Source organism: Lissotriton helveticus, chromosome 6, assembly GCF_964261635.1.
Source record: "Lissotriton helveticus chromosome 6, aLisHel1.1, whole genome shotgun sequence".
NCBI lineage: Eukaryota > Metazoa > Chordata > Amphibia > Caudata > Salamandridae > Lissotriton > Lissotriton helveticus.
The window spans coordinates 392,014-464,102 of record NC_136067.1 but is presented as its reverse complement, the minus strand read 5'-3'; positions in this window follow the sequence as shown (position 1 = coordinate 464,102).

Here is a 72,089-nt window from a genome sequence, read left to right as displayed (position 1 = left end):
GCTGGGCTCTGCAGTCTCTCGGACCAGGAGGCGTTGTCGGCGACCAGGATGGAGGTGCGAGCTGTCCCACGAAGGTTCTTGCTGTCGACATCGCTGGACCCAGGATTGGGGCAACAAGTCTTGGCAAATGCAAGGCCCACGCGGTGGACCTAAAATGGCGTCTTGAGTGGACCAGGAGGGTCCAAGGTGCTTCTCTGAAGAAGGGAAGCAAGGGCCAGTCTGGAGCAACCAGACCAGCAGTGTTTGTCGATGTGGAGCGTCGTGAAGGGGCCACTAGCCAATGGGCAAGCGACCTGGACAACGCGGTGAGCAGCAAAAAGCAGAAGGGCCCCACGCAGATCTCGTGGATGCAAGGGGGCTGGACTTCGGTGCTGGAGCTGCTCAGGGTCGGGGCTTCTCTTACCCCAAAGCACTCGGTCGAGGGTCACTCGGATGTCGTGCTGGACAAAGCGTCGTGCAGTTCAGAAGATGGCCGGTCCCTCGAGGTCTCGTCGCACCCACGGTTCACAGCTGGGCTGATGATGTGGGTTGAGGTCAGAGGTGCCAGGGAAGCCGGTTCTCGTCGTGATGAAGCAGTCTTGATCCGAAGGAGAGACTGGCAACAAACCGCGAAGCTTGGTTGGTGCCTGCTGCTGCAGGGTGACTACTCCTTAGTCACAGGGAGAATCTTGGGAAGAAGTCTTGAGTTCCTTTCGTGGAAAGTAGTTTCAGGATTCAAAGATGATCTAATTTGGAAGGGGGCCTGCTCCTACCTTTATCCTGAAAAAGGGGGCTGGCACGCGACTAAGTCCTGCCCTATGGGTGGGACTAGGAGGGGGGTGGTTACACCCCTCTCCTTTGGCGGGCTTTCCCCAGCTCAGGGTCTGGTGTGCCCCTGGAACTGGTTCAAGCCGGCCTATACACAGTGAGCACCGGGGTGCCACTTGCAGTCACCTTCCCGTAAAGCCCTGCCTACCTAGAATACACAAAACCCTGTCTGGGACGGTGCTGGCACCGCCCCTGGCAGGAAACCCTTTGTCCTTGCCTCCTGCTCTGGGAGGACTCCCAGCAGCAGGAGGGCAGACTTGTGTCTCGGTGGCAGCATCCATTTTGTGGAGCTAAGGCTCTGTCTGACTTTAACCGGGGTTATAGGTTACATACATGTCGTGTCCCTCTAGAAGGGTGGAATGCTAACCCCGTCGCCAGAATTGGCGAGGGGTTAGTATTCCAATTCGTATGACACCTTACTCGACATGTTTTGATAAAGCGATACCAGAGTTGGCATATAACCGCGAGGATTATAATGCACTTAAGAGTATATGGTATGCGATATCATGGAAACGGCTAAGGGATAGATCCCGAAAGACGCAGACAGGCTCAGCTCATGCCAGAGCACCATCTCACACGATTCCAAGCACTCTGTCTTCAGGATTGTCAAGGCCTGCCATAGGAGTGACTGACAGGAGATCTGTGTGTCCATTTAGGGATAGATATAGGAATATTATATCTAAAGCAAAGGGTGATTACACCACCTTGCCCCAGCTGTCAAGCAGCCAGTTGTGTCAGATTTGGATGGCCAGCCAGGGGTGGCATAATACATGCTGCAGCCCCTGGTAGGCCCTGGGTACACCTATGCCCTGGGTACCTAAGGTACACAGTACAGGGACTGATAAGGTGACTCAGTATCCAATTGGATATGTACCTAGGGTACATGGAATCCATTTTAACAGAGAGAGCAGTGGGCCTGGGGTCCTGAATAGCAGGGCCCCAGGTCAACTAAGTCAGAAAACCAGCAAAACACCAGGCAAAAAGTTGGGGGCAACCATAGTCAGGGATCTACCTTCCTACATAACCCCCCCCCAAACGAAAGGAGATAAGGCTATCCTTGCCAGGTAAGCCTATATTGCCTGAGTGGCCATATAAGGAAGTACCAGCACTGGCATGGTTACCCCCTATGTCATGGTCCACTAAGCAATCCCTCACCCTAAGGGTATCTGAGGGTCTCCACCATAGGGAATCTCTACCTGTAGTGTGTTTTGGCAAAGTAAAAGGCTGGTGCTGGGATGGAGTACTGAAGTGAGTCTCCACTAATGTTGGGCTCAACTTCCTCCAATCACCACCTACCATGTGTGCCTTTCTTTCCAGTACTGAGTTGCTATGAGCTCTCAGGGTCAACCTCTGGCTACCTAAAGCTGGAGGCTGGGTCCCTCTGTTTGGCTTACTGGAGGGACAGGTCAGGTCTGGGGCCCTCAGGTCCCAAGTTTGGCTGTGCCCAACAGTGTCCATCTGTGGGAGGTCCCTAACTAATTTTAATATATTATCCTATATTATCCTATATTATCCTGTTTACCTGATTGTATTTTGATATGTTTTATGTATGTTATTATTATCCTACCATGTTTGTACTATTATACTGCTCCCACTATCTCTGTTCACCCCTTCTGCCCTCTCTCCGTTGTGAAGCGCTCTGATATCTGTAAGGATCTTGTTCGCGCTATATAAAACTTTGAATAAATAAATAAATAAATAAATAAAATAAAGGGGGATCCCTCAGGAGTTTGTTTTATTTTCACTTGGCTAGGACTACTAGCTTCAGTGCCCTTAATCTGCTGATTGGGGAATTCTTTTGGACAGGGGGCCCTTTGGGGTCCAACACTGGCCTCCCTGACCTCTACAGCCCTGGGCTGACTGAGGCAGGGTAGAGAGGGGCAGGTTACCTGCTCCAGACTGGGTCCCACCTTGGAAGGGTCCACTGACATCAGGGGTTCTGCCAGGCTAGGCCTGACTACCTCTGTGGCAGTTTCTTCACAAGGGGTCAGATCAGTTCCCTGAGGAGGCTGGCCCTTTCCTAAAGTCTGGTGGGAGGGAGATTTCTCTTCCTCCTCAATGCTCTCTGTCTGAGTGGAGTGATCCATAGTTTCAGGCTTCACAACACTATCATCTGTCTGAGTTTGAGCTGTGGCCATCACAACTCTCCCAACCTTTTCAGGAGGGGGCTCAGTTTGGGTGTGGGCTGTTACCATTACAGCCTTGACAACCTGTTCTGGGAAGGAAGTTGTCTGAGATTGGGGTGTGACTGGCACAACCCTCCTGACCTGTTCAGGGAGGACATCTTGGACTGGGGCTGTGGCTATCACTGCCCCTCTAACCTTACCATGGATGTTTACCATTTTAGAATGGGGTTCTTGCTCTACTTCAGCCCAGGCTGAGAGCTCTAAATCATTCCCCAGTAGGCAATCTACAGGCAAGTTTGGTGACACTGCCGCCCTCTTGTGGCCAGTGACACCTCCCCAGCTGAGATTAACCACTGCCATGGGATGATCTCTCTGTACTCCATCAATATTGGTCACCTGGTATGTGGCACCAGGTAAAAGTTGCCTTGAGGGGACTAGACTCTCAGTCACCATGGTGATGCTAGCCCCTGTATCTCTATAGGCCTCAACTTTTATACCATTGATGAGGGGCTCCTGTCTGTACTTGCCCAAAGTGTTGGGACAAGTTGTGAAGTTGGCAAACCCCATGCCAGTCTCACAGACAAGAGTATCTAAGTTTGGGGACCTGGTTAGGCCAGAGTCCCCAGGAACTCCCAAAGTAAATGCACCCAAATTCTTGGGGGCACTCCCACCACCTGGGGGATTACTACTAGTAGTAACAGGAGGTTTGGGAATGTTACTTGGGGGTATGTTCTCCTTATTGTTGTTCTTTGGGCAACTGCTGTCAGTTTTTAAATGACCCACCTGTTTACAGGGATAACAATAAGGTTTCTTCTGGTTATTAGAAGGATTCTGGGACCCACCCCCCTCAGAGGATTTTTGGGGCCCTGATGTGGTTTGATCTGTAGATTTATTCCCACCCTTCTCTTGAGGCTTGGTTGATTCCTTTTTCTGGTCACCACCTTGGTTCTTGGGCCTAATCCTGGTTCTGACCCATTTGTCTGCCCTCTTACCCAATTCGTGTGGAGAGGTCAGATCAGAGTCTACCAGGTGCTGGTGTAATAACTGGTTCTGACAATTATTTAAGACTTGCTCTCTCATAATTAGATTATACAATCCTTTGAAATCAGTAACCTTACTACCCAGTAGCCAGCCTTCCAAAGCCTTAGTGGCACAATCAACAAAGTCAGACCAGTCCTGAGACTGAGTTTTCTGGGTGTCTCTGAACAGCAACCTGTACTGCTCAGTGGTTAAGCCAAACCCATCAACCAGTGCATTTTTCAGGACCTGGTAATTGTTAGCATCCTCAACTCTAGTAGTGAGGAGCTTATCTCTACCTTTGCCATCAAAGGAGAGCCACAGTATAGCTGCCCACTGACTCTGGGGAATGCACTGCACAGTGCAGGCCCTCTCCAAAGCAGCCATCCATTTCTGGATGTCATCCCCTTGCTTAAAGGGGGGCACTATTTTTGCCAGGTGTTTAGTATCTAAACCCTTCTCTCTATCTCTTGGGAGATTGCTGCCACCAGTGGGAACTAGCCCACTCATCTGCTGCTCTCTAGCAAAGGCAAGCTTTTCTTTGGCCAGGGCAAGTTCTTCCCTTTCAATCCTCAGAGCCTGTTTCATCCTAGCTTCATGTTCTCTTCTCTGAGGGGAAGTACATCTCCACTGGGGAGAGTTCCTTCTCCTCTGAGAAGAGGCATTAGAGTGCAGAGATCTATTGGAGTCCCTAGAAAGAGATCTATCTCTCCTAACTCCAAGGTTAGGCCCACTTCGGGCCAGTACTGGGGGTTCCCCAGATCCTAGCCCAAGTAAGTCTAAGTTGGCCCAAGTTAGCCTTCTGACTACCTCAAGACCTTTGTCTACCTCATCCCCAGAGAGTTCCTCTTGATCCTCCTCCTCAACTGCATTGGCAGTGTTGGGGAGGTCTGGATCTCCAGAGGTACCCTCTAAGGCTGGCATATTCCCATCTAGCTGAGAAATCTTTCTCGCATCATAAGTCTCTAAGAGACCTATTAGAAAGGGAATGGTGGGGTTAGACCCCTGTTTCAGTTTCCTGGAGGTACACACTTGTCTCATCTCCTGGAAACTGAGAGCTGCATATCTTGAAGTGACCTGTGGAGGGTCAAAAACCACAAGAGGGGTCTCAGTAGACTCTCCCTGGTTAGACATGCTTTTCTAGTGAGGTGTAAGTGGTGCACTTACCTACACTATGTGTTTGCCTACTGATCCCTTGCTAGAGTTGTAGTTTAGGGTGTGCTAGGCCCTAGGAGCTACAACAGCTGGTTCAGTAGAACTCAGAGTTTTCTAAGCTAAGTTATATGTACCTCAGTACTTATGTGATCTTTCAAATGATATTCTTAGGATATGTGTGGTAAAACAACAGCAAGCTCAAATCCCAACCGCTGCTCACCAATGTGAGAAGTTGGCCTGATGTGCAGTGCTCACTATTCTAGTGATCACTATATATCAGTCCAAACAACCCTTATTGATGATTGGTTGTAAGTCAACCTTATAGACCAGCTATCCTAGTAGCGTGGATACGAGCAGTCTAAGGCTAAGACTCTAGAGGGCGTGTTAAGCCAGCTGTTTTACCATCACATTACCCCTTGAACACCAAGTGAAAGGACACCACACAAGTTGTTATGAAAATAAACAGTGTATTTATTTATAACAAGACTACCCTGGCTCTTTATGAGACAGGGAGCTAAGCACACAACAAAACTCTTATAAAAATACTTCAAGTTGCACAATTTACACAAATGCCCGAGGGGCACGAAAAACCATATACTACAAAAGTGGAATGCGAATTACTAGCAGGTAAGTAACGATTCTCAGAGGCTTCAGAAACGCTAGGCCTACAATACTGAACACTCAGGTTAGGAGCAGGAGGCCTAGGGACGCCACGTGCAGAGTGGGAACTCTCACGCGTAAGGCGGGAAAAAAGCCTATGGAAGCTAGAATTCACAAAGTTACTGTTCTCGGGCGAACCCGACTAGCTGGGACGAAAACGGGAGTGGATCCGAACACTTGGAGTGTTGGACTATGCTGAGGCACCGGAGTGCTGGATTTACCTAGCCCAGGGGCTGCGGCTGCATAGGGTTCAAGTTGCGTCGGAAACCCACGTTGACGGACCAGGAGCCTGAAGAAGAAGTTGCTGGCAGGCGACCAGTGAAGAAAAGTTCGAAGAGATCCAAGCCTGGATCAGGGAAGAAGAAAACCTGAAAGCAGAGGGGACCAAGTTCTGAATCACTAGCCAGTGATTAAGTGGGCACCAGGATGGCACCGGGCGAAGTCACCGCAGTCAGGTGAGTGGGCGCTGCTGGGCTCTGCAGTCTCTCGGACCAGGAGGCGTTGTCGGCGACCAGGATGGAGGTACGAGCTGTCCCACGAAGTTCTTGCTGTCGACGTCGCTGGACCCAGGATTGGGGCAACAAGTCTTGGCAAATGCAAGGCCCACGCGGTGGACCTAAAATGGCGTCTTGAGTGGACCAGGAGGGTCCAAGGTGCTTCTCTGAAGAAGGGAAGCAAGGGCCAGTCTGGAGCAACCAGACCAGCAGTGTTTGTCGATGTGGAGCGTCGTGAAGGGGCCACTAGCCAACGGGCAAGCGACCTGGACAACGCGGTGAGCAGCAAAAAGCAGAAGGGCCCCACGCAGATCTCGTGGATGCAAGGGGGCTGGACTTCGGTGCTGGAGCTGCTCAGGGTCGGGGCTTCTCTTACCCCAAAGCACTCGGTCGAGGGTCACTCGGATGTCGTGCTGGACAAGCGTCGTGCAGTTCAGAAGATGGCCGGTCCCTCGAGGTCTCGTCGTGAGGTTCCGTGACGATTTTACTCGTGTTTGTAACATTGTCGTAAATACAAAATTTTGGTATCAGTGAACCGCAAATAATCCATTTAGTATATCCTGGTGTTTTCGCTATGCTACGAGCAAGAGCACTCCTGTTACAAACACATTTCTGTTCTACCCATGGCATCCATCTTAGAACACAGAAGCCATTTTGTATTCCTTGCCCTCACATAGTCTATGGACACGCAATGACCTCTTTTTATTAAAGGACACGTAGGCTTTAACCGGCGATTCACCTTGCTAGTGACACGTGCACCTTAGGCCAGCAACGCTGTAGCAGCATGACTCGGCAAGAACTGCCTCCCCAGCCTGAGGCCAGTCCTGCTATACTGGTTCTTGTGTTCGTTGGCCTGATCATGATTAAGCGGCCGAAGCTGGTAACCGTGCCCATTTACGACCCACAAACATCTCTTATCCTGTCTTTCTATCTTCTGCACCTGGCTCTGCTCCTTTCCTTCTGGGCCTTTATTAGGGGGAGGTAACAAAATTTACGATGAGGCGGTCCGGGTCTTGAATGAGAAATTGACATGGGATTATGATGGAATAGTGAGAACCCCTCATTCGTAATGTTTTGACATCAGATACTGTTGACGATTCCTGTGCAACGCCAAATATTTATTGTTTAAGACACAAATGTTTAGAACTGTGGTAACATGTAAAGAATTTGCCCCGAGCAGAATATTTAGTATATAAGGAACAACCCTCTTTGTACAAATTGAACAGGCTCCTAGATACTGCCCGTGTGCAGTTTCTGTGACTTCTGTGTCCCTGCAGTAATAAACCTTTGGTCTTTGACGCCACCATCGAGAAGCCCGTGTTTCTGTTTGTTTGTGCACCGAGACAGGTTGAACTCCGGGGTCTTCGGGTGTTTTCCCTGACACCTCTGGACGGAACCAAAAAGTCCAGAACTCCAATTGGCACCCAACGTGGGCGACGTCATTCGGTACCGGTCCAAAAGCCTGAAGAGTTCGAGGAGCTTCGTGGGAAGATTTCAGAGGGAGGCGCCCCACTTCATCGATCCCGGCATATCGCAAAAGTGGCCCCGACGTTCTCTTCCACGAGGGTTCCCGTTCAGACGGCTGCAGTGGTCCGTTGCCTTGACCGTCGCCCTGTCTTGGACCCGAGGTGCAGTCCTTAGTACGGCGAGACGTGACGGGTTTCTCCTTGGTGACGTCTTCAGTGCCTCAGTTAAGTATTTTGTGAGGGTTGCTCCTGTTTGGATAATCCTTTTAGTTCTCAGTTCAGTTCAGTTCTGTAAGATTATCACTGGTTATTCTGGTTACGATAATCATTCTGTTCAGTTCAGGTATCGATACATTTGTCAGTTCTGGTAGGCCTAAGTTCTTGGTTCGAGTGCGCATCTTTTCTGTTTTTGTCTTGTTTGTTTTGTGTTCCGGATTATAAAATGGTAAGTCGGAAAAATTGTATGTTGTCTTGTTTTAGTTGCAACAGTGATTCCCAGTTGGAGGACCCATGTTTGGTTCCTCCGATTGGAACTCCCCTTTATGATCTATATTGCAAATTTGGTGTGGGCCCTATCTCTTATAACGAGGTATGGATCCGCTTCACAGAGAAAGATGGTGTCCTTAGTTGGCCACTACATGGTAGTTTTGAACCTGAAGTTCTCGATAATCTAGAAAGAAGGTTGTTCAAGAAGAAAGCCCGGCCGGCAATGTTTGATTCTTTCCGTTATTGGCGAAAAGAATCTAAACAGAGAGAAATTAAAAAGTTGAAGAAAGAACAGAAAGAGCAAGAGTTGACTTTAGAACAGTCTGCTAGGCAGCTGCAACTCAACGAGTCTGAAAAAGCGATGGAGGTGGCCAATAGAGAGCGTAATTTAGCGATAGACAAGTGCTATCCTGCTTTGCCATCGAGTACGGCTAAGATAGTAGAGGACCCTGAAAAGGATCCCCTGTTGTCTTATTTGTTACGATCACCCCCACCGTATGCACAGGGTGCTACGGCTCCACCTATACCGAATGTTCAATTACCGGTTGCTGGACAACCTGGTGTCCCTGTTCCCGCTCCCCTGAATCAAGTTCCTGTACCTCCTGTGGTCAATATTAATGTTCCTTCGACAACCCCTCTTCTAGGGTTGCCGGCTTCTTTACCTATGCCTGTGTCGCTCACACCTGCTAGTTCACAAGCTATTTTGCCTGCTACTCCTACTGTTCCTAATCTATCTGTTCCAAATGCTACTCTATTTACTGCTTCTGCTAATATTATGACTCCACTTTCTGTTCGTCGGAGAATCACTGATTCTGTCTCTAATATTCTATCTCCCTTCTATAAAACTCTGATTAAGACTCCTACCTCTGACTCTGTGCAGAGGCGTAGCCAGCTTCCCAGTACTGAAGAAAGAGGAATATTAGATGCCACTGCTCTTAGATGGGTTTCAAAAGTTGGAAGATATAGTATACAAAATGTATTAGATACATTTATGCAATGGAATGAACCGACACAACGATATGTGTTCGACGAAATGTGTTTCCTTCTACGTGAGGAATTGGAAGAGGATGACACTGAATCAAATCTAGAAGAATTAATTAATGTTCAGAAAGAGTTTGCTGCAGGTATGATAGTTGGTCAAAATATAAAAGAAGCGATGGAACTGGTTCTAAGTTATAGGACCGACTCATCCCTTCGTTCACCAAGAGAGTTAGAGAAACGCAGTACGAAACAAAATTGTCAATACCCAATGAGAGAGGTTCCACCAATTTGGCGTGAAGCTGTGCAAGCTAATGCAAACCTTGGTATTGCAGCCGCTCCGGCCCAATTCCAGAGAGTATGGATACATATTCCATGGAAGCGAGCTGAAGTATTAGCAGTAAAACAGGCCTTGCCAGATCCGCGTAAAAATCCTGCAGGGTACTACAAAGAGTTGGCTCAAACAGTTGACGCTTGTGTATTGAATCTTGCTGACATAGATCTGCTATTTGGTAATGTAGTACCACAACCAATTTGGGCTAAAATTCGTAAAGAGAATCATCCAGTTGCCCTAGGTGGTGACTGGGCAGCTATAATTGCAGCGGATGGTCAACAAATAGGTGGTTCCAAACCAGAACCCCTAATTGCTAATTTGCCTGGTAGGATAATCGATTTAATGAAAACCTTGATGCCAGCATTACGCGTTAACTGGGACAAATTGTCCGCGTGCAAACAGAAGAAAGACGAAAGCGTCTCCGACTTTTTCACAAGATTCGAGGAGACTTTCGTGGATCATAGTGGTCAGGATATGAGCACAGAAGGAGGCCAGAGATTATTTGTTGATAAATTTGTGCACAATCTGTTGCCAGAACTTAGTGGTAAATTAAAGAATTCTGAAAGTGCGTGGGCTGTCTCTACGACTGCGCAAATACTTGCGACTGCCCAGTACTATGAAAATAGGGACAAAGAGGAGAAGGAAAAATCAGATAAAAAGACGAAAGATTTAAAAACTAAAGTACTTTTACAGCAAGCTTATCCGCCTCGCACGAATCAGACTAATATGCAGCAAGGGTCATATCAAAGAACGGATTATAATTTTCAAAGGCCACAATACCAATGGAATCAATGTGCTTATTGCAAAGTGGAAGGTCATTACAAAAATGAGTGTCCAGTTCGGGCACAAAATAATGCTGCGGCAGCTCAGAGAGGTCGTGGTAATTCCATGCAAAACTCTAGAGGTCGAGGATGAGGTGCTATGCCTCCGCAGACGAGTGATCGCCCTTCTAATTATTTCGACCAGCGAAATGGACAATCTGCCCAACAGAATAGGTCTCCACAGTATCATGTTGAAGACTATTATGAAGCTAGTGAGGAAGTTCAGCAAAGTGAGTACTAGGACAGCCATGGACAAAGAGAGGGAGTAGTATCAGTTCCAGTAGATCAGAGTGGGCCTTATGTCGCAGTAGCAGCATCAGGTATAGTCGAACCGTTTCTGTTGGATACTGGTGCAGCAAAAAGTTCTATCATACATGCGAAACTCCCTGGCGCACCTTTGTCTGGCTCAACAAACGTTTCAGTAGGTTTTTCGGGCGCCCCTGTTCATAACCCTGTTTCTGGTCCTTTGTCTATTTCTGTTGGACCCTGTCAATTGAAAGCACCCCTGATTTTGACGACAGGTTGTAACGAAAATCTGCTTGGTTTAGACTTGTTAAAACGCCTGTACGCGACATTGTACTGTTCTCCAGCAGGAGTACAGCTTACGTTGGGTAAAAGAATAATCTCTCCGATGTACTTGTCGATGGATGCGCTCCCACCAGAGCTGCGTTCACTCCCTGACACTCTTTGGGCGACTGGTCCTAATGATGTAGGTCTATTGGAAATTCCACCCTATGTAATAACTTTGAAAGCAAATGTCAAACTTCCACGAATTCCACAATACAGAATCTCTAGTGAAGGTGAGCGTGCGCTCCTACTGATAGTGCATGATCTGATTGAGAAAGACGTTATAGAAGAAACTAGAGGTAATGTCTGTAATAGTCCTGTACTGCCTATTTTGAAACGAACTGACCCTACAAAACCTCCAGTATATAGGTTTGTAATTGATCTCAGAGAGGTTAATAAAATTGTGATTCCACAGTTTCCTGTGGTTCCAGACATTACTGCATTGTTAACGTTGATTCCTGCTACAGCAGCATGGTTTTCGGTTGTCGACTTGAAAAATGCCTTTTTCAGCATTCCGATAGCCGAAGAAAGCAGAGATATCTTCGGTTTCTCTCTAGGAGGACGAAGCTTCAGGTTTAAACGCGCTCCACAAGGCTATTGTGAAAGCCCATCCATTTACAGTCAAGCATTAAAAAGCCAGTTAGATTCCTTCGTACTTCCTCCTGGTTCTGCTTTAATACAATATGTTGATGATCTCCTAGTGGCTGCTGATGACAAGGAAACTTGCAAAACAGCTACGATTTCTTTATTGCATCATTTGTCAAATTTGAATCACAAGGTGTCACCTTCAAAAATGCAATACTGCTGCCAAGAAGTGACCTACCTAGGTCATCTCTTGTCAAAGGAGGGAAGGAAGTTGACCCCAGAGAGAATAAAAGCAATTACACAGATGAATGTTCCTAGCACGCAGAGAGAAGTACGTGCCTTTTTAGGTATTACCTCATATTGTAGGCAATGGATCCCAAATTTTTCTCTTTTAGCAAAACCACTGGTAGCCTTGACTGGGAAAAATGTTCCGAGTCCGGTACCATGGTCTGCAGAATGTCAGCAGAGTTTTTCTGAGTTACGAAATGCACTGTGTTCAGCACCTGTATTGGGTACACCCGACTACAGTAAGCCATTCACGCTCTATGTCCACGAGAGAGAAGGTTGTGCATTGAGTGTGTTGACGCAGAAATTTGGTGATAAACAACGCCCTTGTGCGTATTTTTCATCAACATTAGATCCAGTAGCTAGAGCGTTGCCTAGTTGCTTGAGAGCTACAGCCGCAGCTGCAGCTTCCATTCGACAATCTGCTGGTTTAGTAATGAACAACATGCTAGTGGTTATGGTTCCTCATGCTGTGGATACACTCATGAACCGAACCAAGACGCAGCACCTTACCAGTGCTAGATTATCAGGTTATGAACTGACACTGTTAGCTAGTCATATTCAGATTAAAAGATGCAATGTATTGAATCCAGCAACATTGTTGCCGACTAGCCAAGAGTCAAGTGATTCCGAACCACACGACTGTTATTTCAAAACTGAGGAAGAAACAAAAGGACGAATTGATCTAAAAGACACTCCGTTATCAGATCCAGATGGCACGTTGTATGTTGACGGGCCTTGCTTCAAATTAGAGAATGGTGATGTGACTGCTGCTTATGCAGTAACGACTCTGAGTACGATTGTGGAGACTGCAAGAGTGAGTCAGAATTCTGCCCAGGCTGCAGAATTGATCGCGCTAACAAGAGCGTGCGTTTTAGCTAAGGGAAAGAGAGTGAATGTGTTCACAGATAGCCAGTACGCGTTCGGCGTGGCCCATAGTTTTGGCCGTTTGTGGAAAGAGAGAGGTTTCATTACGTCCCATGGGAATAAGATTCAACATGGTCAGCTAGTTAATGACTTGTTGGAATCTCTAACCTTGCCGACTGAAGTTGCGATTGTGAAATGCAGTGCTCATAAAGCAATCACGGATGATGTTGGTCGTGGGAATGCTTTTGCCGATGAGACTGCAAAACAGACAGCTAGAAATATGATGAGTAGAATGTATGTTGCAACGTCTGCAAGATGGATTTCTGAGTCTGGAATGTGTGAGGACACAGTGGAAAGCGTGAAGGAAATTCAGAAAGAGGCGACTGAGGAGGAAAAACTTGCATGGAGAGAGAGCACGGGTAAATTGGACTCGAGTGGGTGTTGGATTGACTTGTCGGAACAACAGCGTTGGATGTTGCCTGATGCGTATGTGCTTGCAGTAGTGACGATGGCACATGGAACAGCACACATCAGTTCAAAAGGGATTTGTAAGATGTTGGCTCCGGTCTGGAAGAATGATGGGATTAGTAAGTGTGCGGAGAGAGTGGTGAGAAATTGTATGGTATGCTTGATGCATAATCCTGGTAAGGGAATCCCCACACCTGCAGGTCATTTCGCTCCTCCTTCCTGCCCCTTCGAAGTGATCCAGCTAGACTTCATTCACATGGATCGTTGTAATAACCTGAAATACGTCCTAGTGGTAGTTTGTGCTTTCTCCAGATGGATCGAAGCATACCCGCTAAAGGACAATACTGCCTTATCCACTGCCAAAATTCTTCTTAAAGAATACTTCCCCAGATACGGAATGCCACGGATTGTATGGTCAGATAACGGAAGTGAGTTCGTAGGGAAAGTTATGCAGAGTGTGTGTGCCGGCCTAGGGATTAGACAGAAGTTTCATAGTGCGAATCATCCCCAGTCCGCGGGTTTAGTCGAAGGTTACAATGGCACCCTTAAACTGAAACTTGCTAAGATACAAGCATCCACGGGTTTGTCCTGGCCAGACGCATTGCCTTTGGCTTTGCTATCAACAAGAGCAACTGTACATTCTAGAGTAGGGCTTAGTCCTTATGAAATAGTTTTTGGTCGTCCTGCAAATGTTTGGGGGGTACCTAGACCAAAAGAATTCAAGCAGCTGGAATACCCAATGTTAATTGATTACCTTTTCGACTTGACTGCTAAATTGAGTCTTATTCACCAACAGGTTTTCGATGCATTGCCAAAACCACTGGAGAGTCCAGGCCATCAGCTGAAACCGGGTGATCAGGTGGTCATTAGAAATTTTGCAAGAACGAAAAATCTTCAGCCCAGATTCATTGGCCCTTTCCAAGTCCTACTAGCAACGAGAACTGCTATTCGTGTGGCCGGAAGGAAGAACTGGATCCATACGACACATGTCAAACGTGTGCCTTTGCCACTTCCTTACGACAACTGGGTAAAGAAAGGAATCGGTGCCTCTGAAACGGAACAAGTCCCCAGGTTCATACCTTTCAGCGATGCAGAACTGATCACGGATTCACCAAATTCTGACTCTCCTCCTGAAACTGCTCTTTTGAACCCTGAACATTTGTCATCCACACCCAACGAACATTTGCCATCTGCACCAAAAGAACATTTGTCATCTGAAAACGTGAACATTGCAACGTCAGCTGAAAATACATTGTTTCCAGACCAGACAGCTCCTGCAAAACTGAGATACAACTTACGTTCTCGCAATATGGACAAATAAAGCAGGAAACTGCCTATTTTCAGATTTGAATTTTCTATACATTGCCTCCAGCCAGGAAGTTTGCTAATACTTTGTATTGTTTTTTTTGTTTTAAAATTGCCTTGCCGTCTGGGTAGCCGTAGGGTCGTGGCTGTGTGCCTAGTTGAATCTGCGGGGGTCAGACATAAGGTCGATCTTTCTGTTAGTTCTGGGAACTCCCAGGGCTGATAGAGGCATTTTCATCTACGTACACATCATCAGTGGTCACGAGCGGATTGTAGAAGATGGAGCTTCCTGAGCTGCAACGAAAGAATGTAATTTATGTTCGCAGAAATAGACTGTACAGAATACTTCACAGCAAATGCTTTCTAATGCAATGTGCAGTTACATTTTTAATTGTTTTGATAACGTTGGTGGGTGGAATCATCTTTGGTGTACATTTGATTTTTATGCCGGTAACTACAATACCTCCCCTTGATCCTACTACTTCTACGGTTTCTTCTATGCATTCTTTTCACTCATTTCCTGAACACGAACAAGCTCGACGCTCAGAATTTATTAACAATACATTTGTACAGCTCTTGCATCAACACCAACTGGTAGTTAATACTACAGACTGCTGGGTGTGTGGCTTGATACCTCACACTATGGATAAAGGCATTCCCTATCTAGTCTTGCCTTTTAGCTACAATGGATCATTTCAGGCCTTTCAGACCATTTTTTCATATGCCCTTGAGACCTATCCTCCGCGTCCACCACGGTCCACTAAATACAACTCAGCCAACAAAGCTTTAGTCCAGGGAATTATTGACATGATTAAAGACGTCAATAATACTCCATCTTACCCTAGAGATGAATTACGGGTGTATTTGAGTTGGAACTCTACAGAGTATCGCCTTAGTTTGGGAGAAAGCAAGCGTAAAAGCTCCACTTCAGTTTGGGTCGTGCCTCACCGAGGTCAGGTCTGTTTACAAGGAAATGGGAGAAATCTGAGAGCTCAGCTAGGGAGGAGTGAATGCGTTGAGACTTACGTATTTCCGTCTAACTCCTCCCCTGCCTTTCTGACTGCTAGGGGTACCTACTTCATCTGTCAGGACAGAGCATATACATGGCTGCCTGCTGACTTTTCAGGTTCATGTTATATTGCTCGATTGTTACCTCCGACATACACTGCTTCTTCAGATTATCACAAGACCAGAGTAGCAAGAGGTGTCTTCAGCAAGGAAGATACCGCTGGTCAAGAAGCTGGAGACTTTTTCAAAGGTTTCCTTCCGTTTTGGGGGCCTATGGCCAATAGTAGAAATCTACGTCAACTAACACGGGTAGTTGAATCTACTATTACGGAAACTGCTGGTGCCCTTAGTAACTTAACAGCTGAGCTTCAGGCGGATCGTCTCATGACGTTGCAGAACCGTATGGTTCTAGACGTAATACTTGCAGATCGAGGTGGGGTATGCAGAATGATCCAATCGAGCTGCTGTGTCTTTATTCCAAATAATGCTCCAACAGTCTATGAAGCGATCTCTAAGCTACACAAGATTTCCGACTCTATACACGTAGATAAGGGAAACTGGTCCTTCATGGAGTGGTTTTGGACTCTGGTATCAGCGTGGGGATGGAAGGTTCTGATGGTCATTGGTGTCATCCTAGTATTTCTGTTCTCGTGCTGTCTTATTATCCAGTGTGGTCCCGCTCTGTGTAGTCTCTGTGCTGCAACCTGTTTCAGAAAACCACCTGCATTAGGAGAAAAGGCACGAGACAGGATGATGATACAACAACATGTCACTGACCTAATGAGCATAGAATTAGACTCTGACTCTGATATAGACTGAGTAATTGCCTATGTAAGGGCAAAAGGAGGGTCTGAGGTTCCGTGACGATTTTACTCGTGTTTGTAACATTGTCGTAAATACAAAATTTTGGTATCAGTGAACCGCAAATAATCCATTTAGTATATCCTGGTGTTTTCGCTATGCTACGAGCAAGAGCACTCCTGTTACAAACACATTTCTGTTCTACCCATGGCATCCATCTTAGAACACAGAAGCCATTTTGTATTCCTTGCCCTCACATAGTCTATGGACACGCAATGACCTCTTTTTATTAAAGGACACGTAGGCTTTAACCGGCGATTCACCTTGCTAGTGACACGTGCACCTTAGGCCAGCAACGCTGTAGCAGCATGACTCGGCAAGAACTGCCTCCCCAGCCTGAGGCCAGTCCTGCTATACTGGTTCTTGTGTTCGTTGGCCTGATCATGATTAAGCGGCCGAAGCTGGTAACCGTGCCCATTTACGACCCACAAACATCTCTTATCCTGTCTTTCTATCTTCTGCACCTGGCTCTGCTCCTTTCCTTCTGGGCCTTTATTAGGGGGAGGTAACAAAATTTACGATGAGGCGGTCCGGGTCTTGAATGAGAAATTGACATGGGATTATGATGGAATAGTGAGAACCCCTCATTCGTAATGTTTTGACATCAGATACTGTTGACGATTCCTGTGCAACGCCAAATATTTATTGTTTAAGACAAAAATGTTTAGAACTGTGGTAACATGTAAAGAATTTGCCCCGAGCAGAATATTTAGTATATAAGGAACAACCCTCTTTGTACAAATTGAACAGGCTCCTAGATACTGCCCGTGTGCAGTTTCTGTGACTTCTGTGTCCCTGCAGTAATAAACCTTTGGTCTTTGACGCCACCATCGAGAAGCCCGTGTTTCTGTTTGTTTGTGCACCGAGACAGGTTGAACTCCGGGGTCTTCGGGTGTTTTCCCTGACACCTCTGGACGGAACCAAAAAGTCCAGAACTCCAGTCGCACCCACGGTTCACAGCTGGGCTGATGATGTGGGTTGAGGTCAGAGGTGCCAGGGAAGCCGGTTCTCGTCGTGATGAAGCAGTCTTAATCCGAAGGAGAGACTGGCAACAAACCGCGAAGCTTGGTTGGTGCCTGCTGCTGCAGGGTGACTACTCCTTAGTCACAAGGGAGAATCTTGGGAAGAAGTCTTGAGTTCCTTTCGTGGAAAGTAGTTTCAGGATTCAAAGATGATCTAATTTGGAAGGGGGCCTGCTCCTACCTTTATCCTGAAAAAGGGGGCTGGCACGTGACTAAGTCCTGCCCTATGGGTGGGACTAGGAGGGGGGTGGTTACACCCCTCTCCTTTGGCGGGCTTTCCCCAGCTCAGGGTCTGGTGTGCCCCTAGAACTGGTTCAAGCCGGCCTATGCACAGTGAGCACCGGGGTGCCACTTGCAGTCACCTTCCTCTAAAGCCCTGCCTACCTAGAATACACAAAACCCTGTCTGGGACGGTGCTGGCACCGCCCCTGGCAGGAAACCCTTTGTCCTTGCCTCCTGCTCTGGGAGGACTCCCAGCAGCAGGAGGGCAGACTTGTGTCTCGGTGGCAGCATCCATTTTGTGGAGCTAAGGCTCTGTCTGACTTTAACCGGGGTTATAGGTTACATACATGTCGTGTCCCTCTAGAAGGGTGGAATGCTAACCCCGTCGCCAGAATTGGCGAGGGGTTAGTATTCCAATTCGTATGACACCTTACTCGACATGTTTTGATAAAGCGATACCAGAGTTGGCATATAACCGCGAGGATTATAATGCACTTAAGAGTATATGGTATGCGATATCATGGAAACGGCTAAGGGATAGATCCCGAAAGCCACAGACAGGCTCAGCTCATGCCAGAGCACCATCTCACACGATTCCAAGCACTCTGCCTTCAGGATTGTCAAGGCCTGCCATAGGAGTGACTGACAGGAGATCTGTGTGTCCATTTAGGGTTAGATATAGGAATACTATATCTAAAGCAAAGGGTGATTACACCACCTTGCCCCAGCTGTCAAGCAGCCAGTTGTGTCAGATTTGGATGGCCAGCCAGGGGTGGCATAATACATGCTGCAGCCCCTGGTAGGCCCTGGGTACACCTATGCCCTGGGTACCTAAGGTACACTGTACAGGGACTGATAAGGTGACTCAGTATCCAATTGGATATGTACCTAGGGTACATGGAATCCATTTTAACAGAGAGAGCAGTGGGCCTGGGGTCCTGAATAGCAGGGCCCCAGGTCAACTAAGTCAGAAAACCAGCAAAACACCAGGCAAAAAGTTGGGGGCAACCATAGTCAGGGATCTACCTTCCTACACGGTCCCTCTCAGGGCTCTACATGGGACTGTCGTGAGTTGACTGTCTCTGATAGGATTGCGGGGCACTATCTCTCACAAGGATTTCTTTAACTAGGCTGTCCGTGACAGGTGGGTCAGAATCCTATTAGAGATATGACATTGCGGCCTGCCATGGATCGGGTTGGCACTGATGCCACTAAATGCGTAGACGATTTCTTTTGAGACAGTCTCCGGCATGACCTCCGCTTTCTACAGTCAGTAATACCACTGTAACTGGTAACTGTCATTACCAGGACTCTCACTGCCAGGCTGTCTCTATTAGACTTAGTGACTGCAACTCTTGAGACTGTCTTTAACGGGGCAGTAACTCACTAAGAGGACTGGCGCAGCCACGACTGCCATTAGCAAGGCTCAAGCTGAGACTGTAGCTGTCACTTTTGGACTGTCACTTCTAGGTCCATTACTTCCAGCTCTGCCACGAATGGGACTGTCCTTGCAGGGAACTGTCACTTACTGCTCTGGCACTGACTGGACAGCCACGTTCAGAGCTGTCACTAACGGTATGTCACACTAGTGCAGGCGGAACTGTCACTGACTGTAGGGGACTGTCACTAATTACACTTCCTGGAACTGTTTCTAATGGGGGTGGGGGCTGTCTAAACTGTTATCAAGTACCCATCCACCCCCTTCCTGCCAGACATCTGTCCGAGACCCTGTTTAGCACAGTTACTCTTGTGCGGTGGACTTCTGCCCAGATAGCGCCCAGAGGCGAAGCGCTGATTGTGTCCACCTTCTTGTTTCTGTCTCATGGTGACATATAGCAGGCACAGGGTGGTTTTCTGAGAGACGCCTTGGGTGTGTAGCGGTGAGCTGTGTAGCAAGGATTTCTCTGATACTGTTAATTTTGTAGGTGATGTCAGATGCTAATTCTTTTTCAGAGAGTCAAGATTGAGAGACAGGAGTGCATGGTGGAGAGAGCAGATTGTTGACTGTGCGTGGGACTGAAGCAAGAGGGTGGGTTTTTGGAAGTATTCTGATTCGTTGTTGTCTAGGGCTAAAAACAATTTAGCTGGTGCATAGAGGACAGTTTGAGTACATGGCATTTTTAAGGGTACACTCAAATAGCTTGAATGACATAGTTGATGCAGCAGAAGGTAGTTGCGGATATGGGATATAGTTTAGGACAGCACGGAGGGAGCTGGAAAGCTGTTTCCTTTTAGAGTTGGATTTCGATGCTACAAAGGGAAGGGAAGGAGAGATACTGATCAGAATTTGTATGAATGCATGGTCAAATGTGTTTTAAAAATGTCAATATAATACTACAACAGAATGTGCTGCATTATGAGGCATAATTTGTCATTTCTTGTTGCTTCATTTAGCCAACACTTCTGCATAATGTGGTCCTCCGATGGCACACAATTCCAGTGACCCTGATTGAATCACACAGAGTGTGACACAGACACAAGCAAGACACATAATCGGAAACACAGACACCAGCCCTCCTCACACAAACACACTCGCACTAATACCACACACATCACTATCTCACAACACGGCAGTCACGCAGTCCAACACCACTTTGGGGTACCTGTGTTATAGCCAGGGCCACAGGATTTATTCGATGCTGCTGCGTTTTAGGCATAATTATGGTTTTGATACCTTAGCTATATAATCCATCATTTACAGCCTAAGTTGAATATTTTAACAAAAAACAACAGAAAAAGGATCAAATGTTAGTAAAAATGCAGTAATATGTGGCTGCATAGTGGAAGGCTCTTCGCATAGTATTAACATGTGTAAAAAATGGCATAATAATGAAACACTACCCTGCATTACACTCTGAAATGTAGTCAACCCTGCTGCATAATCTGGTACTTCCTGTTGCATAATTCCAGAGGACCTGATTAAGGTGCTGCAACTCTTCCAGTCCTTGAGAGAGGTGGAGAGAAGCAAAGGAGAGAGAAGGTAGAGTAATAGGGGTCATTCAATCAATCAATCAATCAATGCATTTGTAAAGCGCGCTACTCACCCGTGAGTGTCTGAAGGCACTATGGGGGTGGGGGAAGCAGCTACTGGTAGAACAGGCAGGTCTTGAGAAGTCTCCTGAAGGTTAGCAGGTCCTATGTCTGGCGCAGGTTGGTGGGGAGGGTGTTCCATGTCTTGGCGGTGAGGTGGGAGAATGGGTGTAGAAGGACAGTTGTTCGTTGAGGTATGCTTGTCCGGCGTTGTGGAGTGCTTTGTGAGCGTGGGTAAGGAGCTTGATGGTGATCCTCTTGTTGACTGGGAGCAAATGCAGATCATTCAGGTGGGTGGTGATGTGGCTGTGGTGAGAGAGTCCGAGTATGAGGCGTGCGGAGGCATTTTGTATGCATTGGAGTCTCTTCTGGAGTGTGGCCGTAGTTCCTGAGTAGAGGGTGTTGCCGTATTCCAGCCTGCTGCTGACGAGGTCCTGTGTGACCGTTCTTCTGGTATAAGTGGGGATCCGTCTGTAGATCTTCCGGAGCATGCAGAGGGTGTTTAAGCAAGAGGAGGAAACAACGTTGACTTTCTGGATCATAGAGAGCGTTAAGTCCAAGAGGATCCCCAGGTTGCGTGCGTGGTGGGTGGGTGTCGGGGAAACTCCCAGTGTGGTTGGCCACCAGGAGTCGTCCCATGCAGATGGGGTGGAGCCGAGGATGAGGATCTCTGTCTTGTCCGAGTTAAGTTTCTGCCGGCTGGTCTTCATCCATTCAGCAACGGCCTTTATTTCCTCTTTTAGGTTGGATTTGCCGGTGTCAGGGTCCTTGGTTAGGGAGAGGATCAGTTGGGTGTCATCGGCATACGAGACGATGTTGAGGTGGTGAGCTCGGACGATGTTGGCAAGAGGTGCCATGTAGATGTTGAAAAGGGTCGGGCTGAGGGATGATCCTTGGGGTCAGGGCCGGACTGGCTACCGGGCAGTTAGGAATGCTGCCGAGCTGCTGCCTGATTTTACTGCAGTGGGGGCTGATTTCGTCCATGGAGACCTGCATGAGCTTCGAAATACGGAAAGCAAAACGAATTTCGTTTAGCTCACGCAGGTCCCCATTAACGAAATCAGCCCCCAGCTCAGCAGCATTCCTAACTGCCTGGTAGCCAGTCCGGCCCTGCTTGGGGTACGCCGCAGGTGATCATGGTGGCTTCGGATCAAAAGGGGGGAGGCGGACTCTCTGGGTTCTGCCAGTGAGGAAGGAGGTGATCCAGTCCAGGGTTTTGTCTCGGATCCCTGCGTCGCAGAGGCGTGTGCGCAGGGTGTGGTGGCAGACAATGTCGAAGACGGCCGAGAGGTCCAGGAGGATGAGGGCTGCAGTTTCGCCATTGTCCAGTATGGTCCAGATGTCGTCGGTGGCGACGATGAGGGCGGTTTATGTGCTGTGATTGCTGCAAAAGCCAGATTGGGAGGAGTCCAGGACTTTGTTCTCTTCCAGGAAATGGGTCGGTTGGCGGTCTTCTCAAGGACTTTTGCCGGGGACGGAAGCAGGGAGATGGGTCAGAAGCTCTTGAGGTCGTTAGGGTCCGCCTTGGGTTGCTTGAAAAGGGCGTTGATTTCAGCGTGTTTCCAGCTCTCTGGGAAGGTGGCGGTCTCGAAGGAGCTGTTGATGATCTTTTGGAGTTGGGGTGCGATGATGGAGCTTGCCTTGTGGAAGATTTAGTGGGGGCAAGGGTCGGAAGGTGAGCCGGAATGGATGGTGTTCATGATTTTGACGGTGTCTTCATCGTGCCAGGAGAGCAGAAGGTCGGTGTGTTTGGTGGGTGTTGAGCCGGGGGTGTTGCCGTCTGCCATTTTCGTCTGGGTGGCGAATCTGTTGTGGATGTCTGTGATCTTGCAGTGGAAGAAGGCAGCCAGGAAGTCGCAGAGTTTTTGTGACAGTGGAACGTCATTGGAGCAGGAGCTGGGGGTGGCGAGTTCTTTCATGATGTTGAAGAGCTCTTTGCTGTTGTATGCATTGTTGTTGATGCGTTCCGTGAAGGACGTTCTTTTGGCGGAACAGATGAGTTGGTGGTGTTTGCGTCTGGCGTTCATGAGGGTAGCGTGGTTGTCTGGTGTCTGGTCATTGCGCCACTGCTTCTTGAGTCTTCTACAGGTGTGCTTGGTGTTCTGGAGGTCGGCAGCGAACCAGATGGCTCTTGTGTTGATGCGCCTGTTGGAAGGTTTTCTAATCGGGGCGAGGGTGTTGGCGCAGTCGTCGATCCATTGTCTGAAATTCTTGGCTTAGGCGTCGGTCTCGGAGGGCTCAGGTGTAGGGTCTCGGGGAAATGTGGTGATGAGCTGGTCTTCGGTGACTTTTTTCCAGCTGCGGTGTGGGATACGTTGCGGTTGGTTGTGTGTGATGTGTTTCTAGAAGGAGAAATGGATGCAGTGGGGGTCGGACCAGTGGAGTTTGGTGGTGTGGCTGAAGGTGATGTGGTTGCTGGCGGAGAAGATGGGGTCAACCGTGTGTCCGGCGGAGTGGGAGGGTGTTGTGATAAGTTGTTTGAGTCCGAGGTTGGCACGGATGTCCATCAACATTGTGGAGTTGCTGTCGTTGGCGTTCTTGAGGTGGAAGTTCAGGTCTCCAAGGAGGATTTAGTCTGTGGAGGCTAGGGAATGCGTGCTAATGAGGTCGGCAATTTATTCACTGAACTGAGGTCGGGGTCCCGGGGGTCTGTAGATGAGGGTTCCTCTGAGGGTGGGGTTGTGATCGACATGGATCTGGAAGTGTAGGTGTTCGGCCATGCTGAGAGAGCCTTCGGTGTTGGTTGAGTTTCTGATGGTGTTCCTGTGGACAAGGGTGATTCCTCCTCCTGGTTTGTTGTTATTTCGGTCCCTGCATGTGATCTTGTAGCCGTCCGGGACCTCTAGGGCTATGTCAGGCGCTGAGGAGGTGTTTGCCCAGGTCTCCGTCAGGAAAGTGACGTCTGGGGCGAAGGAGTCGAGCAGGTCCCAGAGTACAACGGCATGTTTGTGGACTGAGCGGGTGTTGAGTAGTATGCAGCTGAGATGGTTGTGGCCTGCAGTGCTGGGATGTGCAGGACGTGCAGGGGTGCACTGGCTAATGTAGCTGTAGTTTCAGCAGCTGAAGGGTCCGTGAGTGAGCTTCGGGGTGGCCGGAAGGCAGGTGGAATTTCGACCGTTGTTGAAAGCGTGGAGGGTGTTTGCGTTGTAGCGGCTTCAGGTCTTGTGGTGGTCGTGGGGGCCGGGGGGTCTGGTGCTGGGCACAGTCCAGGCGCAGACGGGTGCAGACGGGCTAGCCTTAGGTGCGCCATTGGCACGCCAGCGGCACGACCGTGTCGCAGTTGCCATTAAAGTAAGGGAGGTGCGAGCGACTAGGGGGCGGGAGTGGGGCGGGTTGCGGCAGGAAACTAACGCAGTGGCAGCGTAAAAGACCCCCCTAAAACCCCCACAGGTTGTTCAGCCTAGCTTGCTACGCTCACTCGCCTCAGTGCAGTACCGCAATAATTTTACGCCTCACCACGTGCAAATTTTACCAGCCACCACTGCTCAAATCAAGATATGAACTAGACAAAAGTAACATGAAGACTGAAAAAACGCAGGAACATCCTCGAAAAAACAAATACTCCCAAGGAATGCAAAATTAAGTGAAGCGAAGCAGCGAAGCAGCGCCAAGAAACCTAATGGTGTTAGCCGCGCTTTACAAATCAATTTAACATAACATAACATAACTTATACACTATAAGCAGGAGCGACATGGGTTACATCAACATTTTTGACACTCCTTGTTAAGAATCAATAATTTTAGCTTGAAACGTTAAGAACATGACTATAGGACCCAAAGGGGACCCTTTTCGATGTATGTTTTTTAATTACTACTGGTTCTAAGACCCACAGCGACCAGACGCACTCAAAACCAAACTTGCCAAGCTAGTCCTTTCATAGCCCTTTCAGACTGCGATCATGCGCTACTTCCCAAAGATGGGAAAAGTATGTAGTTCAGCGCAGAGAGTGAAAGACAGAAACACAGAAAGCACTACACGGCACACCACTCAACTCAATACAAGGCACCCATAAATACCCCAAGAGTACTGGTTCCTTAAACACCTTTCTAGCTCTCCTCTGCTCCAGCGGCTGGAACTTCACCATGGTCTTGTCTCTCTGGAGTGGGGTGTCTCTCTGCTGCCCCAACTCCCCCTCGTCCTGCTTTAAATACTCTCTGAAGGAAACAAATCGGCCTTTGTCCCAAGGAGTGGTAGCCCAGCTCCCGGGCATCAACAGAGACCCAGGCAGCACAGGTCAAGTTCACACCCCATGCGTGGCAGTTGCCACAGCACCTCTCTCAACCCATCTGACACCTCGTCATGAGGCGATATCCCCCCACCCTCCCTCACAAGTTCATGCTCTCTCTCGACCCTGCATGGGACCGGACATTAAACTTACAGCCTGATCTCTTTATCAAGAATAGTCTAATCGGCTAAGTTCGGTTTTGGTCCTGAGTTCATTAGCTGGGTGCGGCTATTGTATACTGAGCCTCTGGCGCAGGTTGTAGTGCACAGTCGTGTCTCGGCGCCATTTTGTCTTGGGCGGGGCACTAGGCAGGGTTGTCCGCTCTCTCCCCTTTTGTTCTCGTTAGCTCTCGAGCCTTTGGCGGCTTGGTTCCGCTGGGAGCCTTCGACCTCACCTAGGAAATCCCTTATCGTAGTTTGAGATGTTTTGGCTTCCTACGGTAGAAATTCTGGGTGGATAATAAACTGGGCGAAATCTTCTCTTTACGTATTATTTGGTGATAACCCCACCCTTCCTCGGAATTGTTCTATTCAGATTGCTAAGGAAGGCTTCAAATATCTGGGGATTTATATTTCAATGGATCCCACAGTGCGATATGATAAAAATCTGCTTCCTCCGCTAGCTCGGCTGAAAAGCGATGTGGCTGGCTGGAAGAAACTTCCGCTCTCACTGTTGGGACGAGCGGCCCTTTTTAAAATGCTGTCCCTTCCCCGTTTTCTTTATGCCCTCCAAAATACTTTAGACTTGGTACCAGCTAGCTATTTTCGAGCAGTGGAAGAAATGCAACGTAGCCTACTTTGGGAAGGCAGGCCACGTATAGCGTTAGCTAAGTTGACGCTCCCATGGTATGACGGAGGAATTGCCCTCCCTGATATCAAAAGATACTATTGGGCATCGCAGCTGGGAGCTATAAATCATGGTACCTACGGATCCAATACGGATCCAGGATACACAATGGATAAATGGCTGCTCCCGGGTGGTAATTATAGCAGAGCGTTATATACCAGATCTATAGAGAAAAGTCTGGCAGGCCCCATGTGGTACTGAAAATCCGAACTCGTGTACCCATCCCAGTCCTAGGAATAAAACGTTGTCGTAATACGACGAATTTAGTGTCAAAAGACCGAGAATGGCGAGTACAGTATGTACGAGCATTTTCGTCGCATTCAGGTGACGATTTCACCTCGAGATCATCATTTGTATCCTGAACCCTCGGCATCCAGTTTGTATATAGCCGCCATTTTGTGTGTTGCCCTGTACATAGGCCTTAATCCAGCTGAATTCGATCCCATGAGGACACGTACACCTTAATCGACTTTCCTATGACCTGTACAAGTAGAAACCATTGCCTCAGGCCAAACTAGTTAGGTCAGTTCCCCTCCCAGTGGCCGAACGAGATAACATCAAGGCTCAACAAACCATAAAACCATTTCAGCGCACACACCTGCCCTATCTCGCTCACATCTATCTCCACTCCTTTTCTTCACTTGCTTTATGATGGGGAGGTGCCCGTTTTTATTGGGGGTCCAGCGATATCTGACGAAATGTTAGGCCTTGCCGAAATGATTTACTGTGGGCAGCACGACGTGAAATATGTACATATCATCATGACTCTGTTTTGTCTTGTAAACCAATAACTGTAAATAACATACTACAATTCGAAGAATGTGTGCCCGAAGCAGGAAACTGAGTATAAGAAGAGAAGCCTGATTTTGTGAATTCGAGCAGTCTCCTGAGAACATACTCCTCGTGTGGTGTTTTTCTAGGACACTTGTTACCTTGGTTGCAGCCAATAAATCGATCTTTGACTTCACTTAGAAGACTCTGAGTTTCTGTGGTCTGGATCAGGAAAGAACCCGAGGTCTCTGGGTGTGCCCTGGCACCGCTGGGTTACCGGTTCTGTGCCGGTTCTTAAAAACCCAGTACCTCAGTTGGCGCCCAATGTTTGGGGCGATTCCAGTGGTACCAGTCAGCCAGAGGATCGTGAGGAGCTTCGTGTGGAAATTCCGGAGGAAGGCCAGCCACTTCAGCGACCCCTGCATGTCGACGTGGTCCGAAGGTCTTTGCTGCGAGGTTCCCGCTTCCCGACGGCTACAGAGGACTGCTGCCTTGGCTATCGCCCTGATTTGGACCCTTGAAGTTTGGTAGAGCGAAACACTAAGACGAGTCTTCTGAGTGACATCATCGATATTTCAGTTAAGTATAAGTGGAGCGTCTCCCAGTCCTTAGGTGATTCTTGAGTTTGGGTATTTTTAAGGTTTGTGTTGGTACTTGCAAGCACCAAAACCGAAGGACTTGTGTATTCACAAGAACTGTCGTAATCGATAATCCTTCGAAGTTTGGAACTAGACTAGTGAGCGAACATGCCTGGTCTTAGACTTAGAAACTTGTTTTGTATTGGTAATAATAGGGACTCCCGATTGGAGGACTCGTGTCCGGTTCCTCCGGTTGGAACTCCTACATATGAGTTATATGTTAAGCACGGAGTAGGTCCCATCGCATATAATGAGGTGTGGATTAAATACACCAAAAACGACGGTGTTCTAAAATGGCCCCAATACGGTAGTTTTGACGCAGAAATTCTAGATAATCTTGAGGTCAAACTGTTCAAAAAGAAAGCCCGGCCGGCGATGTTTGACTCGTTCCGCCTATGGCGTAAAGAGGCCAAACAGAAGGAAATCAAATTAGAGAAGAAAAATAAGAGAGAAAGGGGTATTTCAGTAATGCAAGCCGCGATGATATTTAAAGACAATGAAGAAGAACAAATAAGTGAGCAGTTGCACAGGCAACGTAAAATGGCAATAGATAAATGCTATCCTGTTTTACCGTCTCTTCAGCAAGAGACAGCAAAAGAGCGTGAAAAAGATCCATTAATGGCGCATTTGCTAAAATCGCTACCACCCTATGCACAAAATGCCACAGCACCTCCGCAACCTTTAGTTGCACCTCTGGTAGCTGTTATGCCTGCTCCTTTACAGCACTCACCAGCTACTCTTCAGCTGGCTTCTGTCTCTCTGGTGCAGTCTCCTCAAGACTCACCGATCACATCTACTTCTCCTACTGTTCCTTCTACAACTTCGCCTAGCGCACCTTCTATTTCTCCCGATGCTCGTTCTACAAATGCCTCTGTTTCTGCTTTGCGTGACACTGTTTTGTCGCCAGTTCTTCCTCCGCTTTCACCTTCCGTCTGGCATAAAATGGCCAGCATTGTTACTAACATTCCTTCACCACTTTTTCGGTCGCCTAAAACGACCCCTAATATGGAACGAAGACAGTCACGAAGCCAAATGCCTGATTATCAGGAGAGAGAGTCATTGAATAGGTTAGCGCGCAAATGGGCTATGGATACCGTAAGATATGATGTAGAATCTGTCATGGAAGTGTTTCGTCAGTGGGATGCACCGACACAGAGATATGTTTTTGAGCAGATGTGTGTTTTTCTGTGTGAGGATTTGGAAGATAATGGTCAGGAGAGCAACCCGCAAGAGTTGTGTCGTGTACGGTTTAAGTTTGGGGACGGCATGATTGTAGGTCCCGATGTCGAAAAAGCAGTTGAGATATTGTTATCATACCGAAGTAAGGGAAGTAATTCTGGGTCATCATCTGAATCTGTTACGTCTAGTAGGAAAAAGGCACGTCAATACCCCATGAGAGAAGTTCCCCCACAATGGAGGGAGGGTGACTCATCCGTTGTACCGCCTATTCCGCCACACTTTCAGCGTGTTTGGGTACATGTCCCATGGAAGCGAGCTGAAGTTTTAGCCCTCAAACAGACGTTACCTGATCCGCGTACAAATCCTGCAGGGTATTACAAGGAGTTATCACAGACTGCTGGGTCATGTATAATGAATTTAGCCGATATCGACATGTTATTTGGGAACGTTGTTCCGCAGCCTTTGTGGAATAAAATACGTCATACAGATCATGATCAGGAATTAGGTGATTCATGGGCTAACATTGCTATTGCAGACGCCTGACAAGTTGGTGGTGCCAAGCCTGAGCCTTTGATAGCAGAACTCCCCGGTAAAATAGTTGATTACATGAAAACGATAATGCCTGCGATACGTGTAAATTGGGACAAATTATCAGCATGTAAGCAAAAGAAAGACGAAACTGTCTCAGATTTCTTCACCAGGTTTGAAGAAACGTTTGTCGACCACAGCGGTCAGGATATGTCCACTGAAGGTGGCCAACGATTATTTGTCGATAAATTCGTGCACAATTTGCTTCCAGAATTATGTAAAAAGATAAAGGATTCAGAAAGTTCTTGGGCTGTCTCGTCTTCGACACAGATATTGGCTACTGCCCAATATTACGAAAATAGAGACAAAGATGAGAAGGATAAAGCAGACAAGAAAACAAAAGAGTTAAAAACGAAGGTTTTATTACAGCAAGCTTATCCGCCACGTGGCGCTGGTAATGGCCAGAATCACGGTGGTCAGAACAACTATCAGAATAATTTTCAGCATCCTCAACAGTATCAGAGAAATTGGCAAAGAGCCCAGTATAATCAGCCATGTGTCACTGTAGGCCCCAACCAGTGTCTGTATTGCAAGGAAGAAGGTCATTTTAAGTATAATTGTCCTATCTTGTTACAACGTGCAAATTGCGTTTCACACGTAAGAGGTAGAGGTGTTCAGCAAGCACCAAGAGGTAGAGGACGTGGAAACGTCCCCCAAAATGCGCAGTCTCTTCCACCACAGAATTCTATGAATAAATTCGATCAGCAGAATAACGCATCAAGCAGGACAGCTCAGTACTATACTGATGATTACTATACAGAAAGCGAACAATGGAGCAATAATGATTGCTAGGACAGCCTTGGACAAAGAGAGGGAGTTGTTTCAGTTCCAGTAGATCAGAGTGGACCATACGTTGAGGTGATTACATCAGGTGTGTCAGAACCTTTTCTCTTGGATACTGGTGCTACAAAGAGTTCTATTATGCACTCTAAACTCCCTGGCGCACCTTTGTCTGGCGAAATGAATATTTCTGTAGGTTTCTCTGGCGCCCCGGTTAGAAATCCGATTTCTGACCCTCTGTCTCTTTCTGTTGGTCCTTGTGAATTTGAAGCACCCCTTATTATGACAACAGGTTGTGGTGAAAACTTGTTAGGATTGGACTTGCTAAAAAGATTGTATGGGACTTTGTATTGTTCTCCTTCAGGAGTAGAACTTACTTTAGGTAAGAAAGTGGTTTCTCCCATGTACCTGTCAAGAGATAAGCTTCCAGCAGAATTGTCATTTTTACCCGATATCCTTTGGGCCACCGGTCCTAATGATGTGGGTCTTTTAGAAATTCCACCATATGTTGTAACATTAAAAGCCAATGTTAAAATGCCACGAATTCCCCAATACCGAATTTCTAGAGAGGGTGAAAAAGCCTTGCTAGCGATCGTTTACGAGCTAATTGCAAAGGACGTAATTGAGGAAACAAGAAGAAACATTTGCAACAGTCCAGTTCTGCCTGTTTTAAAACGAACTGACCCTTCCAAGCCACCTGTGTACAGACTAGTGATCGACCTTAGAGAAGTGAATAAAATAGTTGTGCCTCAATTTCCAGTTGTCCCCGACATTACCACATTATTGACTATGATCCCAGCTTCTGCCTCTTGGTTCTCGGTGATTGACCTGAAGAATGCTTTCTTCAGCATCCCAATTGCTGAGGAGAGCAGGGATATTTTTTCCTTCACTTTAGGAGGTCGCAGTTTCCGCTTTAAACGCGCTCCTCAGGGCTACTGTGAAAGTCCGTCAATATATAGCCAAGCTCTAAAAACACAGCTTGATACGATTGTTTTGCCTAAAGGTGCCGCTCTTGTACAGTATGTGGACGATTTACTCATTGCTGCAGACAATGCGGAAATTTGTAAAAACGCCACACTGTCACTATTGCATCATTTGTGTGATTTACATCACAAGGTGTCACTTTCCAAGCTCCAATATTGCCGACAAGAAGTGACCTACTTAGGTCACCTCTTATCGAAGGAGGGAAGGAAACTGACCCCAGAAAGAATTCAGGCAATAGCGAAATTGAATGTACCTACAACACAGAGAGAAGTGCGTGCTTTCTTGGGCATTACCTCGTACTGTAGACAGTGGATTCCAAATTTCTCGTTGTTAGCCAAACCTTTGGTAGCATTGACATACAAAAATACGCCCAATCCTGTACCTTGGTCTGAAGAGTGCCAGAAAAGTTTTCTCGAACTACGCGCAGCATTGTGTTCGGCTCCTGTGTTGGGTACCCCCGACTACAGTAAGCCTTTCACACTGTATGTCCATGAGAAGGACGGTTGTGCATTATCTGTTTTGACTCAGTTGTTTGGAGGTAGACAGCGTCCATGCTCTTACTTTTCGTCGACTTTGGATCTGGTAGCCAAAGCATTGCCAAGTTGTCTAAGAGCCACAGCAGCAGCAGCTGTTTCTATTCGACAGTCTGCTGGTCTGGTAATGAATAATACACTAGTCGTGATGGTTCCACATGCAGTAGAGACGTTACTAAATAGAACTAGGACACAGCACCTAACTAGTGCTCGGTTGTCTAGTTATGAATTGACCTTACTAGAAAGTCATGTGCGCATAAAACGGTGCAGTAGCTTGAACCTAGCTACATTGTGACCAATCGCAGAAGGACCAGATGTGTCAGGACAGCACGATTGTTTCCTTAGAACAGAGGAAGAGACAAAAGGAAGAATAGACTTGTCCGACACTCCTCTTACCGAATGTGATGGTACATTATGGGTAGATGGTTCATGCTTCAGGCTCCCGAATGGTGACACGACTGCAGCATATGCTGTCACAACATTACACACAGTTGTTGAAACTGCACGTGTGCCACATGGTTCAGCGCAAGCAGCTGAACTCGTTGCACTCACGAGAGCATGTGTGTTGTCTAAAGGAATGAAAGTGACTATCTATACTGACAGTCAATATGCGTTTGGTGTGGTTCACAGTTTTGGACGATTGTGGAGAGAACGAGGGTTCCTGACTTCGCATGGAGCAAAGATTCAGCATGGTCAGTTGGTGAATGAGCTTCTTGAATCACTGACCCTGCCCCTACAAATGGCGATCGTGAAATGTAGTGCTCACAAGAGGGTGACTGATGATGTTGGTCGTGGAAATGCATTTGCTGATGAAACCGCGAAAGAGACGGCGAGGAATGTAATGAGCCGAATGTATGTAGCAGGCCCTGCAAGAGGGACTGGTGATGTTGGAATATGTGAAGACACCATAGAGAGTGTGAAGTCCATTCAAGCCGAGGCCACAGAGAACGAATTGAGAACGTGGAGGGAAAGTACGGGTAGAATGGATTCAAACGGGTGTTGGATTGAATTATCAGAACACCAGAGATGGTTGTTACCCGATGCATACGTTCTTGCAGTAGTTACAATGGCTCATGGAATGGCTCATATCGGCGTGAAAGGGATTTGCGAGTTGTTGGCCCCAGTGTGGAAGAATTCAGGGATTCCCAAGTGTGCAGAGAATGTTGTCAAAAATTGCATGGTTTGTTTGAAACACAACCCAGGTAGGGGAACCCCAACTCCAGCTGGTCACTTTGCGCCTCCTACGTATCCGTTCGAGGTTTTGCAGCTAGATTTCATCCACATGGAGAGATGCAACAATTTAAAATACGTGCTCGTTGTTGTTTGTGCTTTCTCAAAATGGGTAGAAGCCTATCCCCTCAAAGACAATGCTGCCCTGTCCACAGCAAAGACAATGCTGCCCTGTCCACAGCAAAAGCCCTGGTGAAAGAGTACTTCCCGAGGTTCGGAATGCCTAGAGTGGTCTGGTCTGATAATGGAAGTGAATTTGTGGGTCGTGTGATGAAGAGAGTGTGTGAAGGGTTAGGTATTAGACAGAAGTTCCACGCTGCAAATCATCCCCAATCAGCTGGACTAGTAGAATGCTACAATGGCACGTTAAAACTTAAACTGGCCAAAATCCAAGCGAGCACAGGTCTTAAATGGCCTGACGCTCTACCCTTAGCACTCCTGTCCACTAGAATGACTGTGCATTCACGAGTGAAACTTAGCCCTTATGAGATAGTCTTTGGCTGGCCAGCCAACATTTGGGGAGTGCCTAGACCCACAAAATTTAGCGAACTGGAACACCCTGTTTTGCTCGATTACCTGTATGAATTGACGGCTAAATTGCGTGTTTTGCATCAACAGGTCCACAACATTCTGCCTCCGATCTCTGACACTCCGGGCCACGACATTGACCCTGGTTCGTGGATCCTTGGGAAGAATTTTCAAAGGACGAAGAACGACCAGCCCAGGTGGACCGGGCCTCACCTCGTCCTTCTCTCTACAAGATCTGCAGTTCGGGTGGAGGGAAAAACCAACTGGGTCCACGGGATCCATTGCAGAAAGATACCTTTCCCCCTGCCTACTGACCAATGGGTCAAGACCGGTGTCACTGATCCAGAACGTGATACTGATCCAAATACCGTACCTTTTAACGATTTGCATGAAAGTAACCCTGACTCTGAACCAGACAATGAGAACATTTCGCACAAGACTGTGCCACCGCCTGAACTGTTGAACACTGCAGAATCTGACCTTTTGTTTCAGGACCAGACTATACCTGGAACGCAACGTTACAATCTGAGACCGAGGAAAAATGAATAAGTAAAGTGATTTCTTTTGCAAATTCGAGACTAAAAGAATCCATGGACTAATAAAAGATTTTTTTCCCCAAGTACTATTTTTGAAAGTGCAGCTCTCCCGTTTAGGAAACTTGCTTATTTTTGTTTTTCGAACCACCATCCGGGTTCACGCTGCTAGGGCCGCGATTGGCTAAAGTCTTCGGAAAGTGCAGCTAACGACGTTAGGTCGGTAGTTCTGGTTGGTCCAAGGGAGTTGCCCTAGACTGACAGAAGCACTCCTTAGCAGAATCAACCTCCTCATCGCGGGCAGCACTTTTAGAGAGGATGGAGTTTCACGACGTGGAGAGACCTGCCAAACGAACTAACTTTAAGCACCGATTATGCGAAACAATGTCAAAGAAAAGTTTTATCATATTATGCATTTGTATGTTATTCAGTATGATGATATTTTTAATAAGTTACGTCATATTCTCTTTTCGTGCAACATTTACACCCACGGCATCGCCCATACCTCCCACTACTGTTTCCCCTCATTCTTTTCATCCCCTTCCTGACCACGAATCCAATAGAAGACTAGAATTCATTAATAACTCCTTCATTCAGCTCCTGCACCAGCACCAGCTAGTAATAAACACAACAACCTGCTGGGTTTGTGGACTTATGCCTCACACTACGGATAAGGGGATCCCTTATCTAGTTCTGCCCTTTAGTCACAATGGCTCTGTGTGGGCATACAGAACAATGTTCATATATGTACGTGAAAACCAACCCCTACGTTCTGTAAAAGATAACCTCAAGACTAGTGCCCTAATAAAAGGCATAATCGACATGAGTAGGGATATAACTCTTTATGTAAATCCTCCCAATGATGAGATACTTGCATATGTAGGTTGGAACGTGACTGGGTATGGAATTACTGTGAATGAGAAAAAGCAAGCCACGAAGTCTTCCCCAATCTGGATTGTACCCCATCGAGGTAATCTGTGTCTGCAAGGTATTGGCAGGAATCCCAGAGCTCAGTTAGGAAACAGTGTCTGTACAGAAACATATGTTTTTGTGTCACAAACTTCCCCCGCGTTTTTAGCTGCTAAGGGTACTTATTTCATCTGTCATGTTAGGGCCTACACATGGTTGCCCCCTGACTTTTCGGGCTCATGTTTTGTGTCATTCCTGTTGCCTCCCACCTACACAGCAGCGGCAGACTACCACCGGACAAGGATAGTTAGAGGTGTCTTGAGTAAAGAAGACACTACAGGTCAAGAATTTGGAGACTTTTCTAAGGGTTTTCTGCCATTCTGGGGACCCATGGTAAATAGCAAGAATATAAGGCAATTGACAAGGGTAGTCGAGTCCACCGTGACTGAAACTGCCGGTGCCCTTAGTAACCTAACTGCTGAGCTCCAGTCGGATCGTCTTATGACCCTTCAGAACAGGGTCGCTCTAGATGTCATACTCGCAGACCGAGGTGGTGTATGCAGATTAATCCAATCCAGCTGTTGCATTTTCATCCCAGATAACGCTCCGACAGTGTATCAGGCCATCTCCAAACTACATCAGATTTCCGAATCTATTCATGTGGATAAAGGAGATTGGTCCCTAATGGGGTGGCTCTGGGATCTGATCTCTGGCTGGGGTTGGAAAATTCTAATGGTCATTGGGATAATCTTAGCCATCTGTGGTGTTTCAAAAACTGCTTCTCAGGGTAATAAGAAATTGGCAGACAAATCTGGAATATCAAAGTACAAGTTTATTAAACTTACATGAGGTGAGGCTGCGTCACACAACAGCCGCAGCCATTGTAGGAGGCAGTCTGCAGATTTCAGAAAGCTTCAGCGTTATATACATTTCAGAGTTACATAGGAACACAAAGAAAGGGGCAGTCCTGGCTCATGTGAACACACAAAACTACCTAATATGGACATGTAAGATCTGCTTGCTCAGCCAAGTGGGAGGAACTAACAGCTTCAGCACGAAGTGAACACATTCCTATGCGAAACTAATCAGTAACAGATGCAGACCCGACCGGGCATTTCTGAGCATGCGTTAAAGTGGAGGAGGCTAAATATATCCTGTTACTGGGCAGACTTCAGGCGCAGCTAACAGAAAGGTAGGACAAAGCACATGGTGAGCACATGGCAGCTAAGATGGCTGCCAGAAATACAAAATGGCTTCTATAAAGCGAACAAGATAACTTCTAAATCCTAGATGGCTTCTGCTAACGCTAACCCATTACTGCCAAAATACAACAGACGCCCGTTTTAGCGTTAGCTGAAGACATCAGAACAATCCAGTAGGAACATAAGACAGGTGTGCTCATTAACTCGCATAAATGTATCACTTTCCTAATACATTGTAAGGTAAGCATTTTCCATTCTAAACATTTCATTAAGGCATGAGCAGGAATTCAAAAGAAAGGGACATTAGATCATAAACTATTCAAACAGTAAGAGAAAGTAGCGACCACTATTACAGAGAAAATTAACATTTTCACAACCCTAAGCAAAAGCAAATCCTAAAATCTTTCAGAAAACACTATATACTCAGGTGAAACAGTGGCAATCCTTCAATGTTCTCAGGTTGAAATAGGAATACTCTTTCTTAAAGAATAAACTTCACTCTACCTTTACTAAATGCAATACTACTCTAAAACACTATCAAAATCAGTTCCTCAGCACCCAATTGTCACAACTACAACTGTACCCAGAATCATTTCAAAGTCTCTCTGGCAGATTTCTATTTTCCATTGAATCTCCTTCCATTGTTTCATTGGGCCTCTTGATTCAGGCTGTCCATGAAGATGGTGTTTTTCAGTGTCCGTTGGAGTGCCCTCCTGGCAAACACTCACAGCTCACTCGGAAGTCTCAATGTCTCAAGGCATGGCACTCATCTCTCTCCTTTGTGGCAGACACTACAGACAGTGTGCTCTCCATGGATCATGAGCACAGATCATCTTGTGCAAACTCAAGGGGAGAACAAAAGCAACAAACTGCAACACTTCCAGGCTCCAACACTTTCACTCAGTGTCAGAGAATGCTCAGGCTGCTCTTTCATGGATACCAGAATGTAGTGCCTTTTTCCAAACGTTGACCCTTCCGGTGCACTGCCATTACGTTGGAGCAAAACGAAAAGGGGAGTGGCCAAAAACTCAGGCACAAGGGATCAGGGGACCGCGCGCTGTCAGAGGTTCAAGCACATGACAGTTGAGCAAACTGAACAAATTGGATGACAGCCCTGTTATCAAGCAACAGGGATCCTTCGCATCTTTGAAACTAGCTCCTCTTTTCTTTTCTTTTTCTTTCACCGCTTGTTGATGATGCAAACAAAATGATTTCGGAGTGACCATTTAACGTGCTGACGATCACTCATTCAGCTTTGCTGCTTTCTCTCTCTGGGTGCTGAGACTGCAAACCAATACTTCCTGCTTTCATCTAGCTGTCAATAATGGGAGTTAGGATTTGTCTTGGTCATTTGTTCTGCAGGGTATCACTACTCTCCCTTTGACTCTGGAATATCCTGCAGAACCTAATGATGTAGAAAATAACATAATCATTAGTTTCCTCCAATTGAGTGCAAAAAACAGTTCGATATTTAGCAAAAGGCTGCAAACAGGTTGCCTGCAATCTTCAAAAGAGTGGCCATGTGCCATGTGACTATCATGATCTAAAATACTCTGTCATTCTCATAAAATACAAACACAAAACAGTGACTCTAATTTCTGTAATTGGATTTTCAATATGAGAGCATATCCGCTACCATCTAAGGGTAGATAGCTACATGAAGAATCTATGTGAGTGGATGCCCTCACACATAATACATAATGACATTTTCTAATGGGGTAAAAACATTTTTTCTCTTAATCATTACACATGGGTGTTCCTAAATCTCTTATCTAGAACATCTCAAAAATCAAAATCACACAATGCCTTTTATCAGGGACATGTAGACAAAGGCTAATTATCAAAATGTGGGAACAAAAGAACTAGGAACTGAAGAATCCTAGTGTTTCCATTATAAAAACACATCTGGTCCATCAAAAATTAAAGCAGCAGGATTACTAAATGTATAGTGTCTCCTATTGAGGTGGAAAACTTATCTTGCTATAATATTAAATCAGTTTATCAGACTATTACTATTTTATCAGGCAGACTGGAAAACATCAATAAATAGGCCTAAAGAAAATTCCTAAAAATCAGTGTGGTCATACAAAAGAGAATTATACATAATATGGTGGTGGTCTCTAATATCGTTGCATTCTAGGATTGTTAACCTGAACAAAGGAATACAGAAAAAAGAAATAGAAGTAGGACACGGCTAAAATCCTCAATAACTATGCACAATGTAACATTAGGGGAGAGGCCACAAAAGAAATGGCTATAGGAAAGACAAAAATTACTTGGGTGATAGTCAAGTGTGTGACATAATACCAAAAGTATGGACAAAAATAGTGCAGAATTTTGGACAATGGCCCCTACACCATATACAGTAATGTCAGTTACTGGTCCAGTTCCTTCTGCAGGGCGAAAAAATGAAAAGTTTAGATCACCTTTAACAAGCGCCACAAATCTATAATTTCATCCTTAGGTCCAATCAAGGATATATAATTTAAAACTACCCGGTCCATAAGGGAGAGGACAGTATATTGTGACTCCTGTATATCTCTTTATATTTTACTTCAATACTATTATGGCCAAATTGTTTGACATACACTGATGATGTGTTGTCTATTCTTCTCCACAGCATGCAAAACATCATGCCTGTGAAATTTAGTATCAAACACAAATTGTACCAAATTATTGCAAAATGACACATATCGTCATACATGCCTTTTTACAACACAGGCAAAACTTGTAATATTTCCTAAGCAGTAACATAAAACATGAACAACATATGCTAAGCCATCAGATATACATGCAATATAGCTAGCACAAAAAGCATAGACAAATTACAATAGCACATATAAAACACACATAAATAAACAGTGACGCATGCATTCATGCATCCCAAAAACCCAGAAATGCAGGCCTGCTTCATTTGTCATGTTCAGAATGAAAAATCAAAATTTCACCAAAATTATACTTTCACTATACTTTCACTTACAGCCACCCTTTGACAGGAGATCATTATTCACTAAAGATCAAACTGTCAAATAAAACTTACAATGTCGCTTATGACACGCTGTGGACCAGCAGTAACTATTCATAAGGAGGGAAATGCAAAATCATGAAGAGAAAGAAGAAGAAAAAGAGAAATAAAAACACACGAACATTTTTGCAAAGAAGTCATAATAAAAACCCATCTATTTTCAACATACTGCTAACACAGCGCATATTAGACAAAATCTCAACTGTTAACCAACCATCCTTCTTTTAAAACTTGCTAACCCACTGTAATATTGGCTGCCCAAAGATAAAGCTCTTGCACAGACGCCCTGCGTCCCATGCACTAGCCCATCCTTGAGGCCCTGTGAGACCCTTGGCCCTCGAGGCCTTGGGAGCCTCGAGGCCCTTTGAGACCCTTGGCCCTCGAGGCCTTGGGAGCCTCGAGGCCCTGCTTTGTTTACTCTCTCCAAGGCTTGTCAGGAATGCACTTCTCGGGGACAAAGCCCTAATCTAATGAGCTGCAGATGTGGACGTAAAAGCCTCGTGCAAGCCATCTAATGTGCAAGCTTGAATTGCTGCAAGTCAGAGAAGCTTTACCAAGCAGTTATTGCTCCATCTGTCTTCACTTACTGCTAAACCCCCATCTCACTCTCCTTAAGGTCAAACTCTGCCAGGCGCACCGCACGCTCCTTCAGACCTCCACTCCCTACTTCCTCACTCGAACTAACAAAAACAGAAAACCTTCCCCACTCTTTCTAAGCTACAAAATCCAACCCTGTTGAAAAACACGTCATATAACGGACTTCTTTTAGGGATAAAATTCATTTAGTCCTATATTATAAAACATTTACTGTAAACAATTTGCAGAACATAATAACATAGCAGACCAGCAGTAAATTAAATGTTTGCTACCACCCTATGCGATGGTACTCATGTATCAACCCTACAAAGATGAAAGAAAAAATAGGCCCCGCCGAAAATTAGAACCTTCAACTCTGATATTAAACATAAACCTCTGCATCAGGCACAGTGGCTCACTGAGCTATGAAGAACAACCTTGACTAATAACAACCCACAAGTTTGTAATATACACAAATATGCATTTTCTGAAAGCCAGAAACACTGCAAAGCTATGGTAAATGGCCAGAAAGCTGTGTTAAAAAGTCCATTTTACTCAATTTCGACTTTTAACTTTGGGTCACTTAAAAATGAAAATCCTACAATTTCATTACATATTAATCATCCTCAGAATGTGCTGTACATATTGCAAAGAGCGAACACGTGGCATATCACATGTAATGCCTTAGGAAAAAATGAGCTTTTACGCCTGCGCCAAGTGAAAACCCAACATGCAAATGTCCTAATTATGCAGTCACACATTACTTAAATCAAATTTTCATTTTAGGGGGTCATAATATGAGTATTAAGCTTTATGAATATCTAAAAACGATTTTAAAAAACACTTATTTTTTTTTCTCAAATTTTCCCATGATTAATAATTTTTCTTATTTTTTTTTTTCTCTAAACCCAATCCTAATTGCTAAATCCACATTTTAAAAACCGAACTGCATCTTTTGCCTATCAGTTTAGATGCAGTCATGTATGAGCCTATGCGCAAAAGCCTTACTGAAAACAAAACAGATTTTCGCGCCAGAATTTTAGAAGGACATTGAGCAACAAAACCAGATATATACCCCTTTTTCTTTTTACTGTTTTTAAAAAGAGAGGACAACCACAATTGAAATGTCTTTCTGTGATACAAAATAATCAACCTTACTTTTGTAACCCTCTAAAACCCTTATTCTGAAATGCTAAATTCAGAGCGTGATGAACTAACGGCTAGGCTCTGGCTGAATAAACATTCCAATGTCATTTATTGCCTTTCAAAAAAAACAACAGCTGCCGTTCTCAAGGCGGGAAGGGCCTGCACAAAGCTGAAACCCAGAGCTTTCAGTCTTACTGAAAAACAGACATTCCCAGAAAAACGTGTGCCACAAGATGCATTTAAACGTAGCAAAAATTCACTTTAGCTGAAGTTTTAGCATTTTACATATATGAAAATGCATGTAAGTAAAAAAAAGGCTACAATTCGTTTTCCCTACAGAACACACAATTTAATTTTGAGGCCTTTCATATTCCCAGTGAATGTAATTTTAACTGTATCTAATTTAAGCCTGTAACAATTTGCACATATGCATTTTGCTTAATGTATAAATTAAATAGCAACATATAGCCATTTTAGCATGTCGCATGGTAAATTGCTGCATGTTCATGTAATTTCCACCTAATTTTAATTAATCTAACATTTCACTCAATAAACTGAAAAATTAAGAATTCACGATACACACATTTTGAGCTCATTTCACACAGAAACATAAAGTGTTCAAAACATTCAGGACACGCAGGACAGCGCTGTAGACATTTCATTTCATAAATTCGCGCCGACGCTATTCACAACAGAACTTACACTAACAGAAAAACCCACAGAAACATTTAGACACAAATTGAACCCACAAATCAACACATAGGACTGAACATAATGGACAGCTACAAAGGCTGTACCCAAACCAAACCACTTTGTAAATATGAAATGTAGATCATATTTACAAGAACCATTTCTCAATAAATTTCCAAAAAACTGCAAAAAACACAGCCCAACAGACGGCTGTATAGGCACAGAGCCACAATACTCTTAATGCACTAACTGTAAGTGGCAGAACACCAAAAATCGTTCTGCATCTCTGCCATTCATAAAATTACACAGAACAAAGGATCCTGACATGTAATATGTCATATTTTAATTCCCTGGGGATACGAAATCACCAAGGAAGAAATATGTTTCATACCTAACCTATTTAGGTATCCCTTCTAAGGGAAAGCCGGCTAATTCCTTAAGTCAAAACTGGCGCCCATCAAATCAAGCAGCACATCCTTCGAAGTGCGCGGCAAACAGGCATTGCTTCAGAAATAGTGCAAAATATACACTATTTATATGGAAAGAGCGCTTAACCATTGCGCTATACACAAAGTGTGAGGAAAAATCCTCGCATTTACCTGCCTATATGAGTTGCAACACATACATTTCAAATTCAAATTCAAATTCAAATTCAAAAAGACTAGTCCCACAAATTCAAATCAAATAACCATAGCAAGCGTATCCTAAAACTGCCTTGCCAATCCCAGGCTTCAAAAAGCTCACAGCAAGTACCTTAAAAACGGTTCTTACCAATCAAGAGCGTCCAAATTCTAACTGCCAAGTTCTAAATTACCTAACGGTCTCTCTTTTTATTTTTTTTCATTTTGTTACTCACGCCAAAAATGGTCTCAGTCAGGGGTGACAGCATGTGGAGGATCAAAATCAGGGATCAGAAACACAGTGGTGGGCTGCAGACAAAGAATCCTCAGAATCTCCTGTGCACAGGGTACCTCCTTGGCAGAATTCAGTCCTGGGCCCCTCTGTAGATATTCTGTCTCCTGACACCAGATCACCCCAGCAGACAGTCACCTCTCTGATGAGTCCCTTCGTGGTCGCCAATTGTGGTGTTTCAAAAACTGCTTCTCAGGGTAATAAGAAATTGGCAGACAAATCTGGAATATCAAAGTACAAGTTTATTAAACTTACATGAGGTGAGGCTGCGTCACACAACAGCCGCAGCCATTGTAGGAGGCAGTCTGCAGATTTCAGAAAGCTTCAGCGTTATATACATTTCAGAGTTACATAGGAACACAAAGAAAGGGGCAGTCCTGGCTCATGTGAACACACAAAACTACCTAATATGGACATGTAAGATCTGCTTGCTCAGCCAAGTGGGAGGAACTAACAGCTTCAGCACGAAGTGAACACATTCCTATGCGAAACTAATCAGTAACAGATGCAGACCCGACCGGGCATTTCTGAGCATGCGTTAAAGTGGAGGAGGCTAAATATATCCTGTTACTGGGCAGACTTCAGGCGCAGCTAACAGAAAGGTAGGACAAAGCACATGGTGAGCACATGGCAGCTAAGATGGCTGCCAGAAATACAAAATGGCTTCTATAAAGCGAACAAGATAACTTCTAAATCCTAGATGGCTTCTGCTAACGCTAACCCATTACTGCCAAAATACAACACATCCTTTTCCTGTTCTGTCTGTGCATACAGTGCGCTCCTGCAATATGTGGCCTTTGTGTTACATCATATGTAAGGAAACCTGTGTCAAGAGATGAACTAAGTACTAGGATGATGTTACAGCAACATCTCAATGACTTTAAGAATATAGATCTGGACTGAGACTAACATGAGGATAGATTAATTGCCTATGTAAGGGCAAAAGGAGGGTTTGTGGTACTGAAAATCCGAACTCGTGTACCCATCCCAGTCCTAGGAATAAAACTTTGTCGTAATCCGACGAATTTAGTGTCAAAAGACCGAGAATGGCGAGTACAGTATGTACGAGCATTTTCGTCGCATTCAGGTGACGATTTCACCTCGAGATCATCATTTGTATCCTGAACCCTCGGCATCCAGTTTGTATATAGCCGCCATTTTGTGTGTTGCCCTGTACATAGGCCTTAATCCAGCTGAATTCGATCCCATGAGGACACGTACACCTTAATCGACTTTCCTATGACCTGTACAAGTAGAAACCATTGCCTCAGGCCAAACTAGTTAGGTCAGTTCCCCTCCCAGTGGCCGAACGAGATAACATCAATGCTCAACAAACCATAAAACCATTTCAGCGCGCACACCTGCCCTATCTCGCTCACATCTATCTCCACTCCTTTTCTTCACTTGCTTTATGATGGGGAGGTGCCCGTTTTTATTGGGGGTCCAGCGATATCTGATGAAATGTTAGGCCTTGCCGAAATGATTTACTGTGGGCAGCACGACGTGAAATATGTACATATCATCATGACTCTGTTTTGTCTTGTAAACCAATAACTGTAAATAACATACTACAATTCGAAGAATGTGTGCACGAAGCAGGAAACTGAGTATAAGAAGAGAAGCCTGATTTTGTGAATTCGAGCAGTCTCCTGAGAACATACTCCCCGTGTGGTGTATTTCTAGGACACTTGTTACCTTGGTTGCAGCCAATAAATCGATCTTTGACTTCACTTAGAAGACTCTGAGTTTCTGTGGTCTGGATCAGGAAAGAACCCGAGGTCTCTGGGTGTGCCCTGGCACCGCTGGGTTACCGGTTCTGTGCCGGTTCTTAAAAACCCAGTACCTCACCCACGAGAGTGGCGGTACGTATATGGCATGATGTTACTAGCTCTCTGGGATGGAAAAACCGGCTTACTTTGGCTACCCCACTATTCGGATCTGATAGATTGGGCAGGCTATGGAACACGAAGGGCTTTGACAAATGGGACTTTATAGGGATTTCTACTGTGGGCGATGTTTGGACAAAGGGGAGGGTTAAGTCATTTGCTGAATTACAAATTGAATATGAGTTATGTGGCACAAAGGGGCATATTACCAAGGGCCTTATCGCCACTTTAGCGGGAATTTTTCCCGCTAAAGCACGCGATAATCGCCCTATTACCTAGCTGTCGCTAACACCAGTTAGCGACAGCTAGTAGGAGATAGCGTTCATCTTGGGGCCCACTTTGCATGTCAGCGATATTTATCGCTAATGACATGCAATGTGGGCGTGCCAAGATGTTAGCGACTGTTAACAGTCGCTAACATCGCTATCTCCTATTACCTACAAAGGCGTACTTTTAGAAATATTCGTGCTAAACGCTAATATCTCCAAAAGCTAACGCCTGCCCAGAGCAGTTCTTAGCCATGTTATCCAATGGTAGGTGGATAACATGGCTAAGAGCATTAGCTCGGTAATGCATGAATATCGCTGACTTTTCAGCGATATTCATGCATTTCGGCCAATTTTTATCGCTTTTGAGATAAACCTTGATAATAGCAAGGTTCCTAAGCGATAAAAATCGGCGAAGCTCGGCGATAATAATATTGCCGCTAACCGTGTTAAGCAATACTTATCGCTTAATCTTGGTAATATGCCCCAGAGTACTTTCGTTATGCGCAAGTGAGGCAAGCATTGAGATCGGTATTCCCTGAAGGGGAAGAGATACCAGAGGCATCCCCATTGGAAGATAGAATACTAGATGGGCATCTGCCTGATAGCACCATTTCTCTCATTTATAAAAAACTGATAAACCACAGGGCGGATCTTTTAGCAGATTTAAGGGACAAGTGGACACGAGATGGTATTGAAATTGATGACGAGGATTGGCAATCTGCAGTTTCATCCCCTAAGGAAGTTGCGATTCCGGCGAGACTGAGGCTCGTCCAGTTGAAGATACTGCACACGGTTGATGTTACAGGCCCACGTCTGATTAGAATGGGTTTATCGGAGGAAGGTCTGTGTAAACGTGGATGCGGTCACTTGGGGACGTTTCTTCATATCCTGTGGGAATGTTGACATATGATAGACATGATGTAATGCAGGAAGTAACAGGTGTGGCTCTCTTGCCGGAAGCTAGGAGATGCTTATTGAATATATGGGAGCCTACGGATCTGAATAATGCACAAACTCAATGGGTCACTCTAGGGGCCATGATAGCTAAGCGAAATATAGCTCATCAGTGGGGAGCAGAAAGGCCGCCTACAATAGAGGGGTGGAAAGAAAGTATGGATTGGTGTATGTTCCGTGAAAAAACAGTTTATCTGACAAGAGGTCACCCCCGGAAGTGTAATATTATCTGGGGTCCTTGGAATCAGTACAGAGGGAATATCTGTGTACCACCTGCAACTGTTGTATTTGATGCTCCGCTTTCCCCATGACCCCTACTACGTGAAAATGTTTGATATTTGTGCTCCCTCCCTCCCCTCACCAATATTTATTGCATTACATTTTGAAGTTGTGAACGACCCTCTTCTGTACTAAGCACCTGTGTATTGATGCCTTGTTTTAAAAATAAAAAAATAATGAAATATAAAAAAATAAAATAAAAAAAAGAATAGTCTAATTGTCAAGGACTGTTGTTAGCCCCTTCGACGAGGTGCAAATTACGCCGTGGCGCGGGAAGTAGGGGGTGGACGAGGCGCTGCGGTGCTCATGACTGCTCCCGGCCATCATAAATTACGGTGGGGGTGTGCTCATGACTGCCGGGAGCCATCTGAACTCCGCCTACTTATTAATTCTATGTCAGGACTGGAGGCTTCGGATTATGCTTTTCCATTCTTCGCTCTTTATTTTTACAAAACTCACAGCAGCCGGGAAAAGTTCAACAAATGCTTATATACCCAAAACAAGGGAAAAAGCATTAAACGCCAAAAGATACAGAGTTTTTAATGTCCAAGAAACTACAACTCATTCCATACGAATAGAGACCAACGTTAGTCCTTCGACAGTGTCCATACCATGTAGATAACCCCTCCATCTTGAGTCCTCTTCCTCTTTCTTCGCTGCTTTGCTGCCAGTAAAGTGCTCTATTTTCATCTCTTGTGGTGTATTCCTACATGTGTTGTTTAGATTCTTAGCGAGTTCTTGCGCTATGGGGGGGCTCTGTGGGCTGTTATCTGCTTGTTTTTGATATGTGTTTGCCCCCACCGAGCCCATTCTAATCGCGGGAGCGCTCCGTCGTTCCTTACGTGATTTTCCAGAAATTGCGGCCTGTGCGGCCACTAGGGGGTGCTGTGGCGTCTCGTTGCTCCTCGGCGTGGTTTTTCCTCACGTAGAGGAGCCGCGCGGAGGAGCGAGTCACGTCGGAGCCTTGACCCCCACCGCCTCACCTGAACGCCCAGCTTCTGGGTCTGTACTTGCCCCATATTTCACAACACGCCCCGTGTAAAAGTAAAGTAAAGTCCACATTTGTAAAGCGCACAATCACCCGTAAGGGTCTCTAGGCGCTGGGGGCCGTCGGGAAGATTAAGCGAGCTATTGCCCAGAGTCACATGGTGCTGGGCTAACCTGCCGCCGGAGCCGGGGATCGAACCGTGGTCCCCAGATTCCAGCGTCAGTCGCCCTGGCCGCGGCGCCACACCTCTCCCGTGTGGGGTCCGTATCGCGGTTTCACCGCATTGAGCGCCTGCGGGCGGATTTTCAACAGCACACATAGCGGTTTTACCGCATTGGGCCTGACAGTGATTAGCAACTGGGTCAGGAAACCTTTGCAGGTAAATTGGACCAGCGCGCTGGGAGGCGGCTAAGACCCGGTCCTTATGAGGGTCAGCGCGCTGCGAAGAGGGTGCTGCCTTTCATTCCGGTTTTCAACCGGGCCTAATTGTTTGTGGGCCTCCGGCCTCCGCCTAACTTGTCTGTTTTAGGCGGCCTTCCTCAGCCCTTGGTAGGACTTTGCGTTCTTCACACATTTCTCTGTGGCCAGGACCTGCAGTGTACGCGTTGGCAGGCATGGAGCAGGAAGGGTTTTATGAGGAGGAGGAGTGTCAGTATTTGAATGATGGGGACTTCTACAATGCAGTGGACAGCTCCATCTACCGATGTGTCACGGAGATACTGGGCACTATGGAGGACCGCCTGTACGCCCGCATTGTAGAAGAATGCGCGAAGATGGCGCAGGGTCCCTCAAGTTCACCGGGTACCAACCCAGCTCCTGTGGGGGAGGAGCCTCTGCCCCGAAGAGGCCCTGCAGGGAGGGAGTCTCTGCGGGGGCACAGGGTGTGGACAGGGACGCCTTTGAATGCCTGCGCGAGATGTTTTTGGCCAAGGCGACCTCTTCCACCCCTGCACCACCGTCGGGCCCAGAACCCTCGGTTTCTTTGGGGACGGCTCTCTCTTCGCCTGGAGGGGTGACACCGGTGGACACGGACGACAACGAGGATCGGTGCGTTCTTGGAGACCGTCCACCTCCGCCGCCGCTTTGCCTCAGGGCAGTTCAGGTATGCTGGACCCGGATGAGATCATCCACCCGCGGTCCGACGCCTGGACTCCCGGGGACAAGGTGGCGAAGTTTGAGGCGGGGCGTCTCCGCAAGCCTCTAGAGAAGGAGGCAAGGAGTTAACTACGAGGAGAGTGCCCTCGACCTACGTTGGAGGGAAAGGTGGCTATGACACCGGAACTAGATTCCAAGATGGCCACGTTCCTTGCAAAGTTTGTAAAGGATCACCGCAAGGGCATTGACCGTTCCTGGCGTTCCTTTCAGGACAAGCTGCTGGACGCTAGAGGGCCCATTACTAAGATTCTTGACATGGCAGAAGAGGTGAAGGTGACAGGAGCCACGATATCTCCAGATGTCTTGTCGAATTGGGCGCAGCGGGTGATCATCTTCCTGGGGAACGCCAACGGCGCCCTCTCGATTGAACGACGGCGGTGAATCTTGATTAAGCTGGACCCGAAGTTGGGAGATTTGGCCTCCTCCGAGGCCGGAGCGGTGGCCCAAGGGGGACTCTTTGGAGACCCTTTTATCGAAGAATTAGGCAAGTTTGTGTCGACCTTTACCTCCGTGGGCAAGGCCCAGTCCAGAATTAAGAGGGTCTTCCAGCAACGTTTCTCTTGTGGGGCCAGTCGCAGTAGGGGCCTCGCGACCGGCCGAGGCGGTCAGAACTTTACCAAGGGTAAAGGCTCCGGGCAGAGACAGTACAACACCTCTGCCAACTATAACAACTTTTACCCCACCAGGGGTCAACGCTTCAGAGGCCGAGGAGGCTTCAAGAACAACTCCAGCAAGACCAATTCCGGCGGTAAGTGTTATTCCTGCAGAGCAGGTGCGTATTGGCGGCCGGCTAGCGGCCTTTTCAGGGGCTTGGGCAGCGTTTAGTGCAGATGTGTGGGTCTTGCAAACGATCCGATGGTTCCACATAGAGTTTTACGATTGCCCCTACCGAACCAGGCCCCCGCGGCCTATTGTCTTTTCAGATGCGGAGGAGCAACTGATCGACGAAGAGGTCTCGGAGCTGCTTCGCAAAGGGGCCATCTGTCGATCAGTTCAGCATCCCGCTGGTTTCCTAAGCAACATTTTTGTGGTGGAAAAAACGGACGGCAGCAAATGGGTGGTTATCAACCTCAAGGAATTCAATGGATGGTTTGTCTACCGATACTTCAAGATGGAGGGAATCCATCTTCTTCTGGATGTCCTTCTCCCGAGCGACTGGATGGTGTGCCTAGATCTCAAGGACGCGTACTTGGTGGTGCCCATCCATCCTCCTCACCGTCGCTTCCTCCAATTCATTTGGAGGGATCAGGTGTTTGAGTTTACGGCCCTTCCGTTCGGACTTTCCTCTGCCCCTTGGTGTTTCACCAAGCTGCTCCACCTGGCGGTGGAATTTCTACGGAGTCAGGGTATTCTGATGATTGTCTACCTGGACGACATCCTTTTGATGACCCAATGTCCAGCGCAGCGGACCTTCAACTTCAACATACAGTTTACCTGCTTCAGGGATTGGGTTTCGTCATCAACAAAGACAAGTCTGTCCTCTCTACCTCCCAGAGGGTAGATTTTCTGGGGTTTGTGGTGGACTCACTCCAAGCTTCCTTGAGACTTCTGTCCCAGAAGATGGCCAGGATCAGACATGTTCTACGTCAGACGGTCGTCAAATCACACACCTCCCTCCGTCAGATTGCCAGGGTGGTGGGGCGTCTCTCCTCGTCCATCCAGGCATTCTTTCCGGGCCCTCTCCATTATCGGGCTCTTCAGCGTCTCAAGGTGCATCTCCTCAGAAAGGGTATGACTTACGATCAGTTGGTTCCCCTATCCGCGGAGGTGATGGACGAGATGTCTTGGTGGCTTACCCACATGGAAGCCTGGAATGGGCGAGCGATCTTTGGGTCTGGCCCGGATCTAGTAATAGAATCCGACGCCAGCAGGTTGGGTTGGGGCGCCCGCTGTGGGGATTTCTCCACAGGCGGCGCCTGGTCATCAGAGCAGTAAACTTTGCACATGAACTGTTTGGAGTTACTGGCGGGGTCTTTCGCAGTGCGCTGCTGGACCAGGGACTCAGTACACTCGTGCGTTCTTCTACGGATGGACAATGTCTCGGCGGTTGGATACGTCAACCACCTGGGCGGTCCACGATCTCGAGCTCTGGCGGACTTGGCGAAAGAGTTTTGAGACTACTGTCTGGCTTACCACGTCTCCGTGACAGCGGAGTACCTTCCAGGCCGAGCCAACCAGGTAGCGGATTGCCACTCCAGACATTTGCGAGATTCCAGCCAATGGAAGCTAGACTTGGGGGTGTTCCAGTGGTTGAACAGTCTCTGGGGTCCTTTTTCAGTGGACCTGTTTGCTTCCCGCTTGGATCATCAGCTTCCTCGGTTGTTCAGCTGGAGGCCGGATCCTCTAACGGAGGCCACGGATGCTTTCCTGCAGGATTGGAGTCAGGAGGAGGCATATGCGTTCCCTCCCTTTTCAATGGTGGTGTGGTAAATAAATAAATAATACCTCTATTTTTGAATGGATAAATGAATAACAGATAGCTCAAAAAATAAGAGTCAAGATTCGAGGTAGTAGGAGTTTTGCAGGTTTATTACAGCATAAAGGACAGGAACAGGACGACCTGCACGGGAACAGGATGGCAGCGCTGCCGGGGGCAGGGTCGGAATCGGCGTAACATTTAATAACAGTGCACGATCATATATACTAAAACAGTTGCATTACAATACATACGATAGGCGGAACAGTGGGTGTGGTCAATAGCAGTCGCGAAAGATAAGGGTGAAAAATGGGTGTAACAGGGGCGTATACATAGACATGTGATGCAAACGTAACAGAATATGTCATGAATGGGGCGGAAACATGGAGGGGGCTACCTAAGGAGCCGGGACCTCTGACCTAATGGTGCGCGCAAGCTGGCAATGACGTGTTACTAGGAGAAGCTGGGGGCTTCGAACTCTGTGCTAGGAGCCGAGACTGAAGTCTGGAGAGTCAGGGCGACATGTACCTAAGCAGTATCTAGTATCTGATGTTTAGAGAACATGTTGATAGAATCCAAAAGTTATCGAGGTAAAGGCGAACAGACTCTAAGACTGGAACATGCATTATTCTACATGTAGTGCGTGATGAAGAATATTAAATGACCATTAATACAGTATTTCTCCAACATGGAGACGTAAAGGCTAGACAATGACGGAAACTATTGATGCGGTTCAGTAGCTTAGGAATGCAGAGAAGGAGGGCTGGACTGATAACTAGAATCATAACATACTCTTGGCAGACTCAGAGGCAGAGCCAGGCTGAACCGGGCACTACGAGGCAGGAAGTAAGTGAAGGGTCGAGGATACAGGTGGGGGCTGCATCGCTCCTCAGCGAGGCTCAGGAGACAGGAGCTGAATCTAGTGTCCGGGCCCTTTTGAGGCCTAGAAACGGGGACTTTACAATGGAATAACGTGCACACTGAGAAACGTGGCAACGTAGCTTTACATAGGCCTGATATTCGTAGTATTCACGAGAACTGGAAACTGATATACTAGAGATGGACACAACTGTAATTGCGTCTTTAATCGAACATGGGGAATACATATGCATATTAATCATGCACAGATAACATATGATGGATGACACGTAGGGACACAGAACATGGTAAAATTTACTTTTCCACAGTGGTATGGACGTCGGCCCAACTGCGCCGTCAGAGGGCAGGCTGGCGGTGATCACGCCAGTTTGGAGGTCTTAAGTTTGGTTTCCGGTTCTTCTGGAACTTTCTTGGGATTGTCCAATCCTACTCCCCCGATTTCCTCATCTTCTTCTCAATCCGGACGAGGAGTCACATCCCCTCATAACTCAGGGGTCTCTTCAACTCATGGCATGGCGACTTTCAGGCGATGCTGGTCGCTCCAGGGCCTTTCGAGATGAGCTGAGGACTTTATGTCCAATGCCTTGGCCATCAGTACCGCGAAGCGCTGCAGTTCCGCCTGGACTAGGTGGGTGCGTTGGTGTCTTCGACGGGACTTGGATCCCATAGTTGCGGGTGTCGTTCCCATCTTGAATTTTCTGGCCGAGTTAGCTTCAGAAGGACTGGCCTATCGCACCATTAACGCGGTGCGCTCGGCTATCTCAGCTGCTCATTACCCAGTTGAAGGATCTCCGGTTGGTGAGCACCCATTTGTCTGTAGACTCCTATGGGGTATACGTCTTTCATTACTTCAGGAACCACGTTACTCGGTTCTTTGGGACGTTAATGTCATTTTGAATTTGTTTCTGTCTTGGCAGCCTAATAAATATCTCTCCTTGAAAGAGTTGTGAGCTAAGCTAGCCATGCTTTTGTGTTTGGTGTCTTGCCGCAGGGTGTCGGATGTACGGGCCCTGGATGTCTCGGCAAGGGTTTTCTCCCTAGACGGGGTTACGTTTACTATTGGTCGTCGCACGAAATCAGCGTTGAGGACAATTTCTTACCCAGCGTTCTTAGATACTCCCAAGCTGTGTGTTGTTCAATGCCTAAAGGCATACAAGGATTTGACCTTGGAAATTCATCCTCCAGGCGAACGTCAGTTACTCATTGCTTTACGAAAGCCACACAAGGCAGTTTCTTCACCTACCATCGCTAGATGGGTGAGATGGGTCATGCAAGACGCAGGTATTGACACTAGTCTGTTTGGAGCACACTCAGCTAGGGGAGCTATGGCGTCCAAGGCGTTCGCTCTGGGAGCGCGTTTAGAAGACTTGATGCGTGGTGCAGATTGGTCTTCGGATTCCACCTTTAAGAGGTTTTATTTGAAACTGGTGGTGGACATTGAGCATTTGGTGGTAAGTAAGCTTTGAACAAGCATAATCCGAAGCCTCTGGTCCTGACATAGAATCGAAATTTGCCTAGCTTAGTAACAGTAAGTTTCAATTCTATTAGGGACACGGAGGCGAGGATAATTTCTCCCGAGTTTCCTTCGGAAGACTTCCCACCCGTACTGCAGTAAGTAGTTGAATCTTGATATCTCTTATTGTGTTGAACTCAAAGTACAGTGATGCAGCATTTACGTGCTTTCACGTGTGATTTTTCCGACGCTTACGCTTTCGTTTTTTTCCCGGTAGGGAATGACGGGCCGAAACAGGATCAATAAGATGGGAGCGTGACTCGCGCGAAGAAAGAGGAAGAGCACTCAAGATGGAGGGCCTATATACATGTTATGGACACTGTCGAAGGACTAACATTGGTCTCTATTCGTATGAAATGATGGGAGTTGTGTTTCCTGGATATTAAAAATCTGTATCGTTTGATGTTTAATGTTTTTTCCCTTGTTTTGGGTATATAAGCATTTGTTGAGCTTTTCTGGGCTGATGTGAGTTTTGTAAAATTAAAGAGCGAAGAAAGGAAAAGCATAATCCTCGCAACGTTCGGACGGCTCCCGGCCGTCATGAGCACATGCCTACTGTGACTCAGCACCGAAGAGGTTACGTTTTCAAAACTGTCCAGTGAGTGCACATAATTATTCACCAAAGTGCACATTTTTATAGGGGAACAGAATTTTCTAAAGGTTTACAAACTTCCCTAAATTGCATTGTATAATGTATCGGAAGGTGCTCCAATTTGCAATACTCAGAAGTATTGCGAAAGTAACAAAAATGAATTAAAGGAAACGTATTTAAATGAGACAGGGTACTATTCAAACCATTCACAGAACTTTATTGTGAAGTTTCACATATTTGTAAAAAGAAATGTTTATATTGGCCTACAAATCGTTTACATGTTGTGTAGAATACTGCGAAACAATGGATGAATTCATGTAAATGAAAGCAAAAATCTGAAAAAAATGAAATTAAAAAAACTACATTGTTGTAAAAAGCGCAATGAAATCTTCTCAAAGGGGGATAGGTGCTGTGGACTCTCTGGCTGGCACGGATGGCCACAATGCAACAGATTTACAAAGTGACGCATCTAGTGAGATGCAACTTAATAGAAGGGGGTTCCCAAAGGGATTTAAGGATGAGGGGGCAGGCTATAGGGAACGAAAAGGCTAAAAAGAAAACAACAACCCTGCCCCAGAACAGTATGTATGTCCCACAAGGGGATCCTATTTTTTAGAAATGACTACCTAGCAGGAAATGGAGCCACATATACACAAAACTAGTATATATTTTCAAGATATCATTTTATTTGATCAAATATTAAGTCATTTTTGTATAGGCTATAGTCTCATTATGACAAAACATGTGACATATATGAAATGAAAACAATTAAATAAATCACTCTAAAAGTCCGGCACACATAATACCTATTTTCAATCAAATCCCATTCATCACATGCAACACACATTCCTACATTTCATTCTACAGTGCATCTATGCCAGTAAGTATAACTAAGATGAATCAAGCTATCATAACCAAGAAGGGGGGGGGGGATGTTTCAGGAAGGGAAGGGAATCAAATAGATCCAGAAGTCATGATCAGATGGAAATTCATCCCTTCCTTGAATCACGCCGACGCGCGTTTCGGTGTCAGGTCTACAGAGACCACACCTTCATCAGGGCAGAGGGGTACTCAATGTGTGGGGGACACACCAATTGTTTCTAGTTCCAGGGGGCAGGTATGGGAGCCTCCACTTTGGGGTCAAGGACATCAAGATGTCGCAAGGGATGGTTTTTATGCTGGATTCACGGGCTTTCGCAATGTCGTAGGGGGTGGTTCAGTTGGTTTAATCGGTCACACTGGTGATTTTCAATTGTACGTCCATCAGGCACAAATTACGCGGGCGGTTCTTTTAGAATGATAACAGGGGTTAGTTCTCCACGATTCGCCTCTCGATATGGTAGTATGCGACTAGTAATCCGTCCGCCCAGCGTCCCCTGGGCGTAATTTGTGCCTGATGGACGTACAGTAGTGAGATGCGTCACGTCACGTTGTAAAGCCCTGCACTACATTATACCAGCGTCAGGTATAATAATAATAATAATAATGATAATAATAATAATAATAGGCAGGTTTATAAAGCGCCTAGTTACGCACCTCGGCATGTCCCCGCGATATGATAGGTGGGAGCAGCAAAATCACAGCAGCTAAAACCCGGCACCAATCTAACGGACAAAAAGATGAGTTTTGAGTTTACCCCTGAATCTGGACTCTGACGGCTCAAGGCGCAGTTCCAACGGGAGTTTGTTCCAGCTTTTCTCGGCCAGGTACGTAAAGGATCTGCCCCCCATACGTGCCTTTTTCACTTTGGGAATCCTCAGTAACCCAGAGCCAGAGGACCTCAAGGCTCGGTGTGGCTCACAACGGGTGACAAGGTCCTGAAGTGGTAACGGTGCCTTACTGCCTATAATGCGGTGACACGTACACAGAACCTTGAACTCGATTCTACTCCTCACCGGGAGTATGCAGTATAATGTATGCAGGGTGGGCATTCCGTCGCAAAAAAGCCTTGTACAAGATTTCACAGTTTCACTTTTACGTCCATGCTACGTCAAAACATTACGCCTGCTTGTAGCAGGCGTATGGAATAACGCAGCATGTTAGTTATAGTGCGCCCCTGAGCATTGCATGAGTTGCGTCGCGCTTGCGACACGACTCCAGCAATGCGCTGCCCTTGCTGCAGAAGATGCGGCACGCATCTGACTATCCTTGCGCCACGTGCATCGCATTGCAAATGTGACGTATATGTGGAGGCGCGAGGATATTCCTGCGTGTCACATCTTTTCTGGTGCATCTGCTAATACGCAGGGATGCGCCAGACCTCGTAAATCTGCACCTGTGTTTTTAAGTGTCTCAGGGGCATATATAACAAGGGCTTTATCTCTGCTTTTTTGGCTTTAAAAGCGGAGATAAAACTATCACCCTATTTACAAGAGGGTGCTAACATGCATGCACAAAATCTTTTGTTAGCACCCTTTTTCCCCGACGCCTCCCTTGGCATCTCTGATGAGATGCAAAGTGGGCGTCACTGGGCAGTACAACCTTGCAAATATCGCTGATGTGCACATTTCGGTACGCAACCTGGGCATAATACTTGACTCAGATCTCTCTTATAAATCTCATGTCAGTAAAGTGACAGCCAGGTGCTTCAGCATACTGAGGGTCCTTCGTAAGGTTTTAGACCTCCTCCCCATCGATGCCAGAAAGACCATTGTCCATGCTTTGGTGACCCCCCATCTTGAGTATGGGAATGCTCTGCTTCTAGGTTTGAGCAAAAAAGGCCTACACCAACTTCAGTGCGTTCAGAACGCTGCTGCTCGCCTTGTGCTCAGACTTCCTCGCAGAGCATCTGGGAAGACCGCTCTGGCTAAACTCCACTGGCTCCCTATCAAGGAGCGAATCAAATTCAAGTCCCTTTGTTTCGTGCATTGAATCGCCCAGGGCAAAGGCCCAGACTACTTGAAAAATCTTCTCACTATGCATCGTCCCATCAGGAACCTGAGATCGTCCGGTACGATGCTGTTCAAACTCCCCAGAATCACCAGAGCTAGGATGGGTGGTTGTTCGTTTAGACACCTGGATTCCAAATGCTGGAACGAACTCCCGCTCGATCTCCGAATGGAACCCTCTGAAATTAGGTTCCGGGGAAAACTTAAAACGTTCCTGTTCCCCCCTGCATAACCCTCCTTTCTTCCTTTTTCACCTTTCATGGCTCACTTTTGCTCCCGCCTCTGGAGAATGAGCAGTATTTAGCGCGGGGACACACGGTTTTCTGTGCAGCCAGGCGCTTTAAAAATGGTTTTATTATTATTATTATTGATGACTTTACAAACAATCGACCTATCGCTCATCCATCCTTCATCAGCAAGATGTTTGAAAAAGCAGTCTATGCACAAATCCAAGATTACATCGACGACTACAACCATTGCTTGCAAGAGTACCAATGTGCCTTCCAATCACTCTAAAAGACGCGGACGGATGTATTGTAAATCCCATGTAATGCGCTCCTAAGCACTGATAATCCTGGCCTCCGTCTGGTACTGCCACCTTCAGCATTGATCATTCAATCCTCATCTGCATGTTGAAGTCTCACATGGGGTTCACTTGTGTTGTAATCTTATGTCACAGCATTATTGTGTAAGAGTTGGTACATTCCGTCTCCCCCCTCCAGGATCCTGTGCCTTGGTCCCCTCCTTAGAATGTTCAATGTGAAGCTCACCTTAGAATGTTGGCTCTGCCAGTTGAGAGCGGGTGCCTGAGGACTGGAGAGAATCAACAGCGGCTCTGCTGTTCTTTGCTGCGTGGGGCGGCTCCAGATCCTCTCCGGTACTTCTTCTGTCTCTCTCCAGTGAGGAAGCGCCTCTTCAAGACTACATTCTGGTAGGACGTCACCATTACCGTCGTGACTGTGCTGAGGAAACCCCCCGCTGGGCGCTGATGAAGGAATTCAGCTAGGGGACCGGTATTATCAGCTGTTTCTCTGTCCATCATTTACGGATCATGATTACGAGCGCTGTTGGCGGCGCGCTCGCTTGTTAACCCCTTGCCAGTGCGAATCGTCCACAGCGCCGAAGCAAGTGTCTTCACTGCAGTTTAGGGGCAGTGATTTTCAGAGTGTCATCATCCTTGCTACGGTCACTATATTTGTGGGATCGTTTAATTGCCCGTCTGACTGTCGTCTCAATAGTGGTGAGCCAATCAGACCGATCGCAGCCCCCCCCCCCCCGTCAGCAAAGCGCCCTGAAGCGATATTCGAACGCTCCCTTCCCGCGCTCTTCACAGAGGCTCGAATAGTGCATTGGCGCGCGGTGATCCGAACGGCGAAGCGTCCCTGAGGCCGTTTTTCGAACCCCCCCCCCCAGTGCGGCAGTGCGAGAGATTGGCAGCGTTGGCGCTCCATCCTGCCAAGTGTTTCTGCTCACCTCAGCCTCTCACACCCCAGTTGTTGGCAGCACCTTTCGCGGAGCTAGCGAGTCACTTTTCAGTCACGTAGGCTGCGCGCTCCTGCCAGGTGCTACTGGTTACTTACTCTCTTTTCGCCTCATTATCCTTGTCTTCAGCGCCACCTACTGGATATACGAGGAATAGGCGAAGGAGACATTTTTACATTGCCACGATCTTTGCCACTTTCACCAACATATGCTATTGCCTGCACGGGGGATTGTTCATTTGGGACAATCAAATTGATTGACAGCCTGTCAGTTCATCGCATCGCTGATAGGAACAGCTGATATTGCTTTTCGTTGTTTTGCCTACAGTAATTCAGCACTGATAGGCACAGCTTTTTCATTTTCAATGTTAGGGCTGATATTTGACTTTTGTAATTTTCAGTGCCAATGCGAGTTATGTGGTTTACGTAATCCTTTAATAACTATTCAGTTGTATTATAAATGTGAAAGTCCACCTGTTTGCTCATTTAGTCGCTGACAGGCACCCCTGATAGGATACTACTTTTCTGGGGTTAACCTGCAGTAATCTCTCCACTGATAGGCATAACCTTATTTTTCAATTGTCTTTACTGGGTAACTGCTTTTAATATTGCCACAACTACCTATTGCCAGCTATCCTTCTATCTTTTCCTTCCTTCTTCTCTTTTCCCCACACCCCTTCAGCTCTATCTTCACTATCTCGATATGGCATCGTTTGTAATGTCTCAAACCCCACCTTTTTTAAATGAAGAAGGGGAACCACCCATTCCCTGGAAGAGATGGGTGAATATTTTTGAATCTTATTTAGTTGCTATTGGAGGAGACAGATTCTCGTCTGTTCGCAAACACCATATTTTGTTACACAACCTAGGTAAACAGGCAAGAGAAATCTTTGCTGACCTACCTGATAGTGAAGGTGAAGGTGGCAGTGATGAGGCCCAGGGGGACCCCAACATGATATTTATCAATGTACTTTGAAAAAACTAGAAACTCAGTTTGGAGAGAAAATAAATATTGTCCTCGAACGCCATACATTTTTCCTAAGAGCACAAGGGAAGAATGAGAAGGTTGTAAACTATATTGCCGCATTAAGAGTTTTAGCATCCACATGCGAGTTTGTTACATTGACAGAATCCTTAATTAGGGACCAATTGGTCAATGAGTTCAAGAAAAAAAGAAAAGTTCAAGAAAAATTACTTGCAGATGCTCCAGACTTAAAACAAGCAATCGATATTGCGAAAAGTATTAAGCATACACCGTACTGTATGAATGAAATGAGAGACTCAGCAGAGGTTAAACAGATAAATGAGAATGAGGTACTAAAGGTATCAAATGAAGATATGAAGAATAAGGTACCCCCCAATGAGCAAGAGAAACAAAACACTGTTGTGACCAAATCTAAGTGCTTCCGTTGTGGGAACCCAAACCAATTAGGCAATAATGTGAATTGTCCAGCTACAAATGTTGTATGCAGGAAGTGCAATTGAAGAGGTAATTTTTCTAAAGCGTGTAATGTTTCCAAGAAAAGTACTACTCATATGGTTTTAATGAGTCCACAACAGAGCAAAAGGAAAACATTGTAGTCCAAGTTACTGATGCAGAAGATGTAGCAATTAGTAATTACCCTAAGTGTGAACATTTGTTGGATAATATACCTTATGTAATGTATGCTGACTCATGTTCCCCTTTAACTCCTATTAGTAAAGACACATTCAGGTCTAATTCAGGTAACAAAGGGTATGAAATCTTACCCCCGATGTAAATCCAGGTGGATATAACCATGACCCAATACCTTTGGTAGGCATGCTAGTCATGCAAATCAATTTCAAAGACAGAATCACATGGGAAAGTGTATATTACCAAGCACAGATCAATCTTATTGAGGTGGAAGCACCAGAAAGATTTAGGAATAAAAGTGGATCCTAGTGCTCCAGAACCTGTATATCTAGTGGAAAGATCCAGCGTAGGGAAAGAGATATGTGAAGAATTCCCAGAAGTGTTCTCTGAGAAATTGGGTTTACTTAAAGGCTTTTCACATAAAATCAAATTGAAAGAACAACACAAACCTGTCATCCAGAAGGCCAGATCAGTCCCATTACTCATAAGAGACCCCCTCAGGAGAGAGTTGGAGAAATTAGAAGCCAATGGTGTAATTGAAAGCATGGATAACTCTGAATGGTTGTCCCCCATCGTTGTGGCATCTAAGGATGGGGGAAAGGGTATGTACTGTGGACCTTAGAGACCTTAATTCCAACATATGGGTGGACAGGCATCCCCTTCCCAACATTAATGAGATGCTCAGTGTAATAAAGGGTGCTAAGTACTTCAGCGAAGTCTCTTACATCATTTATTATGCTGTTTGGAGCTTACAGTTTTAACAGAATGCCGTTTGGCCATACCTCGGCCGCTGCAGTGTTCCAATGCATAATGCAACACATTTTGAAGGGTTTGGCTAAGGTACTTTGTTTTCAAGACGACATATTGATATATGGGGAATCTGTACCAGAGCACAATGAGATACTCAGGAAGGTCCTGTGTAAACTGAGTGAGGCAGGATTCACCACTCACAGAGATAAGTGCAAAATTGGAGTGGAATCCGTGGTATATTTGGGACACACCATCTTAGGAGAAGGAATCAAACCAAAAAACAGTCTTATTGACTCTGTTAAGCTAGCCCCTGCTCCCACAAACAAGGAAGATTAAAATCCTTTTTTGGGTTTGGTGGAGTATATGTCTAAGTTCGTGCACTCCCTCAGAGAGCTACTAAAAAAAGGATCTATTTTTAATTGGAGCGACCAGTGTCAGAAAGATTTTGGATCCATAAAGCTAGCCTTACTTAAAGCTCCTACATTAGGAATGTTTGATCCCACGGCTAAAACCACGTTAACCACTGATGCTAGCATGAAGGGGTTAGGGGCCTCTCTTACCCAAAATGTGAATGGTAAAGAAGTAATAATAGCATTTGCGTCCAGAACCTTGAAAGAACCTGAACGCAACTATTCTACAATTGAAAAGGAGGCCCTTGCCTGCTATTGGGCGGTAAACCATTTCTAATTCTATTTGTGGGGAATTCCTATTAATCTCCGCACTGATGACAAACCCTTACTTCCTATGTTTTCCACAAAGAACATAGAAAGGGCCACCCCCGCATTGCTAAGTGGGTTTTAGGTATGCAAGGTTTTAATTACACCATGTGTTATGTGTCAGGGGACAAACATTTGATTGCAGATTGTCTATCTAGACTACCGATTGCTAATGCGGATACCCAAGTCAGTCCTCCTGATGAGACCATTCTGTTAATTGACCTCCCAGCCATTAACAAAGAAGAATGGGAGAGAAGTGTACAGGAAGACTCTGTGCTCAAAGACATAAAAAGAGTAATTGGCAGTGGGTGGCCGAGCAACATAAAAGAATTTCCTGAGTACCTTAAACCATACTGGGTGGTGAGAGATGAACTGTCCAGTATAGGAGATCAGATCTACAGACGAAATAGGATAGTACCACCATCCAACATGTTAAAACACATTGCTGATTTTGCACATGAGGGGCACCCAGGGAGGAGTATGACTAAAAGCAAAATCAGATCTAGTTATTGGTTCCCCAATATGGATTACATGCGGAGCGCAAAGTAAAGGATGGTATGGAATGCGGTTCATGTGACAAGTCCAAAGTCATTCGTAAGGCTAACCTCATCCCGGTAAATGTTCCCTCCAAACATTGGGATAAACTGGGCCTAGATGTTATTGGCCCAATCAATTTACTCAATGTGTCCAATAGGTTTATGTTTGTACTCATAGACTACCATTCACATTAGATCTCCACTAGATTTGTTCCCTCTATCACCACATCACACCTAATCAAATTTTTGGAGGAACATTCTCGAGTGAAGGTGTTCTCAGTACTTTGATCACTGACAATGGGGTTCAGTTTAAGTTGGATGAAATGAAAGTGTTCTTGTCCAAATTGGCCATCTCACATGTCAAAACCCTGTTGTACTGTCCTAAAGCTAACGGTCTGGTAGAGAGACCAAACAGAATGATAAAGAACACCATCCAGTTAACTCTTTCATCACGTGAACCTGTAGAGATTGCCTTATGATGGATGTTGTGGTCATATCATACTACTCCCAATGCCATATCAGGAGTTTCACCACTTGTGTCTCTTAAGGGCAGGAATCCAGGTTCCAAACTTACCCCCAATTGGCTAAATGGTGGTAACCCTGTCTGGGTAGATAGAGAAACTGTCAGAGAAAAGGTGGACCATCACCAAGAAAAGTACAAAGCCAGATATGACAGGAAATGGGGAACCACCAAGAAGGCTTGTGAGGTTGGTCAATGGGTTGTTGTCAAAAGGCCCCAAGTGGGTCAAACAAAGGTTTCTTCATTTTCCAAACCCCTAAGAATCCAGCGTGTAAACAACAATTCTGTAATGTTGAGTGACGGGAGCAGTTGTGTCATATAGTTACTCATTGCCTATATGCTGTGTTAAGTTAGCATGAGCTTATTAAATGTTTAAACGCCATTTTACCTTTCTGCTGCTTCTGCACACGACACATAATTGTTGTTTTAGCTTTCAGCCTAGTAGAGCATTGTGATTTACTCGAGAATAATATGTTATTGCTCTGATATCAGCTTTGCTTGGTAAACTGTGTCTGTACAGTGAGTGCTGAAACATTCAAGGATAACTCGACACAGTGTTGTTGTGAGGTCTGATCTTTGCACCTTCCTAGACATAACATACATGCAAGCGGCCAAGTTCTGGCTTTAGGCACGATTGATATTTCGCCACACAGAGCACACGACACACACTTGATGGTGCTTCGCATGCAGAGAGCTGGTGGAAGATGATGTGATCCATTACCATTAGGATCTTGAGGTATGGGCCCGCCCTGCTAAAACCCAAAGAGACCTTCTTAGATATAATATAATATACTAGATAGGGAGGGTGAGAATTAGGTGTTGTTAACTCCTATTCATTTCAGCATGTTAGCATGTTGTCACCTTTTGCATTCTATGGACTAGTAACTATGCTGATAACTTTGCTTCTTATAATATGTTTGCTTGTATTATCTAAGATACTGTGTTTGAGAACAATGCATTAGAAAATAAATATTTCAAATGGGCACGCGTCCTCATTTACTCCACATTCTGGTTTGAAATGATTGTATAACGAAAGAGTATTCATGTGTTCCACGTGACCTGAGGTATTCTAAGTTCATGTTCTGGTTTGTCTAAACATTGGAAGTTCGTAAGGACCAATGAGACACTGTAGCTAGCTCGGTAAGGGGATTTTGGGTACTGAGGTGAGTTTTGGGACACCCTAATTCACTGAGGTTCCAAATCTCTATGCACAGTTCTGTAGGAGAACGGAATCCCTGCTACATGGCTCCCATACGTTGGTGGTCTTATATCATGACACTTGAGTAGAATATCATTCGTTCCTTAACCCCTTCGCTGTCGTTTCCGGAAAACGGTGGTGTCGGAAAAAAACTACCTGTTTTTGAAATAGGTCTTTTCAAGCTTGAATCTTTCTAAACGGTTTCCTTGAATTACTGCCCAGTTGTGCTACAAAGTTTACTTTGTTCTTTTACCTTTCTGTATCGTCATGGCCGCTGCCGTGGACATTCCGCAGCATAGTCGCATTGCGGTGCGCAATCATTTGCTGACTTACAATGTCCCAGTAGATGGCATGGCCGTGATCATGGTGGTGAGTGCGGAAACAGCGTACCCTTACGAAATCTTTTATTCGTGGGTGACATTTCCCGCTGTGGACGCGACTTCAGGTGTGTTCCATACATACACTCCCGCCCCTGTGTCCAATGAATATACTCCGTATAGGGCACAGGAGGTACCTATTGATACTTGGCAGCATCGCGTTTGGTTTAGTGGGCCCTCCTCCATTCTTTAACCACACCGAGGTTAGGTCCTTTGTCAATTCCAGGCGCAAATTGGCCTGTTTTGGCTGGATTTACTCCTCATCCTCAGCACGGCAATTGTACCCTTGCTTAGTTACGGAGGCTACATGTAGTCTCTATTAGCGTTATTCAAGCGTTAGTGCAGTACATAACCCGCAATCTCCCGGGTGGGGCCCCAGGTGCTGCGGCGCCTCAAGCAGGACAGGGCGGTATGAAGCTCAGTCCCGTGATGGTCAATGCTGTGATGGGCAGGCGTCCCCTGGATGTGGATGATTTTCCTTTCTGGCCTGCAGAGAAGTTTGACCAGCTTGAGGCGGTATTTCCTAACACGTCTCCTGGTGAAAAACACAGGATTCTGACAATTAGTTTGCCGAAAGGTTTCACCCCTGAAATCGGTGACTGTGAGACCTGGGGTAAAACTTTTGCGGCAGTCTATGCGAGGTGCTACGGGACTCCGTCCATGACTGTCCTGCTGACGGTCCTTAAGCGTGTTCAGGATGAGCACGGACCGGAGCCTGCGGTTGAATTGGGTATGCGCCTGTTTGGCTCCTTTTTTTTTTTTTTTTTTAATTTTTAACAAAACCTTTATTGCACTTTGCATATTACACAGCGGAACGCCTACAACCCTGTGGGCCGGCCGCTATCGGAGGATCATTGTATACCATAGCCACCAACAAAACGGATATCGACATCACATTAACAACCAATGCACGGTGGAGAGTACTGAAAAGTGTAAAAGTGCCTGACGAGCCATTATTCAATGCATGACTTGAGGTTTTGAGGTATTTTTGCATTTTTGTGTTTTTCTTTTTAAACAACAACAAACTCATAAGAATAACAGTTAGGAATGACAGTGCGGTGAAGCATTATCCAGTGCACTTCAGGACTTCAGTGTCTCTTGGGAATAAGGGAACTTGACAGCACCTCACAGTGCTCACATTTCTTTACCCTCCCTACCCACTTCTATCCCCCTTGACCCAACAGCCTAAACTCTAAGAAGAGGCCACTGCAGCGGTCCCGGCCACCTCCCCCCAGCCCCCTCTCGACCAAGTTCAACCCTCCTCTCCCTCCTCATCCTCAGAATCGTTCTGCTCATCTTCACGCAGTGGTTCGCAGATGTCCCCCCTGTATACATTCCTCTTCAGCCATATCTTATTCCATTTCCCGGGACAGGCTCGGCTGCTGTACACTGCTCGCTCAGTTAACATTACTCGATCCATGTTTAAGCTCCATTGGGACTTGGTTGGTATTTCTGCTGCCCCCCAGCGCTGTGCAATGTCACGTTTTGCCACCATTAACCCCGCTGTGACCCATAGTTTCTCTTAGCGGTTCAAGTCAGTGGGTTCCCATATATTTAACAAACACCTCCTCGGGTCAGGTAATATGGAGTGCTCCAGTGCCTGCGAAAGCGTGCGGAGCACCTGTTTCCAGTATTCCTGGATCTTGGGGCAGTCCCATATGGTATGGAAGAAAGTGCCTACCTCCCCACATCCCCGGAGACAGTATGGATGGGGCACCCTATGTATGTGATGCAGCATTTTCCTTGTGTAATATACCCTATGCAGGATCTTAAATTGCACCAGCCGCATGCGCGCCGAAATGCCCACCTCTTTAGGGGACCCAAGTGCCTCATTCCATTCATGGTCATCCATATCATTAATCTCCCCCTCCCATTTCTCTTTCAGGTGTGAAGTGGGTTCAGGGCTGTTATTGAGTAGCTTGCGGTATATTAGGGAAGTCGCCCTTTCGAGCATGTGTTCGGTAAGTAGGCGATCCTCCACCGGTGAAGAATCTGGGAGCTGTGTGTCTGCTGGAATGGCTGCAAGCAGTGCGTGTCGTATTTGAATGTATCTGTACAGTTCCCTGTCATTGAGCTCATAGAGTTCCTTTAACCGGGCAAAAGGGATCACCTCATTCCTCTCCCATAGGTCACCCACAACGGAAATGCCTATTGTGTCCCATTGCGCGAACCCCTTGGTGTTCCTCAGGTTACCTAGCATGCGAGAGTCCCACAGCGGAGTCATCCTAGTAATTTTCCCCGTCCAGCCCAGCGTCGCCGTAGCTGCGTGCCATGTCTGCACCGTTATCTTGGTGGGGCCTGTCAGCGTGCGCATTTTGCGGCGATCATACAGTGGGCCCAACAGACTATCAGTTCCCAGCAGCACCCTGTCCGAACGGAATGCCGGCTCATCGTGCGGTGCGTGCATCCATTGATTAATGGGTTTCAGGTGTGCGGCCCAATAGTACAGTTTGAGGTCCGGTAGCGCAATGCCCCCGCCATACCATTCTCTGTGTAACTTGGATTGCGCCACACACGCCGGGAGGTTGCCCCAAAGTAGGTTGGAGACCAGAGCCGCTACTTTCTGGAAGAATTTGGGCGGCACAGGATAGGGAGAATTTTCAAGGACGTATAAGAAGCGTGGTAACGCCATCATCTTATATAGTGCAGCCCTGCCGAGAAGCGTTAACGGCAGGCCAGACCAAAACTCCACATCTCGCTTGAGTCTATCCAGAGGCGGCTTCAGGTTCTTGTCTATGAATTCCGTCGGGTCCCTAGTGACGTGTACACCTAGATATTTAAAAGATGTCCCCGCCAGTCTCAGCGGGCAATCGTCGCCGAGATCCGGAGCTGGACCACGTAAAACGTAAACCTCTGATTTGGACCAATTCAGCGTATAGCCGGAGATCCTACCGTACGTGTCACAAATGCGCAACAAGGCCGGTATTCCCATCTCGGGGTCCGTTAGATACAGCAACATGTCGTCTGCGTATAGGGACAGACGGTCTTCCCAACCTCCGGGCCCTGGTATGCCCTTGAGGAGTGGGGAGGTTCGTATGTGAGTCGCCAGTGGTTCCAAGGAGATGGCAAACAACAGGGGTGACAGAGGGCATCCCTGTCGCGTGCCCCGACCCAGCTGGAAAGTGCGGGAAATGTGGCCATTCGCCACCACCTGAGCCACTGGGGCGGTGTATAGCAGTTTGACCCATGCTAAATAACGGGGCCCGAACCCCATGCGTGTCAGTGTTTCGAAGAGGTACTCCCACTCCACCAGGTCAAATGCCATTTTGGCGTCAAGTGCCAGGATTACTGCCGGCGTGTGGATGTTGTCGGCTCTGGCTAGTATACCATGCAGCCGCCGTATATTCATCGCTGTGTTCCTGTGTGGCATGAACCCTGACTGATCCGGGTGTATAACCGAGGACAGATGGGGCAAGATTCTCAGTGCCAGCAGCTTGGCCAAGATTTTCACTTCCGCGTTTAATAAGGAAATGGGTCGATAGGAGGTGCAGTCCTCTGGGGGCTTACCCGGTTTGAGGATCGGTATTATAGTAGCCGTACGTTGGTCCGGTGGGAGGGTACCCTTCTCCAAACAGTCCTCGAACATCTCTAACAGATACTTGCCGAGGGTGTCCGGCATCATCTGATACCATTCTATGGGTATCCCGTTTGGCCCCAACGCCTTGCCCGGGTTTAGCGCCTTAATGGCCAGCTGGATTTCATCTGCTGTAATGTCCGCCTCAAGCTCGCACGACGCCTCCGGTGAAAGGGTTTGAATGGCGATCGGTGCCAAGAGCGTCCGGGCACATTCAGGTGTTATTACGCGAGCCGGGGTGTATACTTGTTCAAAATGGGACGCAAGCAGTTCTGTTATCTGCCTCGGATCAGCGTGTGTCTCTCCCCGTTCATCCTTTAGACCTTGGATCCCCCTGGAGTTGCCCTCTCGTTTATCGAGCCATGCCAGCATTTTCCCTGCTTTATCTCCCACTTCGTAAACCCTGTTCTGGGTTTCTGTTATGTGCCCCTTGACTATCAACCGTAGGTGATCATTGTACAGCTGTTGCTGGAGAGCGAGTGCGTGCATGGCGGCGGGGGAGGGATGTGACTCATGTGCTATGGTACGCTCCCTCAACGTAATCTCTAGGTCGGCTAGCTCTTGCGACTGTCGTCTCTTATGACCAGTTATGGTGTTAATGGCGTGACCCCGCAGAACCGTTTTGTAGGCCTCCCAGAGCGTTGCCGGGGAGCGCACCGAATGGGCGTTTTCAAGAAAGTAGTGCGTCGTGGCGCGTTTGAGTTCCTTGCGAACCTGTGGAATTTTGAAATATGATGCGTGCATGGGGTAAATGCGCTTACGTGCCCTCGTCTGCAGGGAAATCGTCAGTGTGAGCGGTGAGTGGTCAGAAATACCACGAGGGTGAATTACCAGGGTCTCCACATGGCTAAGGGCCTCCCCCAGTGACAGGAAATAGTCGATACGGGACAGGCTCCCATGCACTGCGGAGTGAAATGTGTAGTGGTTCGTGTTCGGGTGTAAGTGTCTCCAGATATCTGTCATGCCCATGGCCGCGGCAAATCGCCGAAAGTATTGTTCCCCCCCTGTCTGGGCGGGGGATGGGTGTTTATCTAGTTGTGGGTCCATGACCGCGTTGAAATCCCCCCCTAGGATAGCCTCACCCTCGGGGAGAGTTAAAAGGAAGTCCCCCAGTCTCGGGAGGTGGACCGAGTGTAAAGCTGGTGGGATATACACTGATACCAGATTAAAGAGTTTCCCTTCCCATTGTCCCTGCACGGCCGCAAAGCAGCCCTGGTCATCAGTCTTAATTGCTAGGGGGATGAAACGTGAGTTCTTCTGTATCAGAACTCCGGTCCCCCTGGAGCCGGACGAGAAAGCAGAGTGGGCCCACATTTTGTAGCCTCGTCTATCTAAGGCCTTCGTAGCTCCCCCCACCAGGTGTGTCTCTTGCAACAGGGCCACAGCAGGACGCAGGCGCTTAATAGCAGTTAATACCAATCCCCGCTTAACCTTGTCCCCCAAGCCCCTTACATTCCAGGAAACCAGGGTCAAAGGTGGGCATTGTGAATCAGAGGGAGTCACCCCCTCCGCAGGTATGAAATCGTTAGCCATCTAGTGGCACTGAGGTACATGATGTATAGCCCCAAAAATGTGGCCGGTCCAGCGGCTGTGCCATTGCGCAGCCAAGCGTTAGCTGCTTCATGGGGGCTTAAAGTCATTGTCCATTCCCAATAAAGTGTTCCGATTCTTGTACATACTGAAACAATGCCCTCGACCCTTTGTGTACATTCCTAACAAAAACAGTTCTAAACTAACCCCCCTCCCTGCCCCCCTGCTTAACGGACCTTTAACTGCCCGCCACCCCAACTGAGCAGAGTGCTTTACCCTTCCCAAAACCAGAGTACTTGCGTGTAGGGGGGAGAGCGTCTCCCCAGGCAGGCGGCCTCCCTGAAGGCTTATGGGGTAGCCATGCCAGCGTCAACTTGCAGCATCGTTAGATATAAGTCAGTGCGGCGGTTGGTGATCACTTAGTGCGTAGAGTCCGTGGTCAGGGTCATTCTTCCTCGCCACCCCCATCAAAGCCATGGGAGGGCGAGTGGTCTGCTCCCTCCGCTCGTCTCGACGTTTGCGAGCCATGTCTGCTGCCTTCCCCATGGTCCCGATCCGGTTTGTGTGGTTTGCGCCGTCGTCCCACTGTGTGCCAACCCTCCAGCCAGTCCCGGGCTGCATCCGGGGAGTCGAAGATCCACACTTTTTTGTCCGCTACCACCCGCAGTTTAGCCGGGAAGATCATCGAATACGGCAGTTCTTTGTCCCTCAAGGTCTTCTTTACCTCCAGGAATGTTCTCCGTCTCCTAGCCACCTCCGCCGTGTAGTCCGGGAAGAAAGCAATTTTGGAGTTCTGAATTTGGATGGACGGTGACACTCTTGCGGCCTGGAGAATGGCATCCCGATCCCGGAAATTAAACAATCTGGCCAGTATCGGTCGTGGTGAGGCCCCCGATTTGGGTTTTCCTCCCGGAACTCGGTGTGCCCTTTCGACGGAGAAGAAGTTCGAGAGTCCCTTGGGCTTGAGCCGCATTTTGATCAAGCCCTCCACATACAGGTCCATTGCCCCCGTGTCTTCTGACTCCGGCACACCCAAAATTCGGACATTATTGCGTCGGGAGCGCCCTTCCTGGTCATCCAGTTTGTCTCGAAGCAGTTTGTTATCGGTTTGCAGGCGTTCTACAGCTGTTTGCAATTCGGATACGTCCTCCACCAGCGATTTGGTGACCACCTCGACCTGCTTGACCCTCTCATTCATCTTTTGGAGATCCGCTCTAATCAGGGTGACTTCTGTCGCCGTGGCACCCACCGTCGTCTGCACCTGTGCTAATGCCGCCAGGACATCCTCAAGCGTGGCTTTCCTCGCCCCCTCAGGTTCTGCCGTTTTTCCAGCGGTCTTGCGTGGGTCGTGTGGTGGCGAGTGCCTCTCATAAGCGAATTTGTCCAGCTTGGCCTGGGTCGCGTTACTTCTGGGGCCCCTCTGGGACATGGCGTCGCCGGGGATTGAACTGCCAGCTGGAGAGAATGATCGTGCGTGGGTCGCGCAGGGCCGCTTCCTTGTTCTTCTGCTGCGGGCCGTGACTGCTAATTGGCCACTCCGGCGTGGGACGTGGTGTCCTCACTGGTATGTAGTGGTCCAGCTCTCTCCTACAATTTGCAGCTAAGCCGGGGGTCAGGCCGCTCCCCCGCAAGGAGACCAAAGGAAAGTGTGGCCGTGCGTTGCGAGGTATGACCCACACCGGCTGGGGTTGTCACAATATGCCTCCCCTCGGCGTCACCCCTGTATATGCGCTGTCCAAGCTCTATCCCCTCTTGTGGCACAGCGTGTGATTGGCCCCCGATGTTCCCGGTCAGAAGTCCGTCGACCACAGTGGCCGCCGAGTGATGCTGCCGGTCGCCGAGTGTCGGCGACGGCCGTTGCCGGTGCTCGGCGTATTCCTTCTGCGTAGCCGGGCAATGGCGTCTTCAGGTCGAGTTTGCGCCACCTCTATCACGCCGTCGGCGGATGCTGGCGGGTCCGGGGGGCGCCGTCTGGCAGTGTGGATGAGCGTCCAAGTGCTCGGGTCGCCGGGGGGGGGCCCCACGGAGGTGTCCGGGTGAGACGCCCCTTTCGCCGGCGCTTCCTGCCACTCACCCCCGTTCTTGGGCCACTTCCGGCCGGTTGCAGTCACGCAGACAGTCCGTGGCTCCGCTGCGGTAATTAGGCCCTGCCCCTCCTCAGCCACTTGATCGCAGGATCCCGCACCATCGAGCCTCCGCCGTTCCCGGAAATTGCAGCGATGCTCGCTGCATGGACGCTGGGTCCGGTCCGCCCCTCTCCGCCAGGAAAGTTCAGGATTCTGCTACGGATGTTCGCGGAAAGCCGCCTTCGCCCAGGAGCCTCCCTAAGCTGCGGCCGCCATCGTCGGCTGCTAGCCACGCCCCCTCCTGTTTGGCTCCTTTGATGTGGTTTGAGATCTCATACTTGCTAATGTCAAGGGGGATGCAGTGAACTTTCAGGTGGCTAATGCTTTGGGTGCACTTCCCGATGCCGAGAAACCCCGACAGTTAGCGAGGATTATTGTGGCGGCTTATAAAGCCGTGGGCCGCAATAGTAGGGGTCTCAAACCGTTTTCGACTAAAGAGAAAACGCAACCCCAAGGGCAGAAGTCTGTAACTGACGTTCAGCCCAAGTCCAAAAAACAAAATTGTCCTAAAAAACTAAATCAGGGAAAGCAACAGGAACAAAAACAGGAGTCTCGTCCTGCGTCTCCAGTGCCTGCGCCAACAGAACGTGTTTATGACTTGCGCGATCGCGCGAAGATTAAATCACCTGATCGTTTTCAGGTTTCTGATCAACGCTCTCCTCGTTCTTTTCAGTAGTCATCGGCCTCGTCGACCGGTGGTGGAGGAGGCGGAAGGGGTTGGGGTGGCCTGCAAGGACGTGACCAGCCCCGCCCGAAAGACAGTGCAGGAAAGCAGGACGGCACTACACCGAAAAGACCCCAGTTTCAAAAGAAGAAAGTCGCCGCTTTAACAGCGAGATATGCCACAGATAGTGAGAACGCGGCTTCGGAATCTGACATGGGCTCTGACCTTGCTGGACAGCGCGGCGGAGATTCCCATAATACGGGAGGCCCTCCGTCCACTACTGAAGGTGACAGCGACTGACCAATATGTTGTAATAGAAACAGCTGATACTAGAGTTGCTCCCCCTGACAGACTTTATAAAATTGTCCTGTTAATCGAAGGTGACATACAACGTACCATAAAAGGGGTGTTTTGGGAAAATCTTTCGTCTACGTATGACATCTTTCTTTCGGAGGCTGACTGGCCCCCACCTTTTGTACTCGCAGCTCCGCGAGGGGAGGAGGTGATCCTCCCCAGTTTCGCGCACACAGTCTCGAAGGAGCATGCGCTGAATTTTGCAGAAGAGTGGGCTAAGGCTCTAGTTCCGGCTCTGTACCATACACACTGTGGTTGGGATAAATGTTCCCCACACCACGAGATTCCTTTGCAGTCTCAGCCTCAGCCTCAACCTCAATATCCCATTCGACGTGAAGTTAAGGCTTCCGTTGCGGAAATCCTTGAACAATTGGAATATCAAGGAGTGATTGAAACGTGTGTGTCACCGATGAATAACCCTCTTTTTACTGTGACCAAGCATGACGGTTCTTACCGTTTGGTATTGGATTACCGGCATTTAAACTCGCATTGCCGTACCTGTGCAGTACAGAATACTCACGGCTCTGCCTTGGTGGATAGTCTTGTGCGAAAGCGGTTCAAGACCACGCTTGACATATCCGAGGGTTTTTATGCCCACCACTTGGATGGTCTAAGTTCCCAATGGACCTCCTTTACTTGCGGTGGTGTGCAAAAACAAATTTGGTGTTTACCTATGGGCTATAAGAATATTCCTGGGATTTTTACTGCCCGCATAGTCTCTCTTCTAGAGAGAGTCGACCCAGATGCATGCTCGTATGTGGATGACATTCATCTCACAGACGACGAACTTTGGGTGCATCTGTGTCGCGTTGACCATTTAATTTGTAGCTTTGCAGACATGGGTTACAAATTCAATTTTGCAAAAACGCACATTGCATAATATACAGTGTTGATCCTGGGCTATGAGCTCAACAATGAAGGTAGAGGTTTGGCTCCTCACCTCCTGGAGAAATGCGCACAATTGCGCGC